The sequence below is a fragment of the Helianthus annuus genome, chromosome 9 (assembly GCF_002127325.2).
Source record: "Helianthus annuus cultivar XRQ/B chromosome 9, HanXRQr2.0-SUNRISE, whole genome shotgun sequence".
NCBI lineage: Eukaryota > Viridiplantae > Streptophyta > Magnoliopsida > Asterales > Asteraceae > Helianthus > Helianthus annuus.
Genome location: NC_035441.2, coordinates 34275840 through 34347928, shown reverse-complemented (window position 1 = coordinate 34347928; position 72089 = coordinate 34275840). Strand labels below are relative to the sequence as shown.

General features: G+C 38.3%; 1 protein-coding gene, 1 long non-coding RNA gene and 1 other non-coding gene across 4 annotated transcripts; 2 read left to right on the top strand and 1 right to left on the bottom strand.

Annotated features, from left to right (window-relative positions):
• Positions 1–22987: 22987 nt before the first annotated feature.
• Positions 22988–23094, bottom strand: LOC118482485. The gene has a single exon (XR_004868519.1). It is a non-coding gene; the product is annotated as a small nucleolar RNA R71 (small nucleolar RNA).
• A 15814-nt stretch (positions 23095–38908) lies between these two features.
• Positions 38909–64574, top strand: LOC110877402 (disease resistance-like protein DSC1). 2 transcript variants are annotated; one of them, XM_022125537.2, is made up of 11 exons: positions 38909–39635; positions 53945–55029; positions 55130–55198; positions 55472–55696; positions 55798–56496; positions 56588–57164; positions 57265–57365; positions 57473–57586; positions 58221–58282; positions 62979–64027; positions 64169–64551. In XM_022125537.2, exons 1-11 carry the CDS (start codon positions 39623–39625, stop codon positions 64228–64230), a joined length of 4056 nt encoding a protein of 1351 aa, XP_021981229.1. In that variant the 5' UTR covers positions 38909–39622; the 3' UTR covers positions 64231–64551. The 2 variants fall into 2 exon arrangements, with proteins under 2 accessions (XP_021981229.1, XP_021981228.1); XM_022125536.2 differs by having other exon boundaries at positions 38994–39635; positions 53940–55029; positions 64169–64574.
• A 789-nt stretch (positions 64575–65363) lies between these two features.
• LOC110877401 lies at positions 65364–66249 on the top strand. The gene is made up of 2 exons (XR_002557008.2): positions 65364–65830; positions 65911–66249. It is a non-coding gene; the product is annotated as an uncharacterized LOC110877401 (long non-coding RNA).
• The last annotated feature ends 5840 nt before the right edge of the window (positions 66250–72089 follow it).

Below are 72089 nucleotides of genomic sequence, written 5' to 3'. Positions count from 1 at the left end.
TGTGGCGCAGATGTTGTATGAATTCAATATAATGAGCATATCTCTGCCAAATATAAAGGACCCAATCATGATACCTTGGTTTAAGTTAGAGTCATCTTCTTTGTCCTTTGATGTGCCTTGCTGTCCCAAAAACAAGAGGCTCAGAGGAATTAATGTAACTTGCAAGTATAAAATATTGGGTGATGATTCAGCATGGTTTTGTAAAGTCAGTAAGAGCTATGGTGTTGATTTGATGTACAACCCTAGAGTCTTTGGAAAACCTGAATCTGGTGAATTATGCATATGGTTAAGCTATTGGCCAATTGGAAATAAATTGGACACTGGAGACACAGTTAACGTCTCTATCGTTGTGTTGAGTGGATTGGAGGTACTTGAATGTGGTGTGAGCCTTGTGTACTCTGATCATGAAACTTTGGAAATTAACACGAAATGGGAAGAGGTTCTGGGAGGAGGTTTGTCTGGATTTCAACTAAGCACAGGGGCATACTATCTTTGTCGGCGTGATTGTAACGCCCGGCTCTTTTGTACTTTCCATTTATAGAAGGTTTTGTTCGTATTTCTATTTTTGGAAACTTTGTATTCTTGTAATCGTTCCCTTCTTTGTAATCATTGTCAAACCGAGACTTGGATCATTAATGAAGCTTATATTTTGTTACATCTATGTTAAACGCATTCTATGTATACTCGTATGTTCGATTTGGTGAATCAATCTATGTTTAATCGTGATTCTTGGAAACTATGTGCGAAACTTGTAATTAATCTAAACTTATGCATGGAACGTATTTTGAACGAGAACGACATTTGATTTAATACTTATACGCGTGATTATACTTGGTTTATACTTTTCATACTTAATCATGTCTTAAACTATGCCTTTATGGCAAATATGGCCCTTAAAATACCCTAAATGCATCAAATACACAACTCCAGGGGCCAAATTGTAAAAAAAAAAATGAAACATATCCGGAACCACAAAGGGCTCGCGGCCCGCGTGAACTTGCCTGGATATCCCAGGCGGGCCGCGTGGACCTTCATATCTGCAGAAAGATGGATGGTCGCGACCAGCCTCCATTTTTGAGCGGGATTTCGAGTTTAAACCGAGTTTTGGCACTTGTAAACACCTCTAATCAACCCTAAACACCTCCCTATAAGTACCCAAGGCCCTCCAAGCACTTGGACACTTTCATCACACTCAAATCTCTAAAAAACACTCTCAAGTTCCAGCAAGAATCTGCATTTTCGGACAGATTCATACCTCTACACTAAACTTGGTATAACTTGCTCATTTCTTGATGAAAACACTTGATTCTTCTTCCTATTTGCTTGGTTAATCATGGATTTTGATTCCTTGACTTCTCCTTGGAGAAATCAGACCTGGAAAATTGACCAAAAACTTTCTGTTTTGTTACATCTTATGCAAACTTCATCCAACTTGTGTTTAACACAACTCAAACCAATGTCCTAATGCTTACAACCCCTCTTATGGTTGGTTAAGATTAAAAACATGGTTGAGACACTTAAATCAGAGGATTAAACCTCATAAACTTTCTGTTTTGTTAGGGTTTTTAACCCACAAGTCATGTCAAGCTTAGACCTTGATGAATGAGTGATTGTAGAACAACTTGGGTTGTTCCAATATAAAATCCTCACATGATTTGATGATTTCCTTTAGTTTAGATTATTTACATACTTGTATTAACCCTAGTTCGTGACCCTCCTTGGTTGTCTTTACATCAAGTGAAGTGGTGAACATTCAAGGGGTCCCTAAACGGAAGCATGTTCTTCCTACCCCATACATGACATTCATGAATGACTCGAGGTGCCTAAACGAAGATCTTAATCTTCTACCTCCTACTTGAAATATTGAACTTAATAATATGTAATACTTAAACATATATATACACACATTCGAACCTTTAATATTAAACTCGTGTTTATATGTTAAAGTAGTAGAATGACATCTAAGACTTAACACTCCAAGTATGATTCTAATGGGCTTACTACCCATGAAATACAATATAACCCTACAGGTTACGTAGTGTCATATAAGAGTATAAGTCAAAGATGATTATTTGATATCCTACTTTATGCCATGTTAAACTCCAAATTATAATCTTCCGTTATACGCCAAACTCACACACCTACGTTTCCTTGTATAGAAGGACTTGGTGCTCCAACTTAATCCATCCACCGAACTCGCTCGCGGGATTTCAAGTAGGAAAGCTTGCAACTACCGTGAGTATACTCGAACCGAATTTACTTTTAAACACTTTGGGTGCAACATGTATTCTATATTAAACGCACGTGACACTTGAAACTTATTTGAAACATGCTTTATCCTCTTAAACATGAAACATGAAACTTGTGATACTTGAGACTATTTTGTGCTATGTGAACGTTTAATCCTTGTGTGTAGTTCCACCTTAACAATGGTAGCGCTATAGGGGTAATGCACCTCCCCGTTAGTCTATGGGGTATTGTTAGGAGGAGACATATTAACCTCCCGTGAAACTTTGGGTTAGGTACTTTAATGCATTGGAAACTTGGGCTATCACTTGGACTGCGTAAACTAGCATGGTTGAAACTATTTTAATATGTTCATGTTGGATACGAGTTTTTATTCTATTATGCTATGTAAACAAACTTGTATACTCGTTCTTTGCTTTTGCATTGAAACTCTATTTTAATACATGTTGCAGGTTGATTATTGAAGTATGGATGACTGATGAAACAAGTTTAGGGTGGACTAGATACACACCTAAATTTATCTATCTTTTTTTTGTTATGTTATTTGTTGGAACAATGTTGTTATTTTCCTTTTGAATTTGTATGACATTTAGTTTTGAAATGAAATTTGAATTTAATTAAATATTGTCACATAGTGTTATGACGTCTCTAGCAATCTTTACACACTTCGTCTCATCCCGATGTTTCCACCATCGGTTGGGGTGTGACAGATTGGTATCAGAGCCATAACTATAGGGAATTAGGAAAAATTGCCATGCTTTTGCACTAATCTATAGTTCTAGGAATTTTGCCTCTTATTTGTTGTTTAAAACTTTTGTGCTCTACCATGCATGCTTCCTAGCTATACTTTCTATTAAAATTATGTGCCTTTCCTAAGGCTAACACTAATACACTTATGCTATTTTTATGCTCTTGTAACACCAACGAGAAGAATTTACCAAAATAGGCGTGAAACCCACAATTTGGTAAACGACTCTCATTCTACCTTTAATCTATTTTGCACGAAATTTCACCATTAAGCTAGGAGTGACATCCACAACTTAATGGTAATTTCCATTTCAACTCTAGTGGACCCTCGTCAAAGTGTCAAAATTTTATTTTGATCGTCGAGTACCAACCACATTTAGGGTACGAAATCGCCAAGTTAGGGGTGAAACCCGCATCTCCTCGATTAAGTCCTATTCCTCGATTTTTTATTCTCGCCAAAGTCCCGAATGTTTCAATCATTTAGAGATGTGTAGTAACCGGAAGGGTAAGATACCGTTAATCGCTTCTCGACGAGAGTATCTTACTTATAGGCCAAAGCACAATATCTCTAATTCGAAAGAACTTTCGACCCAATTTGGAATAGTCGACGTTTCTCTACCCGAAACAATCCAATGTTTTATTGAGCCTCTCTTTTATGTATCTCAATTTACATGTGATTTTATACTTGAACGTTCATTCATTTCCAAATGTCGTTTTAATCATTTCGCACGTTATCGCAATCACAAACAATAATAATCCCTCGTGAACAAACTAAATTTACAATGCTTTCGTTTATTCATGTTATGCTATGTGGAATTCATGACTATGCTATATGAAACGTTTAAACTTTTATGTAAATCAAATTGAAACTTTCATGCTATGTGAATCAACTTGAACCTTTTACGCTATGTGAACCTGTATGTTATGTGATCAATTTCGTTTTCTTAAACAAACATTATGACCAAGTCTCACCTATTCGTTCTTTTGAATCTTAGATGTCTTCTCGTCACTCCAACGCGTCTAAGAAGTCAAAGTCTCGCTCCACAAAGAAGATGATGGCTTTCATGGCCGATCAATTTGCTCGCGTCGTTCCAAAGGTCATTTCCGAGATTCGAGCCTCTGAAACTCCTCACTCTTCCGTTGACTCTAAGGTTGAAGCACGCAAGCCCGTCTCGTTCAACTTCAAGCACTTTTCATCGTGCAATCCAAAGCCATTCACTGGCAATGATGGGGTGACCGCCATGCTTGAGTGGTTTAACAGCATAGAGGTCACATTCATCAATAGCGAGTGCCCCGATGAGCTCAAGACGCGCAGCGCGACTGGGGTATTCCAAGCCCGAGCTCTCGAGTGGTGGACGAATGAAAGAAACATACGTTCGAACGAGCTGGCATATGCTTTGACATGGGAAGAGACTAAGGCCCTAATGATGGATGAGTTTTATCCTCCGCATGAGCAACGAAAGTTGGAGGAAGAATTTTGGGTATTAAAGCAGATTGGTGATGACAACCTAGCCTACACCACCCGTTTCAAACAACTCTGTTTCATTGTCCCTCACCTTGTCTCGACCCCTGATCGCAAGAAAAGCAAGTATATCAATGGTTTAACCCCCAGTATGCGTGACACAATCGAGGCAGCCAAACTCGATAGCATCGAAGACATTTACTGTTTGGCCGCGTCCTTGAACAACAACCGTGTTCGCGATAAGCAAGCCGCAAACCTCGTTCCTTCGAAGCCAGCCAATCAAATCACCCAACAATCGAATAACAATAGGAGAAAGAAGCGAAAGCAATCCAACCCCGTTTGTAACGCGATTGTGCCGCCTGTTAACCCGGACCCTGTTGCTCCTGATAACACCCAAAGACCGTACACTGGGATTCACCCCAAGTGTGCCACTTGTAATTTCCATCACCCCGTCAATGCTAGGTGCCGTCGTTGTGGCAATTGCAACCGTTATGGTCATACTATCAATTTTTGTCGCCAACAAGCACCACCAGCTCAGCAAGCTCAGCAAGCCCAACAAGCGCAACAAGCCCTACCTGCTCCTCAAAACGCAAGACCTGCTAGAGCTTGTTTCAAATGTGGGGATGTTAATCACCTTCGTCCTCAATGCCCACAATGGAATCAAGAGCAGCAACAACCTCCTCGTGGACACGCCTTCAACCTAAACGCGAATCAAGCGCGCAACGACAATGATGTCGTTAACGGTACGTTTCTTGTTAACCATCTTTATGCTTCGATACTATTTGATACTGGTGCGGATAAAAGCTTTGTGTCCTTAGAATTCGAATCATTGTTAAATTGCACACGCTCTAAACTACCTAAGTCGTTTTCCGTTGAAGTCGCCAATGGCAAGTCTATCCTAGTCGATTCCATTCTCCTCGATTGTCGTCTTACTCTTAACGAGCATACTTTCTCTATCGATCTTATACCCATGCAATTGGGTAGTTTCGACGTCATCATAGGCATGGATTGGCTTCAAAAGAATCATGCTGAAATCGCTTGTCACGAGAAACTCGTTCGCTTACCCCTTCCATCTGGTGACATTTTGCACGTTTATGGAGACCAACCTTCAAGGGGACTAAAGTTGATGTCCTGCACACAAGCGAACAAGTACTTACGCAAACAGTACTTTGCCTTTTTAGTCCACGTTGTGGAAGAAAAGGGCAAGGGAAAAAGTTTAAGTGATGTTCCAGTGGTGCGCAACTTCCCTGATGTCTTTCCTGAAGATCTACCCGGTCCTCCTCCTCCTCGATCTGTTGATTTTCGTATTGACCTCGTACCTGTGCGACTCCTGTTGCCAAGGCTCCTTATCGTCTTACACCTTCCGAGATGCAAGAATTGTCTTCTCAGCTTCAAGAACTCCTCGATAAGGGTTTTATCCGTCCAAGTACCTCTCCATGGGGTGCTCCTATGCTTTTTGTTAAAAAGAAAGATGGTTCTTTCCGCATGTGTATCGACTATCGTGAGCTCAAATAACTCACCGTCAAGAATCGTTATCCCCTTCCGCGTATCGACGACCTCTTTGATCAACTTCAAGGCGCTACCTGTTTCTCAAAAATCGATCTTCGTTCTGGTTATCACCAACTTCGAGTCCTTGGAGAGGACGTTCACAAAACCGCTTTTCGCACACGCTATGGACCTTACGAGTTCGTGGTTATGCCTTTTGGCTTGACCAACGCACCCGCTATGTTCATGGATCTCATGAATCGTATTTGTAAGCCTTACTTGGATCGCTTCGTGATCGTCTTCACTAGTGATGTCCTCATTTATTCTAAATCTCGAGCCGATCATGAGCGTCATCTCCGCCTTATACTTGAACTTTTGCGTGTTGAACGTTTATATGCTAAGTTTTCTAAATGCGAGTTTTGGATCAAAGAAGTTCAATTCCTTGGGCACGTTGTTAGTGAAAAAGGAATCCATGTCGACCCTTCAAAAATCGAAGCCGTGAAGAATTGGATCGCGCCTAAATCTCCTTCTGAAATCCGTTCTTTCTTAGGATTGGCGGGTTATTACCGTCGATTCATCTCAAATTTTTCGAAAATCTCCGTTCCTCTCACTTCGTTGACTCAAAAAGAGAAACCTTTTGCTTGGGGTCCTGAGCAAGAGGAATCTTTTCAAACTCTCAAGGACTTGCTTTGCAACGCTCCTATCCTCGCTCTCGCTGATGGGAATGATGACTTCGTGGTGTATTGTGATGCATCAAATTGTGGTCTTGGTTGTGTGCTCATGCAACGAGACAAATTCATCGCTTACGCCTCTCGCCAACTCAAAATAAGTGAGAAAAAATATACTACCCACGACCTCGAGCTTGGCGCAGTTGTTTTTGCGTTAAAGATTTGGCGACACTACCTATATGGTACTAAGTGTGTGGTTTTCACTGACCATAAGAGCCTACAACACATCTTTGACCAAAAAGAACTCAATGTGCGACAGCGACGTTGGGTGGAATTGCTCAACGACTACGATTGCGAGATTCGCTACCACCCTGGTAAGGCGAATGTCGTGGCCGATGCACTTAGTCGTAAGGCTCATGTAGATGTCATTCGTTGTTTTCATATCTCGAGCGATCTTCACAATCGTATTCGTGAAGCGCAGTACTCATCTATCAATGAAGGTTCCATGGCTGTAGAAATACGTGGAGCATCTGAAAGTCAACTCGTTTCAAAACCTGATGGTCTCCTCTATTGTTGTGATCGCGTCTGGATTCCGGATCGTGACAATCTTCGTGACCTTATCATGAATGAAGCACACAAATCTAAGTACTCAATTCATCCTGGCGCTGACAAGATGTACCATAATCTACGTACATCCTATTGGTGGCCCGGTATGAAGAAAGACATTACTGTGTACGTTTCCAAGTGTCTTACCTGTTCGAAAGTCAAAGCCGAGCACCAACGACCTTCTGGTCTACTCGAACAACCTGAAATCCCCGTGTGGAAATGGGATAGCATTGCGATGGACTTCATAACTAAACTCCCGCGTACACCTTCTGGTTACGACAACATTTGGGTAGTCATTGATCGTTTAACTAAGTCCGCACAATTCATTCCCATTCGCGAAGATTTCAAGGTTGAACGACTTGCTCGTGTCTATACCAATGAAGTCATACGCCATCATGGTGTTCCTCTTGACATCATTTCTGATCGTGATGGTCGCTTCACTTCGCGTCTCAGGCAAACTTTTCAGTCCGCTATGGGTACTCATCTGAATCTCAGTACGGCTTTTCATCCTCAAACGGATGGACAGACTGAACGTACTATCCAAACCCTAGAGGACATGCTCCATTCTTGTGTCATCGACTTTGGTGGTAGTTGGGATGTGCATTTACCTTTGATCGAGTTCTCATACAGCAATAGCTACCACTCCAGTATTCAAATGGCTCCTTTCGAGGCATTGTATGGTAGCAAATGCCGATCTCCTTTAAGCTGGCACGAGATTGGTGACAAACATTTTACTGGCCCTGAGATCATACAAGAAGCAAAGGATAAGATTCTTCAAATCCGTGACAATCTACTCAAGGCTCGAAGTCGTCAAAAGAGCTACGCTGACAAGGGACGCAAACCTATGGAGTTCAACGTTGGTGACCACGTTCTTCTCAAGGTGTCTCCTTGGAAAGGATTGGTTCGTTTTGGTAAAAAGGGAAAACTTGCCCCTCGCTATGTTGGTCCTTTCTAGATACTCGAAAGGATTGGTAAGGTGGTTTATCGACTCGATTTACCTCAAGAGCTCAACAACGTTCATCCAACGTTCCACGTCTCTAACCTAAAGAAATGTCTCGCTGATGAAGGACTTCAAGTTCCTCTCGAAGATCTTCAAATCAACGATACTATGCATTTCGTGGAGAAACCTGTAGAAATCGTGGACCAGCAAGTCAAGTTACTAAGGCGCAGTAAAATACCTATCGTCAAGGTTAGATGGGAAGGAAAACGTGGCGCCGAATTTACTTGGGAACTCAAAAAGGATATGAAGTCAAAGTATCCTCATCTTTTCCCTGCGTCTTCCTAAATTTCGGGACGAAATTTCCTAAAGGAGGGGAGACTGTAACGCCCGGCTCTTTTGTACTTTCCATTTATAGAAGGTTTTGTTCGTATTTCTATTTTTGAAACTTTGTATTCTTGTAATCGTTCCCTTCTTTGTAATCATTGTCAAACCGAGACTTGGATCATTAATGAAGCTTATATTTTGTTACATCTATGTTAAACGCATTCTATGTATACTCGTATGTTCGATTTGCTGAATCAATCTATGTTTAATCGTGATTCTTGGAAACCATGTGCGAAACTTGTAATTAATCTAAACTTATGCATGGAACGTATTTTGAACAAGAACGACATTTGATTTAATACTTATACGCGTGATTATACTAGGTTTATACTTTTCATACTTAATCATGTCTTAAACTATGCCTTTATGGCAAATATGGCCCTTAAAATACCCTAAATGCATCAAATACACAACTCCAGGGGCCAAATTGTAAAAAAAAATGAAACATATCCGGAACCACAAAGGGCTCGCGGCCCGCGTGAACTTGCCTGGATATCCCAGGCGGGCCGCGTGGACCTTCATATCTGCAGAAAGATGGATGGTCGCGACCAGCCTCAATTTTTTAGCGGGATTTCGAGTTTAAACCGAGTTTTGGCACTTGTAAACACCTCTAATCAACCCTAAACACCTCCCAATAAGTACCCAAGGCCCTCCAAGCACTTAGACACTTTCATCACACTCAAATCTCTCAAAAACACTCTCAAGTTCCAGCAAGAATCTGCATTTTCGGACAGATTCATACTTCTACACTAAACTTGGTATAACTTGCTCATTTCTTGATGAAAACACTTGATTCTTCTTCCTATTTGCTTGGTTAATCATGGAGTTTGATTCCTTGACTTCTGCTTGGAGAAATCTGGAATTGCTCCGAAATTGACCAAAAACTTTCTGTTTTGTTCCATCTTATGCAAACTTAATCCAACTTGTGTTTAACACAACTCAAACCAATGTCCTAATGCTTACAACCCCTCTTATGGTTGGTTAAGCTTAAAATCATGGTTGAGACACTTAAATCAGAGGATTAAACCTCATAAACTTTCTGTTTTGTTAGGGTTTTTAACCCACAAGTCATGTCAAGCTTAGACCTTGATGAATGAGTGATTGTAGAACAACTTGGGTTGTTCCAACATAAAATCCTCACATGATTTGATGATTTCCTTTAGTTTAGATTATTTACATACTTGTATTAACCCTAGTTCATGACCCTCCTTGGTTGTCTTTACATCAAGTGAAGTGGTGAACATTCAAGGGGTCCCTAAACGGAAGCATGTTTTTCCTACCGCATACATGACATTCATGAATGACTCGAGGTGCCTAAACGAAGATCTTAATCTTCTACCTCCTACTTGAAATATTGAACTTAATAATATGTAATACTTAAATATATATATACACACATTCGAACCTTTAATATTAAACTTGTGTTTATATGCTAAAGTAGTAGAATGACATCTAAGACTTAACACTCCAAGTATGATTCTAATGGGCTTACTACCCATGAAATACAATATAACCCTAGTGGTTGCGTAGTGTCATATAAGAGTATAAGTCAAAATGATTATTTGATATCCTACTTTATGCTATGTTAAACTCCAAATTATAATCTTCCGTTATACGCCAAACTCACACACCTACGTTTCCTTGTGTAGAAGGACTAGGTGCTCCAACTTAATCCATCCACCGAACTCGCTCGCGGGATTTCAAGTAGGAAAGCTTGCAACTACCGTGAGTATACTCAAACCCATTTTACTTTTAAACACTTTGGGTGCAACATGTATTCTATATTAAACGCACGTGACACTTGAAACTTATTTGAAACATGCTCTATCCTCTTAAACATGAAACATGAAACTTGTGATACTTGAGACTATTTTGTGCTATGTGAACGTTTAATCCTTGTGTGTAGTTCCGCCTTAACAATGGTAGCGCTATAGGGGTAATGCACCTCCCCGTTAGTCTTTGGGGTATTGTTAGGAGGAGACATATTAACCTCCCGTGAAACTTTGGGTTAGGTACTTTAACGCATTGGAAACTTGGGCTATCACTTGGACTGCGTAAACTAGCATGGTTGAAACTATTTTAATATGTTCATGTTGGATACGAGTTTTTATTCTATTATGCTATGTAAACAAACTTGTATACTCGCTCTTTGCTTTTGCATTGAAACTCTATTTTAATACATGTTGCAGGTTGATTATTGAAGTATGGATGATTGATGAAACAAGTTTAGGGTGGACTAGATACACACCTAAATTTATCTATCTTTTTTTTTTGTTATGTTATTTGTTGGAACAATGTTGTTATTTTCCATTTGAATTTGTATGACATTTAGTTTTGAAATGAAATTTGAATTTAATTAAATATTGTCACATAGTGTTATGACGTCTCTAGCAATCTTTACACACTTCGTCTCATCCCGATGTTTCCGCCATCGGTTGGGGTGTGACAGTGATTTCTTTGAGTTAACGGAGGTTGGTAGATTGACTCCTGATTGGTTTAGTATTTTAGTTGGTGATTACATTGACTCCACTGGTATGTCCTTCGATCATGAAAGTTAGTTCTTTGTGTTTGTATTTAAATCCAAGCTCCAAATATAGAAACTATAGCATCTTCCCTTTTTTATGTTACAGAGATTAGGGGATGGAGAAAGACGGGTCGACCGAAACAGGTGAATGATCCATCATTTACAGAGCTGAAAACTATTAGATGTATCATCCATGGTCCACAATCGGTAAGCCTGCCCAGTGATATATATATATAGCCGCTAAAATAGAAACCACCTCTAGTTGTAAGAACCGTGAGAACCACTCTCCACCAATCAGATTACAACAACAAAAAGGGTGTTTTGGTCATTTACTCCCAAATATCTAATCTTTCTCTCTCTTCTTTTAAAGCACTGCCTCTTTATCTACCTCTCTCCTCTCTCCTCTCTCCTCTCTCCTCTTTCATCTCATTTTATCCCCAAGAATTCACTTCTTTCTAAGACCATGAGGATCTACAACACCAATTACCGTCTTTTAATTACGGGCACTCCACTTCAGGTATTGAAAATGATATCATCATTCTATATGTTTCTTGTAGTGGTACTGTAGTTGTTAGTAAACTTAATTTTTATGCATGAATAATGAGGGTCATGAACACTATCAGGCTGTTCAATTCTTTTGTTTTTGTTTTTTTGATCAGCTACAAAAATCCTCTAGACAACAAGAAACCCAAATCAGAACTCTCTCCCTCTCGCAGCTGCTACCACCGAAGTGAGCTCCGGCTGCCGACAACCCCCCTTCTCCGACAACGACGCACCAAAACCCCCTCTTCTTCTTCGGTGAGACCACCGGCGACGGCGAATGGAGATGGTCGGAGTTTTAGAGCAGGTTTGATGGTGGTCGCCGGAGGTGATCAGAGATGGTAATGGTATTGCAGGTGGTGGCTATGGTGGTTGTTGTTGGTTACATGAGGTGAGAAGGATGGTCGGAGAATGGCGGTGGTCGACGGTGAACGATGGCCATCGGAGAAGATGACCGGGGGAGTGACGATGAACGACGGGCGACGACTGCAGTAGAGGTGATGATGATACCGTCGCAAATTGTAAGTGGTATCATCCCCAAATTGTAAGCATTTATAGTCCTAGTTCATGTATGTAGATTTAAATGTACTTGTGTTAGGTTCGGGTTTACTTCAGTTCATGTGGTATCATCCCCAAATAGATTTAAATTGTAAGCATTTATAGTCCCAGTTCATGTGGTATCATCCCCAAATTGTAAGCATTTATAGTCCCACTCTGTGATTTTTTTCCAACTGTTTGTCGGTTTGTGTATGTTCACTATAAATGTACTTGTGTGTTCTTTTGAAATACACTCGTATGTATTTAAACATATAGGTATATATTTGCCTTAGATTTCGTGCATTTGGTTCAAGTTTGGCTTAGATTTCGGGCTCAGATTCTGATTGATGTGGTTTGAGTTTTGGTTCGGGTTAGGTTCGGGTTTACTTCAGATATTTTGTCGGCTTTTCGGCTCGGTTTTCGGGTCTCGGTCAAAGCTGGTCAGCCGCGGTTCGGTTGTGGTTTCGGGTCTCGGTCAAAGCTGGTCTCACTTCACTGCCGGTCAACAGCAGTCAACCACGGTCAAAACCATACCCGGTAACAATTTAAACAATGCGACAATCTTGTTTATATAGTTATAGATTTTTAGTTATACGCGATCCGAGCTCGAACCGACTGGATTAGAAATTTGTTATGTTTTGACTTTTCGACGAAAACTATATATATTGATAATTGTGATTGGTTTATTGTTGTATTTTAAAAAAATAAATCGACACTTAGTTGGCGGGATTGTCCAAAAACAGCAGAAACTCTGCCTGATTTTCGAAAAATCCGTTATACGAAACATTTATACTCCCAACATCGGTTTTGGGGGTGGCCCGATGGTGTTCGCGGCGGTGGTGTTGGAGGTGGTGGCTGTCTAAAAACTTTTATGTAAAAACTTTTAAACGTAAAACGTAAACTTAATACGTAAAACGTAAACTTTTTAACGTAAAACATAAACCGTAAAACGTAAACTTTTTAACGTAAAACGTAAAACGTAAACTTTTTAACATAAAACGTAAAACGTAAACTTTTTAACGTAAAACGTAAAAAGTTTAACGTAAAACGTAAAAAGTTTTACGTAAAACGTAAAAAGTTTAAAAATTTTAACGTAAAATGTAAACTTTTTAACGTAAAACGTAAAAACTTTAACGTAAAACGTTAAACGTAAAAAGTTTTACGTAAAACGTAAAAAGTTTAACGTAAAACGTAAAAACTTTAAAAAGTTTAACGTAAAACGTAAAAACTTTAAAAAGTTTAACATAAAACGTACACTTTTTAACGTAAAACGTAAAACTTAAAAAACGTGGAAAAACGACGCGATAAAAAAAACGACGTTTGAAGAAACGGCGCGTAAAAAACGTGTAAAAAAACGGCGCGTTATAAAACGTCGAAAAAACGGTGCGTGAAAAACGTGTAAAAAAACGGCGCATTAAAAAACGTGGAAAAAACGGCGCGTTAAAAAACGTGTAAAAAACGGCGCGTTAAAAAAACGCCGATTGAGAAAAACGGCGCGTTAAAAAACGACGCTTGAAAAAACGGCGCGTAAAAAACTTGTAAAAAAACGGCGCGTTAAAAAAACGTCGAAAAAAAGGCGCGTTAAAAACGTGTAAAAAACGGCGCGTTAAAAAAACGTCGATTGAGAAAAAACGGCGCCTTAAAAAAACGGCGCGTTAAAAAAACGTCGATTGAGAAAAACGGCGCCTTAAAAAAAAGTGAAAAAAACGGCGTGTCAAAACGGGACGTAAAAAGCGTGAAAAAAACGGGGCGTAGAAAACGGCGCGTAAAAACAGGACGGTAAAAAGGCACGTAAAAAACGGGACGTAAAAAATGGGGCGTAAAAACGGCGCGTAAACGAGACGGTAGAACGGCGCGTTAAAAAAACGACGTTTGGAAAAGCCCGGTGTGCAACAACCGGAGCGCAAAAAAATTGGCTTTTTTAAAAAAACGGCGCGTTAAAAAACGACGCCTGAAAAAGCCGGCCGTAAAAACGGGGCGTAAATAAAACGGCTCTTCAATTTTTTTTTTTAAAACCAAATCTTAAAAAAATTATTATAAAAATCTTATTTCAAAATATTCTTTTAAAAGAAATTGTTTTTTAATAAAAGTATTTAATGAATAGGACAAAAATGACAATTAAATATAATATATATAAAAAGACAAAAAAGACAATTTTATTTAAATACCCTTTAACAATAAAATATTAAAGACATAATAAGAAAAAAAAATTTAATATTACTTTTAACTACTTTTAATCTCATCCATCCATTTTGAAGATCTAATGGCCAGAAAGTGGTTCCCGCGGTTCTTACAACTGGAGGTGGTTTTCATTTTAGCGATCCCCTATATATATATATATATATATATATAGGGGAGGGTTATCTTGAGAACGCTAAATATTGCGAGAACCGTGAGAACGAATGAAAAAACAAATCAAAACTAATTTTTTTTTATACAAACCTCATTGTAATTAAGATACAACATCAAAACAAGAATTTATAACATCAAATAATTCATTTCTCATTTCAAAATCATTCTTTTTAGATTTTTTACACATGTTTACATATAGCAGATTTACACATGTGTAAATGGCAAACTTACACATGTGTAAATTTTCTTTATTTATGAATTCACGTAAATTTAAACGTGTAAATTGAATTTCTAACATTGTATTCGAATAATATATATATATATATATATATATATATATATATATATATATATATATATATATATAGGGGATGGTTTAAATGAGAACGCTAAATATTTGTGAGAACCGTGAGAACAAATGAAAAAACCATGAGAACTTGGTAAAAAACAATTCAAATTCAAAATTTTTTTCTACACTTATCGTTATTATTATTATTCGAATACAATGTTAGAAATTCAATGTACACGTTTAAATTTACGTGAATTCATAAATAAAGAAAATTTACACATGTGTAAGTTTGCCATTTACACATGTGTAAATCTGCTATATTTACACATGTGTAAAAAATCTAAAAAGAATGATTTTGAAATGAGAAATGAATTATTTGATGTTACAAATTCTCGTTTTGATGTTGTATCTTAATTACAATGATGTTTGTATAAAAAAAATTGGTTTTGATTGGTTTTTTCATTCGTTCTCACGATTCTCGCAATATTTAGCCTTCTCAAGATAATAACCCTCCCCTATATATATATATAGGGGAAGGTTCATTGGGGAACACTTAAAAAGTGGGGAACAGCGGGGAACCGGCTCAAACGAACTCCGATTGGACTCATTCCAGCGGCGTTGGAACCGGCTTGTCGAACCCTAACTAAGATCTCTTAAACCTAAACCCTAAATCCTAACTCCTAAACTCTAAACCCTAAAGCTAAAAAATAAGGCTAAAACCTAAGCTAAACCGTAAAATCTAAACTATAAACCCTAAAAGCTAAACCCTAAAGGCTAAACCTAAAGCTAAACCCTAAAGCTAAACCCTAAACCCTAAACCTAAACTTTAAACCCTAAAGCTAAACGCTAAAGCTAAACCCTAAGGCTAAACCCTAAAGCTAAACCCTAAAAGCCAAACCCTAATATATTTAGGGTTTAGGGGTTATGATTTAGGGTTTAGGGTTAAGAGATCCTAGTTAGGCTTCGATGAGACGGTTCCAACGCCGCTGGAATGAGTCCAATCGGAGTTCGTTTGAGCCGGTTCCCCGTTGTTCCCCACTTTTTAAGTGTTCCCCAATGAACCTCACACTATATATATATATATATATATATATATATATATATATATATATATATAGGCTGAATGGGACCTTTGTGGTTACCAGTTACAAACCCAAAGGTCCTCATTGCTCTCCACTGTTACAAACTTTGTGAGCCGGGTTCCCATTTTATGCCTATAAGTTTTTTATGTTTTGATATGCTTGTTTTTCCCTTCTTTATTGAATTTTGTCAGGTTAACATAAGCGAAAAGATAAACTAGACCATGTTTAACCTTTTGGTTTCACTTAGATCTTTGCTAATATGAGCTTTGACAGGAGGACATTTACAAATTCATAGAGATGTCCAAATCATCCATATCAAGCTTGTTTGAGGTCGGAATGGAAGCTGGCACAGAATCTGAAATAGCTGATGAAGAAATGGACGCAGTGGCGGATGCAAGAACTTTTTTCACTGGGTTTCTTTTGGTAGATTCTCACTAATTCTCACTATTTTTTTCCAAATCATACAAGGTTCTCACTAATTTTTCCATTTTTTTCAAACCGAATGGGTTCCTGGGAACCCACAAAAGTGGGCTAGATCCGCCCCTGAATTATGGAGGTAAACTTTTAGCGACGACATCGTTAGGGGATACCAAGGGCTTAGCGATGGATCTATAGCGGCGATCTTTTAGCGGCGACAAGTCGCCGCTAAAGCCTTAAGCGACGACAAATGGGACTTTTAGCGACAACAAAGGTTGCAGCTAGTGCTTTGTTTTTTGTAGTTTTTAACCGAAGGGTCACAACAAAAGTTAGTAGTTTCATTAGGCTGCATTATTAATTTTTTCGCCGGTTCACACTAGAAACAAAGTCAAAGTTAAACTTAAAAAATAAACAGATATAAAAACCTGATATATTAAACTTTATTTATTATTAAGAGTTATTTGGCCGGATGGCCCATGTGGTTTCATGTTTTGTCACGTTTAGTCCCCATCTTTTGAAAATAGCAGGTAAGCTCTCTATAGTTTGTTATTTTGTTACTCGGATAGTCCCTGGGTAGATGTCAGTTAGTTTGTAAATAGCAGGTATTCTCCCTATGGTTTGTCATTTTGTTACTCGGATAGTCCCTTGAGTAAATGTCAGGGGACTATCTGATACATGCTATTTCCAAAAGGTGGGGACTAAACGTGAAAAAACATGAAACCACAGGGACCATCCGGGCAATTAACATTATTAATTAATAGACTAAAATAATAACTCTTGTTATTATGGTATGATATTGGTATTCCAAATGTTCGTATATTCAGTATACAAAAGAATCACTCTTTATAAAGAGGGGTCAAAAGAAAATAATAAAGGAAAAGGCTGCTAATTAGGAGCCATATAAACAAGGATAAAAACGAGAACCGTGTAATCAAAAAGGAATAAAAAAGGAGCAGATTTGTCGGTCCATTACTCCCCCTCAAGTTGGCGCATGGAGATCTGTAATGCCCAACTTGACTAGAAGATTGTGCAGTTTTGTGTCCCTAACGGCTTGGTAAAGACATCTGTTATTTGTTCCTTTGTGTTAGTTGCTATGGGTTGAATATCTTTAGCTTCGACCCTTTCTCTGACAAAATAGCAGTCCATTTCAACGTGTTTGGTTCGTTTATGGAAGACTGGGTTGTTTGCAATGCGTCTAGCGGCCTGGTTGTCACAAAAAAGTTGTGTGGGCCCAATACATGTCATTTCAAGTTCTTGTAACAACCATCTCATCCACAAGATTTCACTAACGGTGGATGCCATGGCACGGTACTCGGCTTCGGCTGATGATCGAGAGACAACTGATTGTTTCATTGATTTCCAGGATATAGGAGCTCCCCCTAGAAGTAACAAATACCTTGTTCTGGATCTTCTTGTAATGGGACATCCAAGCTAGTCAGAGTCACAATAGGCTGTGAGATTCGTTCTTCTATCTTTGGTAAGGAGGATGCCTTGTCCCGGTGTGGCTTTCAAGTAACGAAGGACTCGATTTGCAGCCTCGAGATGACTCTCTCGTGGGTCACTAACGAACTGACTTAAGACATTGACTGAGTAAGCGATGTCAGGTCATGTTGCTTGTAAATACAGAAGTCTTCCTAAGAGCCTCCTATATTGGTTAGCATCTACACGGGCTTCACTCTCCCGTTTATCGAGTTTTAGGTTTTGTTCCATGGGAAATAAACTGGGGCGACAACCTAACATAGCCGCGTCTTCGAGAATATCCAAGGTGTACTTTCGTTGACTAAGGACCATGCCATGTGCTGTTCGAGCAACTTCGATGCCAAGGAAGAATTTTAAAGGACCGAGATCCTTGATGCTGAATTCTTTGTCAAGGAAACGTTTGGTTGCTTGTATTTTGTGAATGTCATTTCCAGTGATGATAACGTCATCCACATAAATGAGTGCAACGACAAAAATTTCACCTTTCTTGAATAGAAACAAAGCATGGTCAGCCTTGGATTGTTTGAAGCCGATTCTTTGAAGGGATGGTAAATTTTTGGTACCAATTTCTCGTTGCCTGCTTGAGCCCATAAAGAGACTTCTTGAGTTTGCACACTCGGTTGTCTCCTTGTTTTCTGAAACCTTGCGGTATTTTCATGTAGATGTCTTCATATAAATCCCCATGCGAAAAGGCGTTGTTCACGTCTAATTGATGGGTATGCCATTCCTTTTTTACCGCAACAGCTAGGAGACAATGAACGGTAACCAATTTAGCAACGGGCGCAAAGGTGTCATGGAAGTCAATTCCTTCCATTTGCGTGAAACCTTTTGCCACGAAGCGAGCTTTAAAACGTTCTATTTCTCCATTTGGCTTATATTTAATTTTGGACACCCACTTTGAGTCGATGGGACGTTTTCCTTCTAGCTGTTCTTCCAACGTCCAAGTCCCGTTCTGTTCAAGAGCTTTAATTTCGGTTTGCATGGCTTCGACCCATTTTGGGTTGTGAATGGCCTGACGGAAATGCTTTGGCTCATTATTTGAGGTAATGGCCGCCAAAAAAAAACTTTATGTGAGTTAGTAAAATTATCATAAGATACAAAGTGCGCTAAAGGGTGTACCGTTGAGGCGTTTTGATCAGAGCTTGTGGATGAATGCTCGTGGTCTAGGGATGGGGGAAGCTTCACTTCGAAATCCTTTAAATGAGTCGGTTTGGCCTTGTTTCGTTTGGGCCGTTCGGAAAATGTCGGGCCGTTTGCAGTATCTTCATTCTCGAACGTTGGGCCAACATGAGCGGCTTGGCCACTTTCTGTATCTTTCAGGCCTGTGATCTCTTGACTTTCTTCATTGATGATGGGATCATGATGATTCAGATTGGGCTCCTCTATTGTGGGCTCTTGATTTAAGATATTTTGTGGCTGATCAATTTGGTTAACATCTGAATACTTATTTGTTTCAATAGGGACTTCATCTTCACAATTCCTTGTCCAAATGAAAACTTCTTCATCATTCTTTGGATTGCTGACATTCGTGAACGGAAAAACATCTTCTACAAATTTTATGTTTCTCGATATTATTATCCTTTTGTGTTGGAGGTCATAAATTTTATAACCTTTCGTGTTCGGTGGATAACCCAAAAAAATTCCAGGCCTCCCTCTTATGGCAAATTTATCACCTTTTGTCTCCATGCTTAGGTAATACGCAAGGCAACCGAAGACTCTTAGGTGTGCATGGTTGGGACTTTTGTTGTATAATAAATCATAAGGTGTTTTGCCACTAATGACGTCGGAGGGGAGCCGGTTTATGATGTGGGTTGCCGTCAAGACACACTCCCCCCAAAACCTAGTGGGAAGTTTAGCTTCGAATTTTAAAGCCCTTGCCGTCTCTAAGAGGTGTCGGTGTTTTCGTTCAACAACACCGTTTTGTTGAGGTGTGTGTGGACATGTTGTTTCCAAAATAATTCCCTCTTTGGCATAAAAATCAAGCATGTTGTTCGATGTAAATTCCCCGCCATTGTCGCACCTTATTCTTTTAATATTTTTTTTTTGAATTGTACTTGAACCATTTTATGAAAGTGAATTAAACATGTACTTGCTTCATACTTATGTTTAAGGAGAAAAACCCAAACGGCTCGACTAAAATCATCAACAACTGTGAGAAAATAGTTTGCTCCTGTAAAAGAAGGCGTTCGATACTTCCCCACACATCGCAATGTATCAAATCAAAGCAAGCACTAGTTTTTGTGGTACTAATCGGAAAGGGTAATTTAGCAAGTTTTGCTTTAACACAAGAGTCACAAACATTCTTCGAGTTTAAAGAATTATTCTTAATAAAACCAACATGAGAAAGTTTAGAAATAGACGCGTGACCTAGTCTTTTATGCCACGTACTAATCGCTGCCATCATTGCTTGCCTCTCGGCTCCCATCATCCCCATCTTGTATAGACCTTTGATGTATTCACCAACTACAATCAATTCCCTCGAACGTAAGCCCTGCATGACGCAAAAGTTTGGAAAAAAATGTCACAACACACTGTAAGTCGTTTGATAATTTACTAACCGACAATAAATTGCATTTGAAATGGGGAACATGTAACACATTCTTGACAGTTACACCGTTTGGTAGAGTGTAATCCCCACGACCCTTGATGTGTGTAAAATGTAACATATAAATCACATCAATTAAGGCATAAAACTAACCCTTTTTAAGTACTAATGTTGGAAAAAGAGTGTTTTTGTCTTCCTTTTGTATTTTCAGGATGAAATGAGCTCAAAATCACAAAAGAAGCAAAAAGACAGCTAATTCTACCATAAATACAAGAAAAGGAACAAAAGTGGACTGCCCGGACCCTCAACGGCACCTCCCAAGGCAAAGGAGAAGAAACAGAGTCTGAACACGCCCCGTGTCCAGCGAACACGGGGGCGTGCCCAGGAAGCAGCAGAAAAGACAAACCAGTAGAAGCTTCCATTGCCCACCACGGGGCCGTGTCCAGCGAGCACGGGGGCGTGGTGAAAGTACAGCAGGCGCATTAATTGTAATTCGCAATTACAATTAATGAAGTGAGAGAATGTCAGACGGGCACGGGGCCGTGTCCAGCGGACACGGGGCCGTGTCCAGCCTTCTGTTCAGCCTATAAATAGAGGAGCTTGGCTTCATTCTCTCTCATCCCTTGGCACACCACCTCTCTCACACTTCATCCACCACCCACCACCACCATAACACCATCATCCACCACCATCATCCATTGTCCATCGTAGAGTGTGTGAGTCGTCTCGGGATCCAAGATTGATCGTAAGAGTTCTTGACAATCAAGGCCATGTTTGCCTAAGTCTCTTACATCACTTGGTGAAGACAAGTGTTTAGTATAATACTTTTTATTTTTAATCTTTTGCACTTTTTATTTGGTTTTGTATTAATGACTTTAATAACTAGTTACTTATGTTGAAGGTGATCTTTCCTTATCGTTTGTCCGTGGTGTCTTGGCATTATTTTACTGTCTATATAAAATAAAAGATTTTCACCATTCATATCTCCACGGTCTATATGGAGGTATGTTGGCTACCTGGTCGGGGGTTAAGGGAACGGTTTGGTAAGGGTCTTGCCCTTGTTCAGCGTTTAGAGGTCCTGCTTGGGACCTGGGTCAAATTTAGTAGGATCTCCTTCAATGCCCATAGGTATTGGATGGCGGGGATCCAAACTCTTTGACCCCCTCATAAGTTAACTACTATTAATACTATAACCCGGCTATTTAGGACTGTATCCCTGCTGACTCAGACTACTTAGCCGAGGGTAACGTCACCGCCAGAAGCGGGGCCTACCACAATTTGCATTAATAACTTAATTCATTATCTTTCAATAATCCGACCCTTTAGGATTGTATCCTTGCTGACTCAAACTACTGGGTTGAGGGTAACGTCGCCTTCAAAAGAGAGGCCTACTACAATAACTAAGATAATCTCTTAAACAAGTGCTAAAAGTGCGAAAATAATCAAAGGTTATACTAATACACGTGTCGGATCCAAGTGATTCATCTTGTCTATCTGTTTTTATTTTATTTTTATTTTCAGTATTTAGTTAGTTTTTATTTTCTTAGTTAAAACATTTTTCTAACCTTTTGATTTGATTAGACGTTGAGGATAAACCGGTATTAAAAGCTCTTGTGTCCTTGGACGACCTCGGTATGTTACCAACACTATACTACGTCCACGATGGGTGCACTTGACCATATGTGTGTTTAGTGTTAGTAAATATCGTGTTTTATAAATTTAAAACTTGGCTAAAAGTGTAAAAAGGGGCTTAAATATACATCAAAAATATAACACACTTCACGCACATCAAGTTTTTGGCGCCGTTGCCGGGGACACAAGGATTTTAAGAAAGTTAGGAATCAACGGCCTAATCATATTTTTATTTTTCTTTAATTTTTTTAGGATTTTTTTAGATTTTCAGCTTCTGCAGAGCTCGGCACGGGGTCGTGCCTGGTCGGACACGGGCCGTGCTCAGCAACGTTACTGGCAGTTTTTATTTTTCAAGTTACAGAAGGCTGACCACGGGGCCGTGCCGGTGCAACACGGGGCCGTGTCCAACTTCCAGTAACTGGGATCTGAAAAACAATCACTGTAATTCCGACCACGGGGCCGTGTTCGCTCAACACGGGGCCGTGGTGAACCTTCTGACTGACATTCTTTTCTGTTTTTATTGCAGGACTTGGAACCCGACGCCATCCTCGCGTAGTGTATGAGCTCCAGTTCCAATAAAGACATAAAGGAACCGCTAGAAGAACCCGAACGCTTTCTCAGAAAAAGGTTAAAAGCCAAAGACCAAGAGAAGGTTTCGGGTGATCCACCCCCAATGGCGGACCAACGTACCCTTATGGATTATCTACGGCCCACCGTAGGTAATCTAGGCGCCGCTATCAATGCTCCGAATGTCGAAGCCAATAACTTCGAACTTCGACCGCATTTGATACAAATGCTCCAAAACTCCGCAACCTTCCACGGGCTTGCGGACGAGGATCCTCATCTACATATAACTAATTTCTTAGAAATATGTGATACCTTTCGGATCAATGGAGCATCAAACGACGCCATCCGCCTCCGTATGTTTCCATTCTCACTAAAAGACCGAGCGAAAGCTTGGCTCAACACCCTCCCAGCTGGATCGGTAAACACCTGGGATGAACTAGCCCAAAAGTTTCTATATAAGTATTTCCCTCCTTCTAAAACTGCTAAATTAATGGCTGAAATTAATACATACTCACAAGAGGACGGGGAATACTTATATGAAACTTGGGAAAGGTTCAAGGAGCTATTACGCAAGTGTCCCCATCACGGCCTCGCAATATGGCAACAAGTATCCACTTTCTACAATGGATTGTTGCCACACACTAGGCAGACTCTTGATTCTAGCTCCGGGGGACTTTTAGGTAATCGACGCCCACACGAAATATATAATCAGATTGAGGAAATTGCTCAAACCAATTTTCAATGGCACACTCCCCGGGGAAATAAGTCTATCGCCCCGGGCGCCCATAAGGTCGACGAAAGCACCTCTTTACAAGCCCAAATCGAGGCCCTTTCTTCAAAAATAAAAAAATTAGAAATGACAAAAACAGTCTCGGTTATGGCTTGTGAAGGGTGTGGTGGGTCACATGAAAATTGGAGTTGCATGAAAGAAATGGACGATCAACAAGAAATGGTAAACTACATTGATAATAGACCTAGGCCGTCGGGTCCTCCAACGGGAACTTACAACCAAGGATGGCGAAACCACCCAAACCTTGGTTGGAGGGAAACCGACAATAGTAGTAACCAACAAACCCAACGAACAAACTTTCAGCAATCAAGAAATGAGTCACAAAATTTCACTCAACAACAAGGTGGACGAGAAAGGCTCGAAGATACTATATCTCGCCTCGTCTCTGACACTGATAAGAAAAACTCAGAAAGATTTCTACAATTAGAATCTAATTTTAGGAATCAACAAGCTAGCATTCAAAACATAGAAAAACAAATAAATCAACTAGCACAAAATTTTTCCGAGAGACCACAAGGCGCGTTACCTAGCAATACCGAAACAAACCCAAAGGCGCAAGTTCACCTCATCACACTACGAAACCGCACCGTAGGGCCTGCAGAAGTACCTCCACCTACGGAAGAAACAATGCCAACACATCTGCAGGAAAAGAACTCTCCCCCATCACCAGAGCCTACCAAGGCTCCTCGAGTTCCGTACCCCGGTAGGTTAATTCGTCAAAAGACCAATGAGCAGTTCGCAAAATTCGAAAGTCTGTTAAAACAATTGCATGTCAATATTCCTTTTATCGAAGTCCTAACCCAAATGCCCAAATACTCTAAATTTATGAGGGACTTCCTTACACATAAAAAGAAAATTGAAAATTTGCAATTAGTTAATTTAAGCGAAGAATGCTCTGCCCTCGTACTCAATAAACTATCCCAAAAGAAAATCGATCCCGGAAGTTTCACGATTCCATGCTCAATAGGGGAATCACCCGTTCGCAATGCCTTGGCCGACTTAGGGGCTAGCATTTACCTCATGCCCTCATCGATGTTCAAAAGGCTTGGCTTGGGAACCACGAGCCCTACAAAAATAAGCATACAACTCGCTGATCGATCAGTCAAGTTCCCACAAGGTGTCATCGAGAATGTCTTGGTAAGGGTAAGCAGATTCGTTTATCCAGTTGACTTTGTCATACTCGACATGGAGGAAGACACCGAGGTCCCCCTTATACTAGGGAGACCCTTCCTTGCCACAGCACAAGCAGTGGTAGACATGAATGACGGGACACTAACTTTGAGGTATGGGGACGATGAGGTGAAGTTCGGAGTTGGGAAGAGAATAGAGGACGACGACCCAGTCAATTACATGAAGGTTATTGATTCAAGCTTGGATGCCGCTCTCCGACGGTGTAACTTGGGAAGCAAGGCACTCCACTCAGAAGATATATAACCGGGAATCGGGTCTAGCCAAGGACCCTTATAAACGTGGCGCACCACGGAGGCATTCCGCGGATCTATCCTTAGTTTAGTTTAATCTTTTAGTTTTTGCAGAATAAAACACACTCATGGTGGTAATGGATGAAAAAGGGAACGAGAAAAATGGAACCATGCACGAAGAACAGAGCAACCCGACGAAAATCTCCATCACAGAAGGCTCAACACGGGCCGTGCCCAACCAACACGGCCTCGTGCTGAGCCCCTACAGAAAATCACCCAGTTCAGGTAACTGGACACGGGCCGTGTTCAGCGGACACGCCCCCGTGTCCAGGCTTCTGTTTTAATTCTGTAATTTTTGTTACTGGCACTTGACCACAGGGCCGTGCCCGGTCAACATGGGGCCGTGTCCAGGATGCCAGTAACATAAATCTTTGTTTTTTAACACACTTTTATACATTCTAATCAACCAAAAACTTTATTTTTGGACACATTGAGGACAATGTGTAATTTAAGTGTGGGGGGATGCTAAAACCTTGAAATTTTGCAAAATCCTAAACACAAGCATTACACAAAACTCTATTGGAACCGCTAAACACCCCAAATTTTTTTCAAAAACTTTTTCATTTTTTTTATTATTTACTTGTCTTAGTTTAAGTTGGGGATAACAAGTTCTAAAAAGGTTATATTTTTACAAGTTTACAACCGATAGCGTCGTGATAAAAAAAGAACCAACATAAGAAAATTATGAAACGGTATAACAAGTCTAGTTAAAAAATTCGATTATATATGCTTGGTCACATTAAAAACCCATTCCCACAAAAGTGAGTTTTGAGCCTTTATTGAGCATAAAAATACACATATTTAGATTAAATGCTCATTTTTCGTTTCTTGTGTGAATAGCCGCTCGGTCTTTACAAATCTAGAACTTGCCACGACGATACATTCCCGGTCCTTACCAACTTAAACCCAAGTAAGTAAATGATGGAGGCATTAGGACTAACCATTTTTCTTTCAAAACCATTATTTTTCATTTTTTTTACCTACCCAAAATCCCCCTAGATAGCCCCTTTGAGCCTAAACCTTTCATTTCATTACCCCAAAACCCTTTTTACCCATCAAAAACCTTTTTAATTTTTTTTTTTATTTTAGTAACAAGTTCGCTTTTTCGTAAACTCACCTTTTTATGTGACGATCAAAAAAAAATGATGATGATGAAGTCAAAAACAAACAAAAGCTAAAAAAGCTTGTTTGGAGAAATACTTCAAAATAAAAAGTCACTAAAAACAAGGTACTTCACGAAAACCGACGCTTGTTACGATTTTCGCCCTTTTTACTAACCACTAACCAACCACCCACCTTTAAACCCAAGCCTTCACCCCAAAAGTCCTCTTGATATTTACAAAGGTAAAAAGTTAAAAAGGAGGAGGATTGATTGCTTGGCAAGCCTATGGAAGACGTAAGTTCCGTGCCGCTCTCGAGTGATTCACTAAAATATACACCTTCGGCCGAGTGTTGAGTGATCTCCCGTGAGGTATGTGAACTTGTATATAAATGGAATTTTAATAAGGCATGCTATGCCCAAATAAGTAATTCATCTTATGAAAAGTTCAAAATAAATCATAACGAATAGGATTGTAAATAAATAAAAATAAAACCTATACAAACCTTGGATTCCCGACACTCTAGGACAAGCTAAAAAAACTTCTCTTCTACCTATTCCATTTGGGAGTGTAAGCCACATTTAAAGAGTTTTGCTTGAGGACAAGCAAAAGTTCAAGTGTGGGGGTATTTGATGTGTGTAAAATGCAACATATAAATCACATCAATTAAGGCATAAAACTAACCCTTTTTAAGTACTAATGTTGGAAAAAGAGTGTTTTTGTCTTCCTTTTGTATTTTCAGGATGAAATGAGCTCAAAATCACAAAAGAAGCAAAAAAACAGCTAATTCTACCATAAATACAAGAAAAGGAACAAAAGTGGACTGCCCGGACCCTCAACGGCACCTCCCAAGGCAAAGGAGAAGAAACAGAGTCTGAACACGCCCCGTGTCCAGCGAACACGGGGGCGTGCCCAGGAAGCAGCAGAAAAGACAAACCAGTAGAAGCTTCCATTGCCCACCACGGGGCCGTGTCCAGCGAGCACGGGGGCGTGGTGAAAGTACAGCAGGCGCATTAATTGTAATTCGCAATTACAATTAATGAAGTGAGAGAATGTCAGACGGGCACGGGGCCGTGTCCAGCGGACACGGGGCCGTGTCCAGCCTTCTGTTCAGCCTATAAATAGAGGAGCTTGGCTTCATTCTCTCTCATCCCTTGGCACACCACCTCTCTCACACTTCATCCACCACCCACCACCACCATAACACCATCATCCACCACCATCATCCATTGTCCATCGTAGAGTGTGTGAGTCGTCTCGGGATCCAAGATTGATCGTAAGAGTTCTTGACAATCAAGGCCATGTTTGCCTAAGTCTCTTACATCACTTGGTGAAGACAAGTGTTTAGTATAATACTTTTTATTTTTAATCTTTTGCACTTTTTATTTGGTTTTGTATTAATGACTTTAATAACTAGTTACTTATGTTGAAGTTGATCTTTCCTTATCGTTTGTCCGTGGTGTCTTGGCATTATTTTACTGTCTATATAAAATAAAAGATTTTCACCATTCATATCTCCACGGTCTATATGGAGGTATGTTGGCTACCTGGTCGGGGGTTAAGGGAACGGTTTGGTAAGGGTCTTGCCCTTGTTCAGCGTTTAGAGGTCCTGCTTGGGACCTGGGTCAAATTTAGTAGGATCTCCTTCAATGCCCATAGGTATTGGATGGCGGGGATCCAAACTCTTTGATCCCCTCATAAGTTAACTACTATTAATACTATAACCCGGCTATTTAGGACTGTATCCCTGCTGACTCAGACTACTTAGCCGAGGGTAACGTCACCGCCAGAAGCGGGGCCTACCACAATTTGCATTAATAACTTAATTCATTATCTTTCAATAATCCGACCCTTTAGGATTGTATCCTTGCTGACTCAAACTACTGGGTTGAGGGTAACGTCGCCTTCAAAAGAGGGGCCTACTACAATAACTAAGATAATCTCTTAAACAAGTGCAAAAGTGCGAAAATAATCAAAGGTTATACTAATACAAGTGTCGGATCCAAGTGATTCATCTTGTCTATCTGTTTTTATTTTATTTTTATTTTCAGCATTTAGTTAGTTTTTATTTTCTTAGTTAAAACATTTTTCTAACCTTTTGATTTGATTAGACGTTGAGGATAAACCGGTATTAAAAGCTCTTGTGTCCTTGGACGACCTCGGTATCGTACCAACACTATACTACGTCCACGATGGGTGCACTTGCCCATATGTGTGTTTAGTGTTAGTAAATATCGTGTTTTATAAATTTAAAACTTGGCTAAAAGTGTAAAAAGGGGCTTAAATATACATAAAAAATATAACACACTTCACGCACATCAACCCTCAACAGGTATTGTTGCACCATTAGGTATCGTGACAGGGAATTCATGTTTTTTCTTTGTTATATTTTTTAGAAAAGAGTTATCATAAATGAAATGCTCGGTGGCACCCGAGTCAATGATCCACTTACCCTCCTTATCAACTTTACCTGCAAGGTTGGCTAACTTTACCTGCAAGGTTGGCTACTGGTGCCTCTTTGGTGTTTTGTCCTTTGCTTCCAAAGAAATCAATAAACTGTTGGTATTGCTCTTCATTTAGTCCTGGTATGGGACTTGTTTCATTTTCAACACAGGCTGCCTTTGGTTAGGTTGATTTTCCCTTGCCCGGCCACCACTCCGGATAACCAATTCGCTTAAAACAACCACCCTTGTTGTGACCGTTTTTGCCACAAAAATCACAATGATCAACCGGTTCACCAACATTGCGTTTAGAACTATCCTTTTTAACAAATCGTATTCGGCAACAACAACAAGATGGTATACGGCTCCAAGGCTGGGTGTTGGTTGCATAGCCAGAATTTGAGTCCGTATGGTCCCGAACTGAGAATCCAAACCTAGCAAAAACTCATACAATTTCTCTTTTTCCTTGAGTTCAATTAGTTTCTTCCCAATATTACAAGTGCATTTATTAGAATTGCAAACTGGTACGGGAAAAAACAGACTGTAATTCATCCCACAAGCCACGCAATTTTGTGTAGTACGCAGACACGGACATACCTTCTTGCTTAATAGTACTAAGCGATTGCTTCAACTCATACGCTCTCGGACCACTTTCTTTCCCGAAACGTTCTTTCTGATCCGCCCACATTTCTTGATTCGTGACGGCATATTTGACGCTAGTTCGAATCTCTTTCTCCATAGCGGTGTTTAACCACCCTTTAATCATTGCATCACATCTCATCCAAGCCATGAAATCGCTCGAATCAGGTTCCGGTCTCTTAATGGTTCCATTGATGAAACCGATTTTGTTTTTGGCAAACAAGAAGTTCATTATTTCTTGCGACCAATCATTGTAGTTTGCATCTGTTGAAGAATGATGATCCATGCTCTTGTTTTAGAAGCTTTGCATACATGCACGTGGACTCAGTTTTTATTTTATTTAACATTTCTTATTTCTGCAAATAATAGTAACGGTCAAGTTGTTGATCGATACCGAGTCTATTGGTTGCTGAGTCATAGTCTATGGTTACCGTTTCCCTAGGTTGTTGAGCTTTTTCAGTATTTGTTGGGTTATAAATTGTAGAGTCCATGTACTGCAAGATCATCGAAAAATCCTTTGAATAATAAAACCTTCTGCAAAGCTTTTGATCTATTTGTTTGTTTGTTCTGTGCTCTAAATACCATCATTGTGGTATCAGAGCCAGGTTGCTCCATAACCCTTTTTCTTGCTCTCCATTCCAACACATATGGCCGAATCATCAAACACATCTGCTACTTCTGGTGCTCTAACCATTCCTGTGTTTAAAGGAGATGGATATGAGCACTGGAGCCTTCGTATGAAAACCATTCTCAGGTCTAAGGAACTATGGGATGTCGTGTATTTGGGAGTTACTGCTGTGGCGAATGGTGCTGATAACATCAGAGAAACTAAAAAGAAGGACGCACAAGCCATGACAATCATTCAACAAGGAGTTCATGACAACCTCTTCTCAAGAATTGCAGCAGCCGAGACCTCTAAAGATACCTGGGATATCCTCCAAGTTGAATTCCAAGGTGACTCCCAGGTGAGATCTGTGAAACTTCAAGGATTAAGACGAATGTTCGAGAATCTGAGTATGAAAGATGAAGAGGTGGTTGGAGACTATTTTTCAAGAGTAATGGACAACGTTGGACAACAACGTTCGTATGGTGAAGAATTGGGAGATCAGAAGATTGTGGAGAAGATCTTGAGGAGTCTCTCCCCCAGATTTGATTATGTTATTCCTTCAATAGATGTAACATTCAATCTGGCCGAGATGACACCTGTAAAGCTCATGGGACTCTTACAATCTCAGGAAGAAAGGATTAATTTCAGATCAAAAATTGAAAAGGCACCTAAAACAAGCGAGAAGGTTGATGAACAAGCCTTGGCAGCGTTGCAAGATGTGAGCAAAAATTCTACTTGGAGAGGTCGTGGTCGTGGCTCCCCAAGAGGTAGAGGTGCTGGACGAGGAAGGGGTAACCTCGATAGAAGCAGGGTCCCTCAGTGCTACGTGTGCAAAAAATTTGGTCACTTGAAAAAGGACTGTTGGTACAACCATGATGAACCCCAGGCCAATGTAGCACAAGAAGATACAAGGGAGGAACCAGTTGATACTGATGATCAACACTTACTTATGATCAGTACAGATGAGAGCCCCAAAGGTAATCGTGTCAAGTCTTGGTTCATGGATTCTGGAGCTTCTAACCATATGACAGGTAACCGTGATAGCTTCATAGAAATGAATGAATCTTTCAAATTGAATGTAAAATTGGGGGACAAGAAAACTGTAAAGGTTGAAGGGAAAGGTACAGTGATCATGTTTACAAATGAAACTGACTTTAAAGTACTTGAAAATGTCTATTATGTACCAACACTTGAGTATAACTTGCTCAGTGTTGGACAATTTATGAGAAAGGGATACTCCTTGATGTTTGATGATGGATGGTGCACTGTGAAGAAGAAGAACACTGGAAAAGTGGTCATACAAGCTCCTGTTGCTAGTCACAACATGTTTGTTGTTGATACTTCATGTTTAGTCACTATGCAAGATGTCACTCCAACAAAGTATGAAGCTGAAGCCATAAAGTGGCATAACAGACTGGGGCACCTTCATTTTGCTGGGATAAAACAATTGCATGATCATAAGATGGTTCAAGGGCTGCCAAAGCTCAATCACAATGCAACTTGTGAATCATGTATTGCATGCAAACATGCAAGGTCTCCTTTCAATGGTGTTTCTACGCGTGCCAAAGCCAAATTGGATCTCATCCATACGGATCTATGCGGCCCTATGCAAGTGCCCAGTCTAGGTAACAATCTTTACTACTTGCTTTTCATTGATGACCTTACTCGTATGTGCTGGGTTTATTTTGTTACTCACAAGAACCAAGCCTTTGAAAAGTTTAAGCATTTCAAGGCTATGATTGAACGAGAAAGTGAAAGGCAAATCAAAGTTTTAAGGTCTGATCGTGGGGGTGAGTTTTGTTCCTCAGAATTTAATAGATTCTGTGAACAAGCTGGCATTAAAAGAGAGCTAACTGTGGCCTATACCCCTCAGCTCAATGGGGTTGTGGAAAGAAAAAATCGCACAATAATGAATTTGGTCAGGAGTATGCTGCATGAAAGAGATCTACCAAATTACTTATGGGCTGAAGCAGTTGCAACTGCTGTGTATATTCTAAATAGGTCTCCTACCAAAGCCCTTGTTAACATGACACCTGTGGAAGCTTGGTCTGGTAAGAAACCATTTGTTTCACATCTAAGAATCTTTGGATGTGTTGCATATGGCCTTGTACCAGCTCAATTAAGGAGAAAGTTGGAAGACAAGTCAGAAAGATGTATTTTTCTGGGCTACTCAGATCAAACCAAAGGGTATAGACTTTACAATCCGGTTTCCAAGAAATTTTCTGTCAAGAGAGATGTTGTATTTTTGGAGGACACTGGGTGGAAAAATGTTGAAGCTGGTACACCTAAAAAGGAAGTTACTGTTGATCCCTTCCCTATTGAATTCTCAAACCACACGCAACCAACTAATAGTACTCCATCCTCACCTATTTCTAGTCACTCACCTAGTTTATCCAACTCTCACAGCCCTACAATTCTGCACCAGTCCCATCATGATACTTCCAGTGATGAGTCAACTGCATCAACTTTACCATCAAACATGTTACCATCTACCAGTATCGGTAGAAGACAAACAAAGACTCCATCTTGGCTCAATGATTATGTCACAGGAGAAGGTATCTCTGAAGGAGAAGAAGATGTTAATGTATGTGTCTTTGCTTTGAATGTTTTTGAACCATTCAACTATGAAGAGGCTGCAAAGCACAAAGAGTGGCAACAATCTATGGAGGCTGAACTGCAGGCTATTGTTAGAAACAATACATGGGAGTTAGTCAATCTTCCTCCTGGAAAGAATCTAGTTTGAGTAAAGTGGCTGTTCAAAGTGAAAAGTGCTGAAAATGGTAAAGGGGTGAGATACAAGGCTAGGCTTGTAGCAAAAGGTTACTCTCAACAACCAGGAGTAGATTTTCAAGAAACTTTTGCTCCTGTGGCTAGATTTGAAACTGTTCGAATTATTCTTAGTGTTGCTGCATGTAAAGGGTGGGTGATACATCAAATGGATGTAAAATCTGCCTTCTTAAATGGTGATTTGAATGAAGAGATATTTGTTGAACAACCAGAAGGGTTTATTGTTGCAGGCAAAGAAAATATGGTCTACAAGTTGCACAAGGCTCTGTATGGCTTGAAACAAGCACCCAGGGCCTGGTATGCCAAGATTGATGGCTACTTTCATCAGCATGAATATGTTCGAAGTCATAATGAGCCAACTCTATACACAAAATGTGACAACGCATGTAATATTATGTATGTATGTCTATATGTAGATGATATAATCTGCACTGCTTCGTGTGAGAAAATGTTAGTAGAGTTCAAGGAAGGGATGAAATCAGCCTTTGAAATGACTGATATGGGCCTCATGAGTCACTTTCTTGGTCTGGAGATCAAGCAAACTACTGCAGGGATCTTTCTGTCACAAGAAAACTATGCAAGGATGCTGTTGAAAAAGTTTGGCATGACTAAGTGCATTCAAGAAGTCACTCCCCTCAATACGAGTGAAAAACTTCATATGGAAGATGGTGCTGACAAGGTTGATAAAGAAAACTTCAGAAGTATGGTTGGTGGACTCATCTACTTGACCCACTCACGGCCTGATTTGGCCTATGCCGTGAGTATGATCTCCAGGTTCATGCAAAATCCTTCAAAGAATCATCTTGGAGCTGCCAAGAGAATTCTGAGGTATGTGGCAGGTACTACTGGCTATGGAATATGGTATAATAAAGGTGAAGAAAGCACGTTAGTGGGTTACAGTGATAGTGACTGGGCAGCATGTGTTGATGATAGAAAGAGTGTGTCTGCTTATCTTTTCAAACTGGGAGGAGGTGATGTTGCTTGGAGCTCAAAGAAACAAACTTCTGTAGCATTGTCCAGTACTGAGGCTGAATACATTGCAGCTTGTGGTGCTACATGTGAAGCCATGTGGATTAGAAGAGTTTTGGAAGATCTGGGGTTTAAACAAGAGCAAGCCACTGTTATTTTTTGTGATAACATGTCTGCCATTCACTTGTCAAGGAATCCTGTTGTAAGTCCCGTTTAACCGGATCTTTCAATGATATCAAACCTAATCTTGTGAGAGTGCGGAATCCAATCACAAGATGATTCAAGATTAAACACAAGAAACTGAAAATACGAAGAACACAATACCGAATCGCTTTCCAACTTGCACACGTTCTATTACTATGAAAGCAAAATGTCTGGTACAAGTTGACACACCACCAATCGAATCCTCTGCCCCTCTCTCTCTAGAGAAATTGTAACTATGAAGATCCAATCCTAAAACAAGTTGTAAACTTGTTTATATACTAACTTAAGCCCAAGTCCCTACATGGGCTCCCCTTGGGCCTGCTTGGCCCACATGGCCTAAAGCTTGGCCCAAGTGACCTATAAAGGTCCAAAACCTAATATAAACTAACCCGGTAAAGCACAGTTCGTAACCATAACCCGTTGTATTAATTTGATGCGTCAGTCTCACACTTTAGGGCCTAACAATCTCCCCCTAGACTGATGCCATCAAATGGTCTTCATAACTTGAATTCAGCAACGTCTTCAACGAAATCTATGGTTGTCGCTATGCTGCAGATGTTGTGGAAGTTCTTGACTTCTGAACTCTCAGCACTGGGTCTCTTTCTTCAGATTTTGTGGTTAGCTTCATATCAGGATCTAGATCAGCATTTGCTTGAAAATCTTGTCAAAAAGAATGCGAGAGGAGGATTCTCAGCAGCTCTTTTCTTCTTCAATCTTTGTCTTTCAAGCAGGTTCACGGTACTTCTTCAAATGCACTTTCATTGTCAGACGGCGTCTCGTATCCGGTTCTTCTGACTCAGGTACATCTTGTTGTTGAGCTGCTTCAGGCTTCTTCAGCACCTAGCAGCATCTCAATCTTCATCAACCCTTGTTCTTGATTGAAATCAAGTTCTACACATGCTCACAAACTTATAAGCAAACATTTCTTATGGAACAGGGAGAGTACCACATGAACACTAGGTACATGAAATTTCACAATTTAAATTCTTTTAACTTTTGATGATCAGTCAAATCTTCAAGAACGGTTATAATTTTTTTAATTTTAAGAAACAAATAAGCACTCTATTTTTGGATTTTTGAATTTTTCATTTTTTTTAATTTTTTAATTTTAAGAACTAAAAACAAATAAAAATCAAAATATAAACAACTACCATAATATACAATTACAATTGCAATGGGATCAAAATTCGTTCTCAAGCAGACTAAGGAACACTTTTCAGCACGGGCCTAATCAAACTGGTCTATGCGATTGCCAGTATGTTTGTCCACTTAAAATTTAACGCTCAACTTTCAATTTTCAACTTCGTGATATGCTTAAGGTAATATTATACTATTATACCCGTGTGTCCCATTCCAAGACATACCCCCGCCATCAAGGTAAGCACAACGATTCATCGTAGCAGGTGAGTATACTGACGTCATCCTTTAAGATATCCTGACTGTGTCTAGGTCTGCATATAATCTGTTTTATCATGTTTTGATTTCTTAACAATGAACACCCAAATAAATACTAATCAAATCCCGGAAATATAAACAGCACACTCTATCATGCAAGTATCTTCCCTACCACATATTTCACAAGTCCAATCCAGATTTCTGAAATCTTAACTGGGAGTAGGTTGAGAAAAGAACAGAATAGATCTTTTGCAGAGATGGTATAATATACAGATCAAATGAGTTTTTCTCGATTTGATATAGGTTTCTTGGGGTTTCTTTTGGGCACTAGAGGGCCTCTTTTGGGTGTATTAGATCTATAGCGCGACAACGTACAGCTAGGTCAGCATGTATCCGGATGCAGCAGAAGCTGTCGTTGCCTAGCACTTCCAGGTCAGCATATATCTGGATGCAGCAGAGGAGGTACACGACTTTTTCAGAGAAGATTTCAGAATCAGATCAAAATTGTGTGTATCAGGACAACATACAGACATTCAAATAGATATGAGCTAATTCCAAATGACTTTCTTTCCTGGGGTCATGTACAATTTTAGTTCTGAACAGAAGGACAACCAAGATATCCCCAGATGATTCAACAATATAAAGACCCGAAACCTCAGATGTTGGCTATCTATCAACGCAAGATTTAAGACCATAAAATCATACGCCGTTGGTATGTTACCCACATGGTACAAAGTTCGTTATGTTTATATCACTTAGTATCTTTTATCACGTTGAGCGTCAAGCCTATCGACATATCACAGTAGATCCTAGTCTTTTCAGCTATGGCACCTTACATGTGTTAGTCAAACCCTTTAACACGAACGTTTATTTCACTTCCCATATCATGCAATTTTTCTTTTTGGCTTTTTCATTTTTCTAATGTTTTTGTATTTTTCTCATTTTCTCCCCCTAAACTCTATATATGTCTCTCTCTCCCCCTAAATTTGTGCATAAATCTTGGATTTTTGCGCAAATTTACCTTTTACAAGAGAAAGGAGACTTTATATACAAGGTTATAAACTAAGAAAAAGAGAAAATATTTATTTGAATGTGTGATCAGTAACTTGTATACAAGAAAAGGAAGGGGTGTGGTTTGAGTTTTAATCAGGCTCCTCCTCCTTGTAATGACAATTATACTTATTTACCTATGATAGAGGAGGAGATGATGAATGAAAGTAAAATGACTTATGGTCCCAAAAACAATAAGTCATCATTTAATGACAGGTACAAAAGTAAATAAATGTTAGATAATGACTTATGGTCCTAAAAACAATAAGAGAGACATATATAGAGTTTAGGGGGAGAAAATGAGAAAAATACAAAAACATTAGAAAAATGAAAAAGCCAAAAAGAAAAATTGCATGATATGGGAAGTGAAATAAATGTTCGTGTTAAAGGGTTTGACTAACACATGTAAGGTGCCATAGCTGAAAAGACTAGGATCTACTGCGATATGTCGATAGGCTTGACGCTCAACGTGATAAAAGATACTGAGTGATATAAACATAACGAACTTTGTACCATGTGGGTAACATACCAACGGCGTATGATTTTATGGTCTTAAATCTTGCTTTGATAGATAGCCAACATCTGAGGTTTCGGGTCTTTATATTGTTGAATCATCTGGGGATATCTTGGCTGTCCTTCTGTTCAGAACTAAAATTGTACATGACCCCAGGAAAGAAAGTCATTTGGAATTAGCTCATATCTATTTGAATGTCTGTATGTTGTCCTGATACACACAATTTCTTGACCAGTTTGCTGGAAGAATCAAATTTCTTAATGTTAAGTTCATTAATCTGGTATCTTTCTCTGATATCTTCTAGTTCTTTGGTCAAGATGCATACTTTCTCCTGTGCCTCTAAGAAATGGGCTGTCTTTACACTAACATCATCCTTAAGTTTAATGATGTCTTTACGCTGAGCTTCGATTTTCTCTTTAAAAAGTTTTTCATTATTAGCTAGAGTGAAATTTTTCCTTTTAATGTCATTGTAATCTTGTACAAGCTCAGCGTTGTCTAACCGATATGCCTCATTTCTTTTTCTACACTCAGGAGTGAAAAATACAGAAAGTATCTCTTCACGATCACGAGTAACTTCTTGAGCCATGGGTTTGTTAAACATAAATGCTGAATTTTGTGTTGATGAGCAAACTGCAGAGGATGTGCTGCCTTGAGTAAACTGTTTGTCAGCATTGTCATATGATTTGATGAGTGAGATCAGCTCATTTGACTTCATTTTGTAACAGTTGCCATCGGTTGTCACTATTATCTGATTAACATTTATAAACCAACTACAGTTCGCCTGATCTGGAATCCCTTTTATAGCCTCCAGAAGCTTTCTGTTGCTCATGCGAGTAGACACCACCATTTCTACCTTCTCCATTTCAGAAAGCAATTCAACAAACCGGCCAATCACTGCATCTATAGATTCGCCGTATGAGTAACTGAATCCTTCGAATTTCTGCTCAAGCATCTCTCTTTTAGAAGACATTTTAAGATTTGATCTCTCAAAATGTGCGTTTTTTTTACTATTTTCTCAACACAAACCCAAGGCAAGAACCCGTGTACTCGCCAACTCAAATCCGTTGCACGCGAAGGAACGAACCCGCTTTCTAAACCGCACCTCAAAAACCTTTCAAAACCATTATCACACAATAACAAGCCCCTCTTTTTTTCTTTATTCACCATCCATCACCGTAAATCCACCAAAGCAACCACATTCAACCACCTTGTTCACCGCCATAAATCGTACACCACCGTTATTCCGTCAACACAATCAACAACAAATTACAAATCCACAAACCCACAACAACAAAAAACCCTTAACCCTCATATTCACCCTTATTCTTCACTTTCCTCTTCCTCTTCTTAACTCCGCTAGGGTTTTCCACCACCGGAACCACCGTGCCTCTGCTATCGTATGCCGGAGCCGTCGATGTTCTCCATCACATGTACGTCGTCGTTGCTGACGGCACCGGAAACGGGAGAGTTGTGTTGAGGAACTTAGGGTTAGGGTTTTCGAGGCATTTGAGCTTCGATTTGAGGAGGTGGCGGAGTGTCGGAGACGCTGGCGACGGCGGTGGAAGTAGATTGGTAGCGGAGAGAGATCGGGGAGAGCGACGGGAAAGGGGAGAGGTGCGGTGGGGATGGTGGTGGTGCGGTGGTGATGTTAATGGAGGGGGAGGAGGTGGCGGTGGTGAGAAGGGAGAGAGAGGAGAGAGAAAAAGGGGGTGTTTAGAGAGAGATAGGGCAGATCTTTAAGGGTGTTAGAGCATTCACATCTAAAGAACTAAATTGTGAGTGTGGGGTTTTTAAAATATAAAGAGTATAAAAAATGGTTGTGAGTGGAGGAGAGAGAAAATGTTACTGTTCATCTGTATATTTGGGGGGGACACTGTTCACCTACTATAATTTTTTAATATATATTGAAAGTGGTTGTGAGTGAAGGAGAGAGAAAAATGTAATGATAAAGGTATAAAAATATTATTTAATTGAAAAGGAGAGAGAAAAAGTATTTGTTTTTAGTGGAAATATATTGATATATGAGTTGTTTTTTAGTGAAATGTATGTATAATTTTAGGGGGCTGGATGTGAATGCTCTTAGGGATTTTATTATATATATATATATAAATGACCAAAATGCGCATGCACTAAAGGATAAAATAATTAGTTTTCAACAGTCAAAATAGAGGGTTTTTGGATTTTGGACTAAAATGACAACAAAATACAAAGCACAGAGACGCAGATGTAAAAAGTTTGAGATTTGGACTAAAATGGTAAAAGTGTCCAAACCACAAGGACTAAAATGGCAGTTTACTCCAAAATAAATTCAAAAGCAAAGCAAAGAAGAAGATAATGAACGAGTGGTTCTAAATCAACCGAAACATGTTGTTTAGTGGGGTATACTTGGAAAATTCTCATAAGCCTACTTGATTGTTTTTGACTATTCGTCCCTTCTTCAGTTTACAACTTCAATGCTCTCAGATCTGGTTTCAATGGCCTCTAGTTCATCCTCTGGCGCTTCTTCTGTTAGCAGCTATGATGTGTTTCAAAGCTTTAGATTTCCATCAGCCTAATTGATTGTTTTTTTCTTTTTATTCTAAAAGACCAAAGACTATTCGTCCCTTCTTCACTTTGTAACTTCAATTCTCAGATCTGATTTCAATGGCCTCTAGTTCCTCCACTACTGTTATGGCTTCTTCTTCTTCTTCTTCTTCTTCTGGTGCTGGTGATAAACCTTGCAGCTATGATGTCTTTTTAAGCTTTAGTGGCGAAGATACTCGAAATTCTTTTACAGATCATCTCTACCATAAATTAATTCACGCGGGTATTCGTACCTTTAGAGACAACGAAGAAATAAACAGAGGTGAAGAATTGAAACCTGAGATTGAGAGAGCGATTAAAGCATCCAAGGCTTCGGTAGTTGTATTGTCAAAGAATTATGCAACCTCGGCTTGGTGCCTTGATGAGCTTCTGCTCATCCTGGAGCAAAGATGGGAGTGTAATCATTTTGTTCTACCTGTTTTCTATGGCGTTGACCCCACGGATGTTAGGCATCAAAAAGGAAGTTTCGCCATAAAAGTCAAACCTTCTCCAAAGTGGACAGATCAGAACGTAAACCAATGGAAGACAGCTCTTACGGAGGTTGCTAATTTGGCCGGCCATGTTGCTTCTGGGTATGGTTTTTTGCCTTTTTCTTTTTTTTTTTGAAAGATGTATATTAATCACAGAACAGCCCCAAAAACAAGGGCAGCCAACAAACACCAAATTAATTACAAAACATCAAAGGAAATCCACCTATCCCAAGTAATATCCAAATCCTTGGATCTATTCGAGTACACAAAAAGCCTAAGGTCTTAATGTCTTGAAAAATTTTCATTATCGGCAATCTTTTATTCGAAAATCTTCTTTCGTTTCTAGCTTTCCATAAACACCAGCACCCTAACATAATGATACCTTTGAGAATAGACTTCGCCTTGCTACTCAGACCTCCTGAAAACTCATGCACTTCAACCAAAACCTTTATGGAGTGAGTATATATTCAATCATTCTTGATGTGACCTTTAGCATAGGCTCAAATTAATCTTGATGATTATTATTTGAGTTAATTACACAAATAGTGATTTATAGCTAGTTTCGTATTTTGGGTACTAATTTTTTTTAACATGTTCAGGTTTTATAGTTTCAAATTTGTAACACCTTTGGTATTAACGTCAAACTTAGTTAATTTTTTTGTTAATTCTCAATATAATGACTAAAATACCCTTCCATTTTCAAATGACCATTTATGTCATTATTCTATTTTAATTCCAAGGACCATTTATATCATCATTGTAAATGATTATCATTTAATTCCAAGGACCATTTATTTCATTATTTTATTACTCCTCTTAAATCATCATTATGATCATCATACTCAGTAAATCCCACCGATAGCAAAGTAAATGTAGGGTCTGAGGAGGGTAAGATGTAGACAGCCTTACCTCTACCCTGTAGGAATAGAAAGACTGCTTCCAGTGAGACCCCGGCTCGATAGTAGTTTTGCATCAAGCCTTGGACATAAGGCACATGACACTCAGCAATTGAGACAACTACCGATTAGTGCATGTACCCACTTGTCTTTCGGCTATCAACGCCACCAGATGATGCATGATTAACCATCTCCCTCTTTTAACGTTATTTTTACGAAATTAGTAAAATAACGTTAAAATTAGTGTACTTTCACTTTCGTCCCCCCGAGCGCCCACACATATATGCATTAATCCTCTTAAATGATTATGGTTTTTATAGTTGTAATAACCAGCTTTTTTCGTTACCCCTGTTTTGTAGAGCATGTCTTGGTCTAATTTGATAGAAACTGAATTAAATAAAAGGTGTGATTTGAGAAATGGCATCTGGTATAATGAGTTACTACAGTTGCAAAATCTTGAAAAGTTATTATATCAGACTACTAATTAAGGGGTGAGCAAATAAGCGGGATTATCCGAACCGTAATCGACTTACCCAAAACGAATTAACTGAACTGAACAACTATCCAATGGTTCGGTTAAGCGATAACCCATTAACTGAAAACTGTGGGTCGGTTTTTGTTATGGTGTATGTCATAACCGCAATTACCAAACCGAACAGACATACATGTTGTTGCATTTCGTGGTATATGCTACGCTTGATTAACAACTAAAGGTTACAGATAATGCTTAGTCATTTCATAATATTAGCCATTAAGTTATTTAGCATTCATTAGATATATAATAAAAGTTCGAGGAATAGCATAAAAATAAAACTGAGATTATAATTCAACCTCTCTACTAGTTTTTTTTTAATTTTTTTTATATCTGAATATTACTATTTCAATAGCTTTAAAATATTTATTTAGAGTCGTGTTATTAATTTATATCGAGATAGTTGGTAAATAGGCAACAAACCGCTCGCTACCCCTTTTTGAATAGTAAAGCTAAGTCTTTTAAAAACTACGTCCATAGATTTCGAAGTCATAACACTAATATGCATGACCCTTTGAACTCGATTAAGTAGGTCCACAGCCTCTGACGACAGAAAACCAAAAGTATCAAAAGCAAATGGGATAAACACGTGCTGGTTGTCAAGGCACGCTTTCTCATGTTTGGTCACTTTACGCGAAGCAGTCTTTAAAGCAGCCTGACCCACCGTGAAAGCACTACCACCTAAGTCCACAAGCGGGGAAACCCTGTTAGATCCACACAAGCAAGTTTTCCTCTTACCCATCTAAAGACCAGAATGCCAGCTGGTTGAAGGGTAGATCTCCCTTTCAACGGGTCTGTTAAGAATTTAACGGGTGTCTCTTTCCTATCAGAAATACTAGCGCGTCTGAAAATATCAAAAATGACATCCCTGACCAAATCATGTCGTTACTTGAACCTCGGGAGCTCTCTACAATGAACTGCATGCTCCCAAAAAGAATCCAACGCCTTATGACAAACAGGGCATACCTTATCAACTGGGAATAAAAGAATCATGAGGCGATACTTAAGGATAGTACGGTACTCCACCGGTGACATATGCTGGCCTAACCCATCTATAAGTGTAGTAAGCAGAAAATCTTGTGCATGTGGTGCTCGTGGACACTCAAAAACGGCTTTTTGTCTAACGGTCAAGTCAAACTGTACTTTAATTTCGTGGACAATTTTACATAAAGAACACTTGTAAATGCAAGTTGGGCTTTAGGGGGTCGGTGTCCTTATTAGTGAAACCACTGAAGTTTAAGCTTGGAATCGTATCACGAAGACAAGCCAAAGCACAAACATAATTAGAATTTGTAGGTCCGGCTAGGAGGATCTAGTCGCCTAATCCTTGTATACTAACCAACCCGGTTGTGCAAAATCCAACCGGAAAGGCAAACCGAGATGGAACAAGCAATACACGACACACAATATTCACCGATTAACACCACTGTATTAATACGTATGAAAGGGTTCGGTTACAAGCTCAATGTTTACAAATGTGTTTTGCAAACTCTCTCTCAGTGTGTGTGTTCTGTGCTCTCTATTCTTGCTTGCTTAACATTATCTGTCTAACTACAGACTATATATAGCACTACACACTACGAATCAGAATGGGTCTTGACGAAACACGGCTTGGCGAATCAGAACCTTGAAGAAACACATTAATCTTTGGCAAAATTGAGGCATGTTTGACGAAATGAAGATGATGTCGACGAAACAACCCAGTTTCGTCGACCTTCATTGTGTTTCGCCGATATTTGGGCTTTGGCCCAACTGATAAAGCCCAAACATGTGTTTCTTTGAAAGTTTAGGCCCGAGCCTTGATTTGCTAAGCTTGTTTATCTCAAAGACCATGTTCAAGGCTTTTGTTCTCTTGGCCCAATATTCGATCTTGTACACGACGGAGGAAAGTCGTGTCACAGCCAAGTCTCGTTCCGCGAGTCGTGTCCACAAATATGTATCAACAAACTCCCCCTTGGACGCTACTCGCGAGATTCGCCTTTGTTGTCTTCAATGTCGGAGGATCTTCAAAGTCTTCACGTCTTGAAAGCAGAAAGTGTATCAACAAACTACCCTTATCATGTAGGAAGTGTGTTGACAAACTCCCCCTTAACATAAGCTCCCCCTTGAGTTATGCTCGAGAATGACTTGATCTTTAATGCTTGGGATCCTTGTGGTGTTGATGATGGTCAGCGGCAACTCGATCATCTTCATCTTTTGAGTGCCTTCACGTCGTGTCTTCATTCCGAAGCTTGTCATCGACCATGTTCTCCTTGCCTTTAGAATCTGCACATGCAAGAAATCTAAACGCGTAATGAGAACAACTGCCTGGAATATAGTTAATATAAACAAATGACACACGAATGACCATGTCACAATCAAACACCGTCCGACAGTTTGAAAGTTTAATAAATTTGTCAATTTTAGTCTTTAACTTTCAAAACTTGCAAATTTCGACCGTTTATGAAGATTTAGTCAATTTGGTTTTCGTTCAGGTTTCAGGCAACGAAGACTCGAGATCCAACATCGTAGGATCGAAAATAAAATAGAAGTAAAATCTTTTTGGCTTTTAGAAAGTTTATATTAAAACACACTTAAAATCTTTTTGGTATTTTTGAATATTTACAGACATTCTTTTTGTGAGTTTCGAGGGTAAGAGAATCAGATCAGTGTACGGTCATGCCAAGACGCTCTTGTTGTTCAATTAGTTAACATTAAGATAAGCATCCTATAACAATTATCGGTATTGTTGTCCACATAAGCTCAACTTATCAGATGTAATCATGGCGAGAGGATACGTTAAGGTATGATTTATACTTACAGACTGGTGTTCATCCACATCACGACACATTCCCGTATCAAGGTATGCACGAGGGTTCATCTTACCGGTGAGTATACCGATTATCATCTGTTTGACCGTATATGATGTGAGATTCTCACTTATTTTGATTGAAAACAAGCCCTATGTGATAGAATCACTTATTAATGAGGAACTTGATTTTCATATGCATGAGGGCACAAGAGCAAGTTCGTGAACAGGTCAGTACTTTCGTACAGCAGAGAGACTAACTTGAATCCCGGATAAATGTGATATTTTATCACTTATTTGTTTGGACATGTGATTGTTTATCACTTATTGAGGTCGAATGCAATATGTACACGTATGAATAGTATCATGTAAGATCTAGACTTGCGTCCCCGTTATTTTTCGGTAAAAGATACAACCATGATACCCAGATGATAAGCAGCATAAAGACCGAATATCTCAGAACCTCGGCAATCTATCAAACGAAATTTCGGTACTAAGACCATATGCCAATGAATGGTTCCCACCTGGTCTTCAGTCGATTTAAGATTTATATCACCCTGCACACTTTAAAATGATTGTGAGCCTACCGATACATCTTATATAGAGCTGATTATCGTTTTTCATTTAAGGTTTAAAGAGGTTTGGATAGACCACTGATGTATTATCATGTTCTCTTTTGCTCTCCAGGAAACTCATTTTTGGTTTTCTATTGTTTTTGTGTTTTTGAAAATTTTCGATGTTTTTGGATTTTCAAATTTTGGATTTACTCCCCCTAAAATCAATATACTAAGATAAATTTAAAAGACACAAAGATATTTACAAAAATGATTTTCCGATGTTGGTTTACTCTTGCTTGACCTTAATGCCGTTTACCAGTAATAAAAAGTCAAATCTTGATTTGTCAAATGCTTTGGTAAAAAGGTCGGCACGTTGGTCATCGGTGTGGACCATGACAACATTGATGAGTTTCATATTGAAACGATCACGTGTGAGGTGATATTAAAGTTCAACGTGTCAGGTCAAAGAGTGTTGTATGAGATGATAATAATTCATAAAGCAGCTTAAAAATCAACAAGTATAGGAGAGATTAGAAATTTAAAAACCAAATCCTGCAACTGCTTCGTGCATTGCAAGGAATCTGAGCACTCTCCCAAACTGGATATCCACCCGGTGTGGACTTCAAAGTCGATTTTGTAGCTACCGAAAAATCTCTTCACAGCAACACGATCAAAAACCTTTGGTTCCGGCTGGTATTCCCCATTGCACCAGCGAAGGTCTTTGTCTTCCTCTTGAGAAGTAGTGTGCGGTTGTTCAATCCATGCCAAGGCATCCACAAACATTTCATTGGAGTCTTTCCTGAGGACCCGATCAAAAACCATAACAACCAAATTTTGGCACGTTCTTCATTTGGTCGAATTTTGCGACTTCATTCAACTACCTTCTTTCACCAACATATTCTTCTTCTTTTTCTTTTTCTTTCCTCTCTCTCCATCAATGCCAACAACATTCTCCTAGTTTGTAACAATATTTCGGAGCCTTATGTCGCCAATCTTGTGCATGGACGCTCCACTATCAACAATCCTAAGACTATCAATACTTCCTCCTGGAACATCCTGAACACTCATTCAGAGATTAGTTGGAGAGGGGGACCCAAGCCTTCACAGACTTGGGTCGTCCGTCATCATCGAGAATTGTAACATCCATTTCCCGATGATTAGGAATTGATGTAGCTCCCCCTGAAACAGTTACCGGTTTTGATATCCGAATTTGTTTCTGTTTTTCATGTTTAACATCCGATTTAACAGATTTTGTTTGGATGACCTCCGGTTTTAAAACCTTTTCAACTTCTTTTCTTTGTTTCTTTTTCTGTTTCTTTTCTCGTTGTTTAACAAGACGAGGGTCCTGTTTTGGTGAAACAGATCTTTTATGGTAATTGTTACCATGGGGGGCATCAACTTTTGACTTTCCCTTGGTGAGATATGGACAATTCTTAATGATGTGGCCATACTCACAGCATTCAAAGCATGATCTCCGCTCAACAAACCTTGGAGTATCATAACTGTAATAGCTGGATGATGAACTTCGTGATCTTGAGGTACTTGGTCCTACATCACAACCGTTTGTTTGTTGTGTATAGTTGTTTTGACTGTTTCTTTTCAAAATTTTACTTTGTTTAACAGAATCCTTGTTGGATTTGTTTTCGAAAGTATCAATTTTATCAGTCCCTCTTGATTTCACGAAGTTTATCTTCCGAACCTTTTTCTTGTTTTTGCCCTGTTTGACTTTTCCATTCTCTTGGGCGGCATGATTTTGTTCACGGGGATCATCAACCTTTGCTTTCAACTTATGAAGATATGGACAATTTCGAATTATATGTCCAATTGTACCACATTCAAAACATGATCTTCGTTCAACAATCCCCGAAGTATCATGTGATCGTCTTGCCGATGATGAACTTTGTGATCCCGAGGTACTAGGTTTTGAACAGTCTGGTTCATTTCTTTTCAACACTGTTGCTTGTTCAACAAAATCTAAGTTAGATTTGTTCTCAAAAGTTTCGATTTTGTCCGTTCCCTTAGATTTCACAAAGTTCACATTCTTGTTTTTCTTTTGATTCGGCTTATTTTGACCTTGAGCCGGTAATTTTCCTTTTGGTTTGGTGTGATTTTGCTGCTTTTTCTCTGTTGGTAATTTCTGATTGCCAAATTGTTTCCGAATTTCGGCCTTTGGAATAGGAGGACACTGTGTTACAGTAACATGTGATCCTGTCTTTCCCAAAAACTTATTTGTCAAATTTTCAAAGACTTTACTTATTAAAGATTGATTAACATTCTTAATAGGAAAATCTTTGTCGGGGTAAATCTTATCATCACCAACAAGAGTGTACAGTAAGTTCACACTCTCCGACTCTTGTGCAGACGGGGACTCGATTGCAACAGTCTTAGCGGGTTGTGCAGGAGGATCACATAGAATGTAATTCTCAAGAGGTATGTCCTCATCTTTGACTACCGCATCACACTTTGCTGGGATAGCATCATCAGATTCATCATCAGAAGAATCAGCATCCTCAATAATGACTGGAGGATCCTGATTCAGCTCAGCAGAAGACACACATGTATCTGCTGATATATCTGAATCTGATGATATTTCTTTCTTGTATCCGAGTCCTGTTGCAAATTCTTTAACATCTAGAGGAACAGATGGTTCAAAGAAAATTCTATCCTCCTCGTCAGGCATTACATCATAATTGTGTCTCACTGGTGGTGGACATTTCTTGTAGCCTATGCATGTGACATCCCGTTTTTCTTTCTGAACGTCAATGATGTGATCCAACACATAGCTAGAGCTCAAATAACTGTCTAGTTTAAGCTGGATCGCTTCACTTTCAGTTTTGACACAAGCCATCTCCTTTTGCATTATCTCAAGGCGAGATATATACAAATTAATGTCAGTTTGTTTTCTGGAAACCATTTTAGTTAATTCAGTTTTATCTTTCTTCAAGTTCTCAATTACCGATTTAAACTCTTTTTCATGGTTCTCATAAAACATGTTGGCTTCAGTGCATTTTGAAAGATCCACGGTCAACTTCTGGTTGTGGATGAATGTCACATCATACTTTTCTTGCAAAGCTTCGTGTTTGCTTTGCAATTCACACCACTTGGCATTTAATGAAACATGTTTGTCTTGCAAGTCAAACAAACTAGCTTGTAAAGCATCATGTTTCCCTTGCAACTCAGACATGTTTGCTTCTAAATCAGCACACTTAACTCTTAATCTAGCACAATTATCACAATCTACAGCAGTGGGTTCATCGACACATACCTGACTGGAATCACTCTCAGGTGTTGGCCTTTCTGCATCAGAATTAATAACCTCCCTTGATGATTCACATTCAGATCCATCCTCGCTTGAACTTGAAGTTGTATCACCCTCAATTGAAGTTGAAACATCTTCATCTGAACTTCTATCATGTTCAGAACTATCATCATTTCCCGAGGATTCACCATTGCTGGCATCTTTGACAATTTCAACATACAACGCCGTTTTTGTCTGACTACTGTTCTTTGGATCAAGAGATGATGGTTCTACAGTAGAACAATGGTGTTGTAAAGCAACTGGGGGTAATGGATTTCCATACAAGTCTGTGGTTGGAGCTGGCTTTACAGGAGCTTGTATCGGATTGTCATATAAATCTGTTGTCATTTTCGGTTCACTTTGCTTTTGATTAGTAACCGATGCCCACATTTCTGCAGTAATTCGAGGTCGTGTGGGAGATTCGGCCCATGATGGTGATAAACCCGTACTTCTATATTTTTCCCCATCCGGAGCCGGAGTACCCCACCAACTCGGATTTCCTTCATCTATAGACGGAGTACCCCACCAACTCGGATTCATCTTTGATGTGATAAATGAATTCTTGAAAATCACACTCAAATCAAACTGTTAAATCACACTTGCAAACCTACTGTGTAAATTCACAACGTTAAATCACACTTGCAAACCTACTGTGTAAATTCACAACGTGTCTTGACGAAACACAGTGTTGGCGAGAATGAAAATTGTATTTCTTCAAACACACTTTGGCGAAACAGATTGCAAAGGCCCAATTTTCTTTACTTTGACGAAACAAGTTAAAGTCCAAATATACAAGCCCACTAAGGGATTCGGCCAAGCAAACAGACTTATGATTTGGGCTTTTGAAAACTGGCCCAAACAACTAAATGAAAAGATATTGATCTACGAAACAGAACAGGTAAGCTGCTTTGACTCTTTTTGACGAAACACAAGTGTCTTATGGGCTTTCAATATTGAAGAAACAGGCCCACTAACATGTCTTTGATGAAACAGAAAATTATTTTGGGGCCCAGTTGGCGAAACAGGGAAGCAGTTTTACAGTGACGAAACAGAATGCCTTTCTTGGGCTTTTCGGCGAAACTAATTTTGTTTCTTCAAAGGATTTTGTTTCTTCAAAAGATTTTGTTTCTTCAAAGGATTTTGTTTCTTCAAAAGATTTTGTTTCTTCAAAAGATTTTGTTTCTTCAAAGGTTTGTTTCGTCAAAAGATTTTGTTTCTTCAAGAGATTTTGTTTATTCAAAGAATTTTGTTTCTTCAAAAGATTTTGTTTCTTCAAAAGATTTTGTTTCTTCAAAGGATTTTGTTTCTTCAAAAGATTTTGTTTCTTCAAAGGATTTTGTTTCTTCAAAGGTTTGTTTCATCAAAAGATTTTGTTTCTTCAAAGAATTTTGTTTCTTCAAAAGATTTTGTTTCTTCAAAGATTTTTTTTCTTCAAAAGTTTGTTTCGTCAAAAAAATGACAGTGGAGGTTGGTAAACTTTTTGAACTTTTCAAACTTATCTATTAGTGACACAACACAGAACCACTTTCGGCTAAAGCATGCCTCATTTCACCAACCAAGGTATGGTGTGAATATTTTAATCAATGCACAAATACCAATTCACAAACAACTTCCTCAAACAATCTTCAAAGATCAAAAGGTTAATTTTTATGAAGAACAGTTTGAAGAACCGAAGAACACGGTGAATTTTCCGGTGAACCGAAAATTTCCGAACACAATATTTTGCTTAAAAGTTCACTAAAAACCACCTTTTAACATGTGAAAATGATAAACAACAAGGTTTTATAAGAACTTTTAGCAAAATAACAAGATATTTGAAGATTTTGACAAGATTTTTCAAGAAAAATAAAAAATTCAAACACCCGGAAAACACCCGAAAACACTCGGTTTTAACAAGGAGAAGAGCCAAGGCTCTGATACCACTTGTAGGTCCGGCTAGGAGGATCTAGTCGCCTAATCCTTGTATACTAACCAACCCGGTTGTGCGGAATCCAACCGGAAAGGCAAACCGAGATGGAACAAGCAAATACACGACACACAATATTCACCGATTAACACCACTGTATTAATACGTATGAAAGGGTTCGGTTACAAGCTCAATGTTTACAAATGTGTTTTGCAAACTCTCTCTCAGTGTGTGTGTTCTGTGCTCTCTATGCTTGCTTGCTTAACATTATCTGTCTAACTACAGACTATATATAGCACTACACACTACGAATCAGAATGGGTCTTGACGAAACACGGCTTGGCGAATCAGAACCTTGAAGAAACACATTAATCTTTGGCGAAATTGAGGCATGTTTGACGAAATGAAGATGATGTCGACGAAACAGCCCTGTTTCGTCGACCTTCATTGTGTTTCGCCGATATTTGGGCTTTGGCCCAACTGATAAAGCCCAAACATGTGTTTCTTTGAAAGTTTAGGCCCGAGCCTTGATTTGCTAAGCTTGTTTATCTCAAAGACCATGTTCAAGGCTTTTGTTCTCTTGGCCCAATATTCGATCTTGTACACAACGGAGGAAAGTCGTGTCACAGCTAAGTCTCGTTCCGCGAGTCGTGTCCACAAATATGTATCAACAGAATCCATACCACATATGCTACTGTCTCTTAAGATGTGGTCCTGTAGCACCCAGGATTGGGTCCTCGAGGCCACAAAAGCATAGGATGAAGCCTCTACAGCCCCAAACCCCCAAACCTAACAGGTAAAGAAGCAAGTCGCCACTAGAGGTCTCCAAAGAAAGGACCTCCACAAATCACCAATTCCTCAATCGCCTCATGCAAACCTTTGTCAAAGAACACCGCTGCATCTTCCATGTATACAGGTTGGCATGTCCTCAAGCCAAAGAAAAGTTTGGCAATGCCCATACAGGATCGAAGCAATAGTAGTTCACTTTACGGGACACCTAATTTGGGTAGAAGACGCATTAAATCTACTGCCTTAGCAGCTCTTTTCTTTGCCAACCCACTAATGAAGCTTGCGTCTCTACTAACGGCGCCCCAAAGAAGCTTCACCCCCACTAATGGCCTCCCGATGCCCGTAGGAAAAAAACCCTTTACGAAACTTGCTACCATCAACAGAAGACCAAAATAGCTCAGTTTTCTTAATATTAAGTTCAAGACCCAATGTTGGAACCATCACCTTAATGATGTCCAACACTTTAGCCACCTCTTCTAAACCTCCATTGAGAGTCCCATCATCAAGATACCAAGCAAGAAGGAGAAGCTTGCATTTGTCTCTAATCTGATGCACAAGGGGTTGCAAAACAAGAGCGAAAAGAAGTGGTCCCAATGGGTCCTGTTGCTGAACTCCCGAATAACTGTGATATTTAACTTTTAAAAAAAATTAGAATACACTATTTTGTTTATTTCTTCTTTACATGATATTCCTATATAATTTTTTTTAATACCCCAATCATTTAAAAATGGAATTTTTTTAATATTAAAAATGGTTTTTTTGAAATAACTTGGTTTTTAACAAAAAAAAAATTATCGGAATGTCCGTAAAATACTAAACAAAAAGGTGTATTTAAAAGTTAAGTATCGTAAGTTATTAAAGGAAAAATCATATAGTATCTTAAATTTACTAGGGGATGGTTCAAATGAAAACCACTTTTTTTGCGAAAACTCAAAAACTAACTAAAAACGTCTAAAAACATACCAATTTTTTTTTTTTTTGCATACCAAAACGCAATGCACAAAAAATAAAAAGCCTAAAAACATACCAAGATGTTTTTTGGAAGCCCAAATCGGGAAAACTAACTATCGCGATGCAAAAGTTTTTTTTGCATACCAAAACGCAATGGACAAAAAACGTAAAAAAATGACTTTTTTCTAAAACGCAATGCACAAAAAACAAAAAGAAATGTCTTATTTCTAAAAGCAATAGCCAGAAAACACCAAAAAATGTCTTATTTCTAAAACGCAATTGCCTTAAAGCACAAAAGAAAGTGTACTTTCAAAAACGCAATGACTGAAAACACATAAAAATGTGTTTTACCTAAAACACAATGCAACAAAAACACAAAGAAATGTCTTATTTCTAGAAAGCAATGGCCAGAAAACACTTAAAAATATTTTTTTTTCTAAAACGCAATGGATTAAAAACACAAAAGAAAGTATACTTTCAAAAACGCAATGGGCTGAAAACACATAAAATGTGTTTTTATCTAAAACGCAATGGACTAAAAACAATTCAAAAGTGTGTTTTTCTAAAACGTAATGACCAGGAAACTCATAAAACTGTCTTATTTCTCTAAAACGCAATGGTCTAAAAACACAAAAGAAAGTGTTCTTTCTAAAACGCAATGGACTAAAAACACATAAAAATGTGTTTTTATCTAAAACGCAATGCACCAAAAACACAAAGAAATGTCTTATTTCTAAAACGCAATGGCTAGAAAACACAAAGAAATGTCTTATTTCTAAACGCAATGGCCTCAAAATACAAAAGAAAGTGTTCTCTCTAAAACGCATTGAACCCGTGTATGTTTTGTCTGTGAATTGTCTGAACCAGGAAGTAGGAGATCAAAAACTGTCTAAGAGAGTCTCCAAACTAAGAAGTTTACTTTCATCGGCGTCCAGCTATTCCAAATAAACGTGCTTTGTTCATTCGGCCCCTAGTATTCTGCATTAATCCGAGTAGGCTGCTGACAGAAAACATACCCGTCAGGTCAGGATCCCACACCCACCCGTTGTCGTTATTGCAAATAGAAATGGAATCTAGAAGTCATGATAATGACACCATTTCGCGAGTCTCCTCCGTATTAGACGACATACGGGACCACTCAAAACGAACAAACCTTACCCGTCCTGCTACATCAACATTTTTTGATAATTCAAGATTTTAAAGCGCTGGGAATTTTATAGACAAAGGTTCATCCATAACCCATCTATCCTTCCAAAAAGATACCTCCAGCCCGTTACACAAAGTAACTTTAAAGAGCTTGCTGAGATCAATACTTGCAACCTGCTTCCACGGGTCCGGCGCCAACATTTTCATTGGGATAAAGTTCCAGTTCCTGTTGTTTTGGTGTAAGCTCTAGACTACTTTCCTCCGAATGCTATTTTTATCCGTTTTATATCGCGACCACCATTTCGCGAGCATGGTGATATTTGTATCCTGTAGTGACCCAACACCGATTCCACTCAAATGTTTTGGAGCCATCTTTTTTTCCCATTCAACCCAACTTATTTTTTGTTGCTCCGGTGTCATTCCCCACAAGAAATCCCTCCTCAACCGCTCTAACTCTCGAATTACACAAGAAGGAGCTTTGAAGAGTGAAAAATAATAAGTGGGAAGCGAGTTTAGTACCGACTTTATCAGTGTTAATCTACCACCATATGATAGGGTATTAGCCTTCCACACCGATAACCGGGTTTTGAACGTGTCAATAATCGGTTTCCAGTGTTTCGCCAAATTCATGTTCGCCCCTACTTGTACACCCAAATATTTAAATGGAAACTATCCCTCCCGACACCTAAGGATTGTTGCCATTTCATTTAGTTGAGCCTCACTCACCTCAACTACAAAGATGTTACTTTTCGCCAAATTAACCTTTAACCCGGAAGCAAGGTAGAAACATCTCAAAATTCTTGTAAGGTTTCGAGCATTTGAAGTTGACCAATCCCCCAAAAACACCGAGTCGTCGACGAAGAGAAAATGAGTCAATGAGGGACAACGTACCATGCATTGAATCCCTTTGAAGAGTCAAGATGCCCTTTTGATTACCCCCGTGAGCTAAAATGAATAAAAACGGAGACAACAGGCTCCTTGTCTAAGGCCCCGAAAATAAGGAAATTCTTGAGTCGGAGACCCATTTACAAGAACGGACGACCGAGCCGTTGTCACCGTAGCCATCACCCACTTTCGCCAAAGAACCGGAAAGTTCATTTGGCTCATTATAGAATCCAAATACCCCCAATTTCGGGCATCATATGCCTTTTCGATATCTATTTTAAAGATCATACCCGCCTTCTTGGACCTCTTTAACCATGAGACTACTTCATTCAAAATAAGCGGCCCATCCAAGATACGTCTACTTGATTCTTTGGAGATAAGCCCTTAAATAACATTTTTTGAGTCGATTTGCCTACACCTTCGCTATTACCTTATTGATACACCCAATTAGACTTTTTTTTTTTGGATTAACATTGACAAAGTTAAGCTGAGTTTTCTTTCTTTTTGGATGAACATTGTACGCAACTCTACTTCAATTTATCACATTTTTGTTTAATCTATTATTCATTACTTCGCATTAGGAACATTAAATTTTCTATTTCGAATTGTCAAATATTCTCTTAATGTAATCCTAAAAGCTTCTTCATTTTTCTTGTAGGCCAGAAACAAGCATTTTGAAGGAAATTGTTGATACAATTTACAATAAGCTAGATCGCAAACGTGTACATCTTCCATCTAATATAACAGGGGTAGCCACTCGTTATGAGGACATCAGTTCCTGGTTAGAGGAGTGCAACCTTGAGTTTTTATCGATCTGCGGTATGGCAGGAAGTGGCAAGACAACGCTTGCCAAATACATATACGATTCAAACTGGAAATCGTTTGAATATGCGAGTTTTGTTGAAAACATTGGTAGTAGATGTGATTTACATGAACTACAAGAACAACTACTTAAAGATATTTTAGGAGGGGAAAAGAGAAAAGTACCTTGTGTTTCTAGAGGTACGTGTATGATTGAGGAGGCCCTGGAAATGAACAAGGCACTCATTGTTCTTGATGACATTGTTGAACATAAACAGTTAGTTGCTTTAATAGGTACAGGGAAGATTAATGCACAAACCAAGATTATAATCACCACAAGGGAAAACACAGATACTTGGTTTGACTTGTCATGCTGGAGGTCTCAAAAGTATGAAATGAAATTATTGAATGGTGATGAATCGTCAGAACTTTTATGTCATCATGCTTTTAGATCCAAAATTCCTACAACAGGCTTTCAGGAGGTTGTATCACGGGTGGTTCAATATTGTGAAGGAAATCCACTTGCTCTAGAAGTGGTGGGCTCATCTCTGTACAAGAATGATTCCACCTCGTATTGGGAAAGTCTTTTAAAATCTTTTGAAAGAGATGTCGATTCTCGAATTCAAGATGTACTCATACGAAGCTACGAGGAATTGCCATCTGATACTGTAAAGGGGTTGTTTTTGCACATTGCTTGTTTTTTTGTTGGCATAGACAAGGATTATGTTGTAAAGATATTGGAGCCGGATTACTCAGCAATATCTGGGATCACAGTCCTAATTAACAAATGTCTTCTTTCTGTTTCACCAAACAAAGTGCTCATGATGCATAGATTGGTTCAAGAGATGGGCAAAAACATAGTCCGTAAAGAATCCAAATACTTCCCTGCAAAATGTAGTAGAGTCTGGCTTAGTATTGACTCCTATAAGATATTGAGCAAGGGAAAGGTAAAATATTCTACCTATCCATATTCAAGCCTTTTTTACTTTTACTTTTACATCCTCCTATTTCATCTAACTTCTATAGATTGATATATTTTCCTTTCAGGGTTCAAAAACGGTAGAAGGACTAGCACTAGACATGAAACTGTTGCGGGAAGATAAGCTTGCACTCAAGGTAATGTAGAAGAAATAAAGATCTAAATCTCACCTATCACTTTTTAGCTTGTATTTTCTGGATTTTATAGCTTGTTATGTATAGTTGATAGAAGAAGCAAAAGTGCAAGATGAAAAAGTTGAAGAAATTTTTTCATCTTAGAAATTCTTTGTGCAAGTTCATTTAGTCTATGTTATGAATTCGTTTTAAGAAGATAAATGGTAAAAAGTGGCACATGACATGCCAATGTGACTCATACCTGGCTAATTAAATATCTTCATGCTAAATTTGCAGGCATCATACCTTGAAACGGGCGCATTTAAAAAAATGGTAAATTTAAAATTGCTCCAACTAAATTTTGTGGAACTCAAAGGATCATATAAGCATGTTTCTGAAGATTTAAGATGGCTTTGCTGGCATGGATTTCATTTAGAAATCCTACCCGCTGACTTATGCGTTGAAAACTTGGTGGCTATAGATATGAGCTCTAGTAACTTGGAAGTGTTTGAACCCCCTACGGTAATGAATCCATTGTCTTCTTTGTATTGCTTCATTATTTTTTTTTTATATCTTTTTGAAACTTAACGTTGCTAATTTTTTTTTTATAACTTTTGCAACAGGATATTCAGTCATTGAAGATTTTAAATCTTAAAGACTCTTACAAACTAAGGGAAATCCGCAACATGATCAGGATGCCTAATCTTGAGACATTGATTCTTTGGAACTGTTACAGTTTGGTTAATATTTGTGAAAGCCTTGGAGCTCTTTCAAGTCTTACACTATTGCACATGTCAGGGTGTAAAAACCTATTCAGTTGGGAGCATACAGAACCTACTTTTTCCTTCCCAGTTTCATTACACCGGCTATTCCTCAAAGACTGCCATCTACAATGTAGTGATTCTTTTCCTTTGAGTTTCATTTTTCAACCAGATTTGCAGTATCTGAATTTAGGAAATAGTCGATTTGAGTCCTTGTCTTGCTATGATCATCTTAAAAGTCTTCGGGTTCTTGACCTGAGTTTTTGCTCTAGACTCAAATACCTTATATGCCTCCCTGGTACACTTTCAGAATTGTATATATATTACTGTGAGTCACTAGAGAAAATAACTTTCCAATCACATCGATTCCCTTTGCAAGAGCTTGGTTACGAAGGCTGTGTTAACTTGTATGAAATTGAAGACTATGTCAAATTGGTGCCCATAGCTAAATTAGATGAAACTGATTTGGGACACATGGAGTGGCTAAAAGAATATCAGAATCATGAAGTGTGCCTTGTTGGTGATGATGAGCTCACAGTAGGCAGAAGTTGGCATATCCAGGTTTGTTGCTTCTCTCTGAAATAGTTTGTCAATATTCTATCTGCTAACTAATCATAAAAAGTGATTGATCCCTTTTGTTTGCGTGGCATAGATGTTGTACGAATTTAATATTATGAGCACATCTCTGCCAAATGTAAATGACCCAAGGATGACACCTGAGTATATGTCAGAATCATCTTCTTTGTCCTTTGATGTACCTTCGTGTCCTAAAAATAAGAGGCTCAAAGGAATTAATGTAACTTTCAAGTATTCAGTATCAAGTGTTGATTGGGCATGGTTTTGTAAAGTCAGTACCACGAATGGTGTTGTTGATTTAATCTACAACCCTAAAGTCTTTGGCAAACCGGAATGTGGTGAAGTAGGCATATGGTTAAGCTATTGGCCAATTGGAAATACATTGGACTTTGGAAACACTGTTCATGTCTCTATTGTTGTGATGAGTGGATTGGAGGTGCATGAATGTGGTGTGAGCCTTGTGTATTCCGATAAGGAAACCATGGAAAATAACATGGGAGGGGTAGAAATTTTTGGAGGAGATTTGTCTGGATTTGAACTAAGCACAGGAGCGTACTATCTTTGTCGGCGTGATTTTTTTTCGTTAATGGAGGTTGGTAGATTGACTCGTGATTGGTTTAGGATTTTAGTTGGTGATACCATTGACTACACCGGTATGTGTTCCCTGATGTCAAGATAGTTATTTGTGTACGTATTAAAATCTAGCCTTCAAATATAGCAACTTACACATATCTTTTATTGTATATATTACAGAGGTAAGAGGATGGAGAAAGACTGGTCGACCAAAACAGGTGAATGATCCATCATTTACAGAGTTAAAAACTGTTAGATGTATCATCTATGGTCCTCAAGTGGTAAGTTTGCTTAGTAACATTTGTTCATTATCGTCAGGTTGTTACAATAATAACCTTTAAATATTACATGAGTTAATTTGGCTTTGGGTTTTGTGATAAACAAACAGGATGATACTTACAAGATTGCAGAGATGTCCAAATCATCTTTGGGCGATGACACAGTGGCATTCACATCAAGTTTGCTTAAGGAAGAAACAATTGATGAGATTGAGGCAGTGGAGGTAACTGAATATTAAGTTAGGGGAAGGTTCATTGGGGAACACTTAAAAATTGGGGAACAGCGGGGAACCGGCTGAAACGAACTCCGATTGGACTCATTCCAGCGGCGTTGGAACCGGCTCGTCGAACCCTAACTAAGATCTTTTAACCCTAAACCCTAAATCCTAACTCCTAAACTCTAAACCCTAAAGCTAAAAAAATAAGGCTAAAACCTAAGATAAACCGTACAATCTAAACTATAAATCCTAAAAACTAAACCCTAAAGGCTAAACCCTAAGCTAAACCCTAAAGCTAAACCCTAAAGCTAAACCCTAAACCCTAAAGCTAAACCCTAAACACTAAATCTAAACCCTAAAGCTAAACCCTAAAGAAAAACCCTAAAAGCCAAACCCTAATATATTTAGGGTTTAGGGGTTATGATTTAGGGTTCAGGGTTAAAAGATCCTAGTTAGGGTTCGACGAGCCGGTTCCAACGCAACTGAAATGAGTCCAATCGGAGTTCGTTTGAGTCGGTTCCCCGCTGTTCCCCACTTTTTAAGTGTTCCCCAATGAACCTCACACTATTAAGTTAAGTGTATTAAATAAAAGAGCTTAAAGTTTATCTGTGTGGGAAATTGATTTTCTCTCTCAAATCAGGAAATTAATGTCAAGCAGTATAAGTCTCGCGATGAGACATCTGATCGTTACTCACATGCAAGGTATCACCCAGTTTCCTTTTCCATATTATCTTTTTTTTTTGAACGACAAATTTGGATCACTGACGGACCACTAGAGTATAATCGTGCCACCAGCGGAACCACCCGATCATATCCATCTCCACTAGGCATAATGCCTTACACCAATCCAGGAGGGAAACCAAATAAATATGACAAAAACCCCCTTGTGGGTATCGAACCCAGAACCTATTAGTCACAATCCCACCCCAAGATGCCACTAGGCTTGATTGGTTCTATGTTATTACTGCATTTCCAGTTCGAACATATACAACATATTTTCCCCTTTTTCATCGTAACTATCTAACAATGTTTACACCTTTAAATTACCTTGCAAAGTCATACAACCATTCCTTGTTACAAACAATATGTTTGGCTATGTAGACATATGGACGGTCAATACCGTGTCCACCTATACATGTCATTACATCCAAGGACTCTACACAAGCTCCCAATCCCAATCATTATACTTGGCAATCCAATGATGCCCACCTGCATATGTTGCTCATCTCGATCTACCATCTTAAAGGCTTCTTTACAACATGTTCAACAGTTGAAGGTACAACTACTCGTGATCTCTGGGTTGCCCTTGAACGGGCTTATGCACCTCATACAACTTCTGGAGTGCATTATCCCCCCCCCCCCCCTCCTGGTTTCCTCTCCCACACCCCAACTTTACGACAACTTTACAAAAAAAATAAAATAAAATATATGGTGCCACATGGCACCCTAACGCCGGCCTGGCCACACCCCTTCCACACCCCACTTTTATGGTTCAGGACTGGTGGAGCCCACACCTTCCACGTGTCAAGCAATGCCCTCGATCCAAGCCCTCCTCACCCCAGAATCTAATCCACTCTTTGTTTCCGCCACCCATCTCTTAATGATTTTCCGGCACGATCCCAGACACGTCTCAGATTATAAATCAACAGAGACCTATACCTGCTGACCTAAATCCCTCTACTCCGTACACATCTCAGACTATGAATCAATAGAGACCTAAATCCGCTAACCTGAATCTCTCTACAAAGTTTGGGCTTTTACAGACATTAGTCGCATCTTCGTCCACAGAGACTCTAGAGCCTCATGTACAACCATCGTCACTCGTTTACAACCACGTGACGTAAAATGTAGGCAAAGACAAATGCAAACTTATACCTTAAGCTGTAATAAAACGTAGACAAACTCGAATCTACACCGAGAAGCTTTAACTTAGACAAAAAAAAAAACGTAAAACTTTGTGGGCAAAAAATAAACCATACAAACTTGAGTGACTGAAAGCTTAAACCACCTTAAAAGACAATAAAAGACTAAAAAACAAAAAAAACAAACACTATTCATCTATACTATATTATAATGCATGAGAGAGGGACATTTTAAGATACCAAAAAAAAATAAGTTTTTTCTTTTCTCTTAATTTATAAATACACCTGTAAAATTGGTGTAAATTGGTTTTTCAAACAATAATTATATTTTAGCCACATATCTATCTGATTACAATTAAATCTCTGAGTTTTAACATAATTATAATTCTTTTACATATTCTTAACATATCTTATAAATTATAATGTTTTAAAGAATATAAAAGTACCATAACGACCTGCTCATTTTTGTCGACGTTTTGATAGTTGTCTTGGTCAGTATTAACGTGTGAATTAAAAGGTACAAGTAGATAATGCCTTAGTGTACAAGTGATTAAAGCCAATGTACTTTAGTCATTATCCCAAAATATTTAATAGTTACGGAATATTAAGTGATTAAACTCTTATCCTTATCAAAATTATAGATAATTAGATAGTAGTTACATTGTATCTCCTTACAAAAAAAATGAAAAAATAAAAAATAAAAAACTAACTCCCCCTCTCCCCCGATCTTTAACGGTCATAACTTTTTGGTACGTTAATATTTTTCTTTTTTAAATTACATCATATAAACGAGTATTTTATTCTCTTTAATTCGAGTATAGTATCGCTATACTTTTCTTTCATTAAAAAAATTGATATGTTACGTGATTAACGGGTAAGTAATAACTGAATCGTTAATTGAAACCAAACAGAAATCAACCAAAAAATTGAGTTAACTGAAAACTGATTAATCGAAATCCGAATTAACCAATATGGCTATCGATTTTTTTGTACCCTCATTTAACTAAACTTAACTGAACCGAACTATTCATATTTTCATATATTTCTAGGTTTTTACATTCAGTTCATGTATTTCATATATATACCATCATTTTATGTATTTATACCTCCATTTCATGTACCTATACATCCATTTCATTTATTTATACCTAAATTTCATGTATTTCTAATAAAAAGTTTTAGCCCAAGTTTGCTTTTGGCTATTAACCGAAATTAAAAGAATCAAACCAAAAACCGTCCATCTAACTGAATAATCAAAACCGATAAACGGATTGCTTAATAATATAGATTAATCGATGACCTCGATTTCGGTTAAAAATGATAATCTAACCAACCGAACAATGCACACCGTGGCAATGTTTGTGTTTCCCGCCGCATCGTGCGCGCACCCTAACCTAAATGATTATCGGTGAGCAATAACTAAATTGTTAACCTAAACCAAATAGGGTTGAGCCATTTACAGTTTCGAATCGTCAGAACCGGGGAACCGAACCAGAACCGTTAGATCCGAACCGTATTGTTGCATTTCGGGTCCAGTTCCGGTTCTTAAATTTGGGAATAAACGGTTCCCGGTTTGGTTCTGGTTATAACCGACGGGTCTGTTTAAAGAACCGCTAGAACCGGTTTGGGATTAAACTTTAAATAACATATTCATAAACCCTATTACTTTATTTAAACTTTAAATATTATATTTAGAAAAAATGTTTCTAGGATTAAAGAATATAGAAATAGTTTTTATATAATGTTTGAATGAAGTTTTTTTTGATGGTTAACTAAAAATTTTTTTGGTTGAATTTTGTTTTTTTACATCGTATACTTACATTTCATGGTTTGAAACATTTTATTGTTGCTACTTTTAATTTGATCGGTTTGAATTTTGAATGTTGCAACTCTGAATTTATATATTTTAAACGGTTTGGTTGTTTTAATTGTTTTTGTTTTGTTGTTATTTTTTGGATTTAATTGAAAATCGGTTCCGGCGAGAACCCTCTACGCGAGAACCGTTTAACCCAGTTGCGAACCGAACCAGAACCGTTAAAATACGATTCGGTTCCGGTTCTTATATTTAGCATGAAATATTGTTGTTCAAAAAAAAATATTTAGCATTAAACGGATCCGGTTTTGAACCGTTGCACACCCCTAAAACCAAACAGGAAACAGACGAAACCGAACTAAAATTAACCAAAAACTGAATTAACTGAAAACCAAAAACCGAATTAACCAAAAACCAGTTATCAATTTTTTTGTACTCTCGTTTAACCAAAATTAGTTGAACCGAACCGAACCGAATCATTTATATTTTCATATATTTCTAACTTTCATACCGACAGTTCATATATATCATATCTCCATTTCATATATTTATACTTTCATTTCATGTATTTATAACCAATTTCATATATTTCTAATTAAAAGTTTTAGCCCGAGTTTGGTTATTGCTATTAACTGAAATTAAACGAACCAAACCCAAAACCGTCAATTTACCCGAATAACCGAAGTGATTTAGCGAAAACTAGTTGGTTATAATATAGACTAACCAATGACTTTGGTTTCGGCTTCGTTGAGGATAATAACTGAACCGATCGAACCATGCACAACACAATGAAATGGATTACCCGATTACTTCGGATTTTTTGATTTATATCTATCACAATAAAGCTGCAATAAATATTATATGAATAAGAAAACTACCAAAAACAAGTATCGCAATGCGAAGTGTCGCTCCCGCCGCATCGCACAGGCATCTTGTTAGTAACAACATACCCAAATTGTTATATATAGTAATGTGTAATATCTAATATTTATAAAAATATGTAAATTCACATGTTTGTAGGTGTTGGTTAGGATATCAAAATTGATTAAATTAAGTTGTGCAAAATAAAGTGTTTAACATGACTTTTTTTTCATCAACAGAGAGTTTAATAATCTATTATAGAAGTAGTAACCGTAAATAATGAGTTATATCAGTTTGAAAAGAAAATGAGTTTTTATAATTATGGTGCCTCTTCTTATAAAATTTGAATTCATGTAGAAAATAAATGGTTTAGACCATGAATAACATTTATAATGCATTTGATGCATGTAAGTTGAGGTGGATGATTGGAAGAGAGAAGTCAGAGAGCAAAATATTTGTGGCTAAGTGCTAGCAGTTAGCACTTAAGGAGAGGAAAAAAATTGTGAGTTAGTAGATAAGTAATTAAGAAAAATAGAATCTATTATAAGATGATGTGGCAAAATTCTTTCAAAGAATCTGACATGTAGCATTGGATTTAGTCTATATCTTTTTATCAAAAAATGCAAATGATTGTGCTTATGTGGACAAATCAACAAATAAAACCAATTTGGAATTTTGAAAATCAATTAATGACGATTCTTAACTAAAGCTTAAATGTGTTAATGGGATAAAAAGTAATGAGGACGGACTTCTTTTACTTTTCATAATGTGAAGCTTTTCCTGAACCTACTTTCAAATAATTTAAAAATGGCTTTTGTTGTCACGCTTTAGTAAGTTGACAACAAGTTCTTTGTATAAGCAGAATAATGAAACCTGCAACTGGAGAGGGCGAAATTGTGTCTTCTTCAACTTCGGCATATCCATGTCGCCGTTTTTCTCTTGCAAAAATTCAATCTGCAACCAATAACTTTTCTGATGAACTAGTCATTGGATGGGGTGGATTCGGAAAAGTGTACAAAGGTCAAATTTTTAGTGAAGAAGCTGGTCACATTGTAGCCATCAAAAGGAGGGATTCTATGTCCTACTTTGGGGAACCTGAATTTAAGGCTGAGATCGATACACTTTGTACATTTCACCACGTTCACTTGGTGTCTCTCGTTGGCTATTGTGATGATAATGAGGAGAAAATCCTTGTTTATAAATATATGCCAAAGGGAAGCCTCTACGATCAGCTACACAATGTTCATACTCCTTTAAGTTGGGTTACACGGCTCAAGATAGCCATAGGTGCTGCACGTGGTTTGGAGTACCTTCATATCGGTGTCCGCACCCAACATGGAGTCATACATCGTAACGTCAAGAGTTCAAACATTCTTTTAGATGAGAACTGGGTGGCGGTGATTTCGGGTTTGGGGTTGTGCATAGCTGGTCCAACCGATCAGTCGATTCCTTATGTTGAAGACACTGTTAAAGGCACATTTGGGTATCTTGATCCAGAGTATTTTTTTACTAGAAAATTAACTTATAAAGCAGATGTGTATGCGTTTGGGGTTGTATTATTTGAATTGCTATCTGGAAGGCTTCCGATAGACGATGACAAAGAGGAGGACGAGCGTAGTTTGGTAAGGTGGGCTCAAAAAAGTTTTAAGGAAAGAAAATTAAATCATATGGTTGATTCTAATATCAAGGGAACAATCTCATCCAAATGTTTCAGACAGTTCGCTCAAATAGCAGATCGTTGTGTTCACCGTGTTCCAGAAGAACGGCCTACCATGAGTGAGCTAGTAGCCTCACTTGAGGCTTTACTGGAACTGCAGGAGAAATCTGACAGTTCTGCCAAGTCATCAAGCATAATGGGTTTCCCTTGGAAGATCAAGAAATACTTTGTTCCCGCGACTAAACCAAACCCTGGTATTCACGAACTATGCATTAGATTTGTATATGCAATAAAGATATGTATTCATAACTGTTTTACGTGTAATCTCTTAAAGGAACTTTTGATTTCCTGAGTCTTAAGCTTTAATTGATCTATCTTTTTGTTTACATTCTTAGAGGAAAGCGGGACAAGTTCACAAAAGAGCCATGACAAGAACAAGAAGCGGGATGATGAGTGAGTGGTCAGAGAAGTAAAAATGTACAGATATGAAAGGTTGAAGCTAGCTAAGATTGTTGGCGGAGCATAACAAGTTCATACGATGAAGACTGAGGAGCTGCTTGAGTGATGTTCACAAAGTTATTGGGTTTTTTAATTTGTCAAGTTTTATTATCCATCCATTTATGTCATGTTAAATATGATAAATAACCTGTTTAAGCCTACTGGGTGGTTCAATCTAAATGATACATACTTATCCGGATTTGAAAGCTACTGGTGTTAGCCATTTAAGCTAACTAGGTTGATCTGTTTATTTTGGTTAATTAATTCGGTTTTCGCTTTTCAGTCTATCCAGTTTTTGGTTGATTTCGTTTCGGTTTCCGTCTGTTTTCATTTTGATTTAGGCTAACGATTTAGTTATTGCTCACCGACAACCGGTTTTGGTTAATAACCGATAAGTGCGCACGCGATGCAGCGAGAAACACAGACATTGCCACAGTGTGCATTGTTCGGTTGGTTAGAATAATATCCTAAGCCGAAATCGAGGTAATCGATTAGTCTATTTTATTAACGAATCCGTAATTAGTTAATTCGTTTAGTTTATTTAGTCAGATTAACGGTTTTTAGTTTGATTCATTTAATTTCAGTTAATAGCCAAAACTAAACTTGGGCTAAAACTTTTGATTAGAAATACATGAAATTGAGGTATAAATATATGAAATGGATGTATAGGCAGTGGCGGATCTAGAAGAAAAGTTGAGGGTTAGCACAGACTAATTTGTTCATAATTAGCCAATACGTAAAACGAAGAATGAGAAAAAAAAAATTGCACTAAAAATGTACTTCGTCAACAGTTATGGAGCCATAATTCTTTTTCTAAGGCATAAACTTTTAATGGTTATTTGTCAAACTTTAAATAAAAAAAAATCAGTCCGCCTCAGGTTGGGTCACGTTAAGTCGGATCACTTACTAAATAGATAAAACTCAAATAAATTTTAAATACATAATAATAATTCGTCACTTTGCAAGACCGAAATGAATTATTTGTTGAAAGCTATGTGTACGATATTATCATGTTGTTAAAACTCAAACGTTTTGAACAGTAATTAGAACGGTGTAGTTATCTGATGGGTTTTTTATACGGTGATACATGTCACCTCATCACCATCACACATACACATTTTTGTTTTTGAAAAGATACAGAAAGTATGATAAGAGAGAGACACAGAACACGCTTTAGATGGAGAGAGAAAGACCTACAAATAGAGAGAGTGCCGTCGTACCTCCTTCTTGTGCCGCCATTGACTTCCATCGGCCACCCTTCAGAACCACCTCCAACAACACGGCGCAGGACTCTTCTGGTCATCCTCCACCTCCAAAAGAGACATAGATAGACTAGGAGATTGAAACGGGAGAAAGAGAGATTTGGAAGACGGGGAGAGATCTGAACCTGGCGAGTCTCCGGTGACCGGCCCTGCGCGTCCTTGCCTCTCATCCACAAAATCCAAGTTGTAGAAATCGTTGGTTTAGTCAGACGGTGGCTCTGGACAGTTCAACAATTTTGGGTGGGTCCCTCCCATTTCCGGCAAAGATGGTAATAACCGCAACCTTATTTTTTTCCGGTGAGTTGAACTTTATTAACGGCCGATCTATGCTTGCATGTCATTATTTGACTCAGATGAAATCTTCTTCATATCTTTAGGGTTTTCTTATCAAAGACCCTTTGATTTGGTGTGTTTTGGTGCCGATCGGAAGCAAGTTCTGCCGAAATATTAAAATTTTGACGAAGGTTTGGTTGACCGGGGAATTGGCTGCACCGGATGAGAATGATAAATTCTAATTGTTTCTTTGATTTCAGTTTTAACAAATAGTTTCCGGTTCCCGGAGGTGAACCTCCGTCACTCTAACCGAAGATTTAGTGGTCGTGTAATCCTTTCTCCGATCTGACTAATTAATCACAGGTCGATTGTTTGATTGGTTGTACTCAATTTCATCATGTAATTAGTTTGATTGATGATATATGTTTGTGTGATCTCGATTATTCTTTTGTGTGTATGGCTCTTGCATAGCTATTTTTTATATTTGTTTATCTATGATGATATTGTTTGGGTTCATGAATATAAAAATAATTAGCTATGTTATAAATTTGAAGGTTATATTAGAGTCGAGCAGGATGTATCTAAGCAATTGATATTGTTTGAACTAAAGTTCCTATGCGTTCTTTGAAGTATCGTTTTCTTCATCTCATAATTTTTGGTAATAATCTTAGTTATAAAAAATGACCGTCGACGAAGAGAGGGACTTTGTCGTAACCAGGTTTGCAATGTTTTTAAATTAGAAATAGAAAGAAAATACAAATTTCTGTTTTTGTTGGTATAAATTGATTAAATATCCATATATTAGGCAAAGATCGTTTCTTTGATATTGAGAATTAGTTATGAGTTATGACATGTCGATGAAACAAAATTATATGATTTGTTTTCGGATTGATGACTTTGCACAAAGGAATCATCTTTCTGTTATCGAAGTGATTCAAAGGGAGTGTTTAGGATTATATATTTTTATGGAGTTTAGCTTGCCTTTGGTTATCTTATATATAGCTGCTGTTTATTTTTTCACAGGAAGTTTATTCTTTTCGGCTTCGGGTTCTCTTTAGTGGATTATCAGCCAGGTTTCTTATCTTACTTAAAACATTCTGCGTTGACTTATATTTATAAATTTGGTCATACCTATTCAACGGGTCACTTTTGCTAAACGTTTTAGTTTCCATAATCGGGTCAATTTCACACAATGAGAAAGATTTTTAAAACGCTTTTAGTTTCATGTTTTTATCAAAGTCACATCTTTCGAGTCGTGATTTTTAAAGTCATAGGTTTTAGTATGAATGGGCTCTATGGCATTAACTTTTGTTAAATATCCATTCTATTATGTCTAAATTAGCTTTTTAACAAACAATTTTGACTAATTTAATTTAATTTAATCTCTTTTCATTTACTTTTTCAAACTTAACTTTCATAGCTTTTATCATTCATAAATTATGTAGACTAAATGTACGTTTTAACTTGCATTATGCATAGCCCGACTCAATTGTGCCGAGTCACTCATTTGGGCATGATACTATCATTCAACGATTCGAGTAAGCTTTTCTAAATGATTAAAGTTGAGTATGTATAAAACATCTCTTTCTTATCAGCGGCTAGGGTTGCATTGTAGTCATTTGGGGTAGTCTCTATCAGGCGACACAAGCAAAAACGAACTCTGATGGTTGAAAGTTATAACAACCCTCATAAAACACCACTAAAATGTTCCTAATATACCCCGTATACGATGAATTATACCCGTATAACCTTAGTTTTTTTAAAAATCAAATAAAACAAATAATTAACGTCGCTCGCAGGCCGCGACCAAGTTCCCAGGGTGAGTCGCGGGGCGCGATCGAGTAACATCTGGCGAAGCCTCAGGCTGCCACGTGTTTGGGTTATGTATGAGACCTACGCTTGTGACTAACCAAAGCTAAGCCCTAGTCTAGTCTCTCGCAGGCCGCGAGAAAGATAGAGAGATAGGTTGCGGGGCGCGAGCCCCCTGTTTCCAGCCTATAAATGGAGGCGATCGGCCTCGGTTGCAGATCGTTCAAATTTCTTTTCTCTCTGTCCCTATTATAGCAAAGTGTTGTTCGATATAATACCCATAAAACATGAAGCTCTGACTCGTTGTAAGTATTTTAACCCCCGATCACTAATTCGTTACCCTACCCGATTGAACTAGGGCTCCGTAACGCATGTCGAGGCTCTGCCTGACTAAGTTCGTTGGAGTTCTGTCTCGTGTTGTATGGCTAATATGATTTGGGTTATCTTACTAACGCGTGTGCATTGTTTATTTTTAATAGACTATAATCAAGAACAACAACAGGAAGCTAGAGTATTACCTATGTCTACAAAGTGAGTCATTCTCTTTTTCTACCAAACTGTTTTACCAAAACCTCAAATGTTTTCAATTATACTTAACAGTGATTGAGTCTATATATTCTACAATTGCTGCCGGTATGTGGGTTTTGTATACACTACTAGTAATCCATTACTATTGGACGACGAGTTAGCCAATGAGTAACATGACCACAGTCATGGAACTGTGAACGTGACAAATACAAAATGAGTATATTGGTAGATATAAACATTGTAATCACTCTCAATATTGTAAAGTTATAAAAGCTTGTTTTTATTAAACTGGGATGCACTCGCAAGTATTTCTTGCTGATAAAACTTTTTTTAAAATGCGTTTCAGGTAACTTAATGTGAAGCTAATAGAAGCCAGCTGGAGTGCAATGAAGGCTTAAAGAAGTGGCTATAAAAGTTACCTAAACAAAAAGAAGATTTTGTTTTCAATAAATAGGGTTTATCCCTATAAATGTATAATGAATGAAACTTGGGTTTATCCCATTTATTTATTATAAAAGTCTAGTGTTTTGTATAACAACCCTCCTAAAACCCTTAAAACAAAACCCTAAACGTTCCTAATATACCCCGCATACGAGAAACGGCCCAAAAATACCTTAATATTTATAAAAATCAAATAAAAACAAATAATATCACCTCTTGCGGGGCGCGACCCCCTTAGTTGTGCGAGTCGCGGGCCGCGAACCGGTGACACCAAGCAGCACCCCTTTGCGCCACGTGTCTTGTACGTGTTGGCTCTAGTGGGTTGAGTCGACAAGGCTAGAGCCTTGCCTACGGCTCTCGCTGTGACATCTGTACTTGTGTTATCATTATATCAACTTTGAACAATTCAAATATCAATAAAGCAATGTGTTTTGACCCTAATATTTGTTTATTTATGTTTGACATTTTTCACATTATGATTTTTGTTTGATTTTAAACTCTAAATCGCTTTCTAGAAAGTTATATGCAAATTGATGCGTAAACGTAATCAGTTTAACGCGGCAAATACTCCGGAATAGTAACATAAGCTTAACATACCTTAAATAACCTTTACATAACATAGAAATAAGTTTTGAAGGGTTTGGTATGGCAAAAACAAGTTTATTTGTTCATAGGGACTATTTGCGACAAACTGCAAAAGTCTGCCGATTCGTATATCAACATACATACTGGAACATGATCATAAGCTAAACATACCATAAATAACCTCAACATAGCTTAGAAATAAGCTTTGAGGGGTTCAGTGTGCAAAAATACGCTTATTTGATCACAGGGACTAAAAGCGTCAAAACTGTGAAAGGATGCATATGCGTGCATATTTTACGTTCTGACCATATCCGGACAGCCATAAATTTTTGTAATCACTAAAATATTTTACTTTAGTGATAGGAATGCAAAAACTTCATTCGTTTCGCAATTTGGATCGTTTTCGTGTCCGTTACGATTTCCGTCGTAAATAACCGAACAACGCAACCGTACAGCCAAACGAACCGACATCCGTGACATTTTTTAGCATAATTCAAGTTGAATACACTTTAACTTCATCTTAGAGCTTGAAAATGGGTTTGACGGGTGTTAGAAGTGCCAAAACGCGACAAAACAAGCTAAGGGACTAAAACTGACATTTTGCAAAAGTTGCTGGTCTGCAGACTGCATACGGACCGTATGCAGTGGACCTTACGTTCCGTAAGCCTATGCTAGACATCAGAAAACAGTTTCCTGCAAAACCCAGCTGTGCGATCAGTTTTGATCCTTGTTTTAACATTCTATGGGCTGGTTTGTGTGCTCATCAAGTTGCCCAATCAATGTATGACAAGTGTATGGTCTAGATCATGCATTGATCCACTCAAAAACACATGTCATTGATTCAATGACACTTGATTTTCTATAAATAGCAAGCATTTTTGCTCTCCAACTTGCTCATTCACCTTCTTCATTCACATCTACTCTTGAGAGGCTCTCACACTTGTTGAAGGCCTCCTACTTCAGTTTTCTTTGTCTTCTTTCCAAGCTTGGACTCTTGTAAGTGTTCTTTTATGCTTGGTTATGTATTTCAAGCATGAAAGTCAAACAGTATTTGACTTTATTCTTTAACCATGATTTGGTCAAGACAAAGTTCGTTTGAACTTTGCAACGTGAGTGTAATCACGATGGTTATAGTCCCTTATGACTATACCTATTGATTACCACGTTGACTAGTCAAAGTGACGAGTCATAGTTTCGGTTAAAATGCCGATTATGTGCATTTTGCGATGAAACTATTTTCGGGTATCAAAACAATTTGTTTTGATATCAAAACTATTTTCTAACTTAGTTAAACATGTTTTAACATATTTAACTCGTCACTTTTAGTTTAGTGCTTACTTAGGGTCGTAAGTTAAGCGGTCTAAACAACCGCTTAGACGTTCGAACCCGACCAGTTTGGTCGATCATTAGGATCCGACCATACATATATTGTGACCATAGTTTTATAGGGAATAACCTTCCGAGGTTATACCTTATGGTCACTTAGTTTAATTAGTTGTATGATAGGTAGTTTATATGCCTTAGGAAAATGTCCAAAATGCCCTTTTTATGCATAACTTAAATTTAAACAAATGTAACTTAAATTTGTACACATAAACTGATTAGTAAACATGTTAGGGCATATAATACTTGTCATAGGACTAGTTAGGCGGTCCGAATGCGCTTTTGCACAAATGACGCGTTAAAGTAGCGTAAACTACCTTAACGGGTCATAGCGGGTCATAAGCACTTAGGATAGGTTCCGATTTAGAATGTAGGCTTTGTTAAACCATATCATATGAGTTCCAATACTCATTTGGTTTACAAGACCTCATTCTACCCTATCTCCCGATTTAGGCCACGATTATTAACATAGTGAACTATATTAGGTGTCGTTTGATTCCGTGATCCTTCGAGCTTTGTTTGGTCTAAATTCCAAGACTATTAAACAAGCTCAAGTGAGTACATAGACCCCCTCTTTTTAAATATTTTCAAGGTGATTATGTGAGTACATAGTCCCCTCTTTTACCGTTTTCAAATATTTTGGGGTGATACACATGTGCCTATTGTTACTTTCATGGTTTCATTGTTTTTCATGACATATACTTGCTATGTTCATTTAGTACACATATAGTACATGATTTCAATTGCCATTTGCTATGTATGTTGACTGGGCATGCTAGTACATTGATTTCATACATTACATTTCTGCTGCATATGTTTACTCAGCATATGGGCACAATTGATTTACATTACATTTCTGCTGCATATGTTTACTTAGCATATGGGTACATAGTTTTACATGACATGCTTACATTTGGTATGACATTTGGTATGTTTAACGGGACAAAAATAAGTCCATTAACATTGATCACGCCGCTCGGTAGTATGTAGTGGTACCATAGGACTTGACCATTCCCCTTCCCGACTTCCTAGGTTTGTTTTGAAGTAAGGAATGACTGAATCCGAAAACATTAATGATAAACTTTTAACTTGTTAAAGGTGTATCCGACAGTCTCAAGGCTTGAATGTATGCGATAAACATTATTGCATAGATGTTCGTTACAATAAACCATTTATTTTGCAAAACATAACTATTGATTTAAACTATGGTTTATTCAAAGACATTGTTTTGTACATGACATTTGGTTTCACATGACATTTGGTTATACATTGACAATTATACATAAGGTTTCAGTATATACTTTTACTTGCCATACAAGACATTTGATTATACATGATACATATGGTTTGAGTAATACTTTTTATTCACCATACAATACATTTGATTATACAAGACATGGTTTACACTTGACATTGAACATTGTTTACTTATAACATTTTGACATTGGTTTAACATGACAACTTTTGATGTTTTATTGATAAGTGATTTAAATAACGAAACGTGTGTAGTATAATAAAAGCATGGTGGATACGCCGC

Excerpts from the sequence above, each read along its gene's own strand:
- LOC110877402 (XM_022125536.2), top strand. The coding sequence starts at position 39,124 with ATGGCCTCTAGTTCCTCCACTACTGTTATGGCTTCTTCTTCTTCTTCT. Across the intron at positions 39,636-53,939 it reads GCCGGCCATGTTGCTTCTGG|GCCAGAAACAAGCATTTTGA; the intron begins GTATGGTTTTTT and ends TTTTTCTTGTAG. Across the intron at positions 64,028-64,168 it reads CGCGACTAAACCAAACCCTG|AGGAAAGCGGGACAAGTTCA; the intron begins GTATTCACGAAC and ends TTACATTCTTAG.